Below are 72,089 nucleotides of genomic sequence, written 5' to 3' on the forward strand. Positions count from 1 at the left end.
AGGACCCCGACCACTCGCCGGGTGACAAGGTTTCCTGACCAAGACGACTCGCTGGTTGACAAGGTTTGCGGACCTCCGACCACTCGCTGGGTGACAAGGTGTCTGGACCCCCGACCACTCGCTGGGTGACAAGGTTTCCTGACCCCGACCACTCGCTGGGTGACAAGGTTTCAGGACCCCGTCCACTCGCTGGGTGACAAGGACCCCGACCACTCGCCGGGTGACAAGGTTTCTGGACCCCGACCATTTGCTGGGTGACAAGGTTTCCGGACCCCGACCACTCGCTGGGTGACAACGTTTCCGGACCCCGACCACTTTGTGGGTGACAAGGTTTCCGGACCCCGACCACTCGCTGGATGACAAGGTTTCCGGACCCGGACCACCCACTGCGTGACAAAGATTCCGGACCCCGACCACTCGCTGGGTGACAAGGTTTCCTGACCCCAACCACTCGCTGGGTGACAAGGTTTCCGGACACCGAACACTCGCCGGGTGACAAGGTGTCTGGACCGCCGACCACTCGCTGGGTGACAAGGGTTCCGGACACCGACCATTCGCCCTGAGACAAGGTTTCCGGAAGCCCGACCACTCGCTGGGTGACAAGGTTTCCGGACCCCGACCACTCGCTGGGTGACATGGACCCCGACCACTCACTGGGTGACAAGGTTTCCGGACCCCGACCACTCTCTGGGTGACATTGTTTCCGGACCCCGACCACTCTCTGGGTGACAAGGACCCCGACAAGTCGCTGGGTGACAAGGTTTATGGACCCCGACCACTCGCTGGTTGACAAGGACCCCGACCACTCGCTGGGTGACAAGTACCCCGAACACTCACTGGGTGACAAGGTTTCCGGACCCCGACCACTCGCTGGGTGACATTGTTTCCGGACCCTGACCATTCTCTGGGTGACAAGGACCCCGACAAGTCGCTGGGTGACAAGGTTTCTGGACCCCGACCACTCGCTGGGTGACAAGGACCCCGACCACTCGCTGGGTGACAAGGACCCCGACCACTGGCTGGGTGACAAGGTTTCCGGACCCTGACCACTCGCCGGTTGACAAGGTTTCCGGACCCCGACTACTCGCTGGGTGACAAGTACCCCGAACACTCACTGGGTGACAAGGTTTCCGGACCCCGACCACTCGCTGGGTGACATTGTTTCCGGACCCTGACCACTCTCTGGGTGACAAGGACCCCGACAAGTCGCTGGGTGACAAGGTTTCTGGACCCCGACCACTCGCTGGGTGACAAGGACCCCGACCACTCGCTGGGTGACAAGGACCCCGACCACTGGCTGGGTGACAAGGTTTCCGGACCCCGACCACTCGCTGGGTGACAAGGTTTCCGGACCCCGACTACTCGCTGGGTGACAAGGACCCCGACCACTCGCTGGGTGAAAAGGTTTCCGGACCCCGACCACTCGCTGGGTGACAAAGACCCCGACCACTCGCCGGGTGACAAGGTTTCCTGACCACGACGACTCGCTGGGTGACAAGGTTTGCGGACCCCCGACCACTCGCTGGGTGACAAGGTGTCTGGACGCCCGACCTCTCGCTGGGTGACAAGGTTTCCGGACCCCGACCACTCGCTGGGTGACAAGGATTCCTGACCCCGACCACTCGCCAGGTGACAAGGTTTCCGGACCCCGACCACTCGCCGGGTGACAAGGTTTCCGGACCCCAACCACTCGCTGCGTGACAAATTTTCCGGACCCCGACCACTCGCTGGGTGACAAGGTTTCCGGACCCCGACCACTCGCTGGGTGACAAGGTATCCGGACCCCGACCACTCGCTGGGAGACAATGTTTCTGGACCCCGACCACTCGCTGGGTGACAAGGTTTCCAGACCCTGACCACTCGCCGGGTGACAAGGTTTCCGGAGCCCGACCACTCGCCGGGTGACAAGGTTTCCGGACCCCGAACACTCGCTGGGTGACAAGGTTTCAGGACCCCGTCCACTCGCCGGGTGACAAGGACCCCGACCACTCGCCGGGTGACAAGGTTTCTGGACCCCGACCATTTGCTGGGTGACAAGGACCCTGACCACTCGCTGGGTGACAAGGCTTCCGGACCCCCGACCACTCGCTGGGTGACAAGGTTTTCGGACCCCCGACCACTCGCTGGGTGACAAGGACCCCGACCACTCGCTTGGTGACAAGGTTTCCGGACCCCGACTACTCGCTGGGTGACAAGGACCCTGACCACTCACTGGGTGACAAGGTTTACGGACCCCGACCACTCGCTGGGTGACAAGGTTTCTGGACCCCGACTACTCGCTGGGTGACATGGACCCCGACCACTCGCTGGGTGACAAGGTTTGTGGACCTCGACCACTTGCTGGGTGACAAGGTTTGTGGACCTTGACCACTTGCTGGGTGACAAGGTTTCTGGACCCCGACTACTCGCTGGGAGACATGGACCCCGACCACTCACTGGGTGACAATGTTTCCGGACCCCGAACACTTTCTGGGTGACATTTTTTCCGGACCCCGACCACTCTCTGGGTGACAAGGACCCCGACAAGTCGCTGGGTGACAAAGTTTCTGGACCCCGACCACTCGCTGGGTGACAAGGACCCCGACCACTCGCTGGGTGACAAGGACCCCGAACACTCACTGGGTGACAAGGTTTCCGGACCCCGACCACTCGCTGGGTGACATTGTTTCCGGACCCTGACCACTCTCTGGGTGACAAGGACCCCGACAAGTCGCTGGGTGACAAGGTTTCTGGACCCCGACCACTCGCTGGGTGACAAGGACCCCGACCACTCGCTGGGTGACAAGGACCCCGACCACTGGCTGGGTGACAAGGTTTCCGGACCCCGACCACTCGCTGGGTGACAAGGTTTCCGGACCCCGACTACTCGCTGGGTGACAAGGACCCCGACCAGTCGCTGGGTGACAAGGTTTCCGGACCCCGACCACTCGCTGGGTGACAAGGTATCCGGACCCCGACCACTCGCTGGGAGACAATGTTTCGGGACCCCGACCACTCGCTGGGTGACAAGGTTTCCGGACCCTGACCACTCGCCGGGTGACAAGGTTTCCGGAGCCCGACCACTCGCCGGGTGACAAGGTTTCCGGACCCCGAACACTCGCTGGGTGACAAGGTTTCAGGACCCCGTCCACTCGCTGGGTGACAAGGACCCCGAACACTCACTGGGTGACAAGGTTTCCGCACCCCGACCACTCGCTGGGTGACATTGTTTCCGGACCCCGAACACTCTCTGGGTGACAAGGACCCCGACAAGTCGCTGGGTGACAAGGTTTCTGGACCCCGACCACTCGCTGGGTGACAAGGACCCCGACCACTCGCTGGGTGACAAGGTTTCCGGACCCCGACCACTCACCGGGTGACAAGGTTTGCGGACCCCGACCACTCGCCGGGTGACAAGGTTTCCGGACCCCAACCACTCGCTGCGTGACAAATTTTCCGGACCCCGACCACTCGCTGGGAGACAAGGTTTCTGGACCCCGACCACTCGCCGGGTGACAAGGTTTCCTGACCACGACGACTCGCTGGGTGACAAGGTTTGCGGACCCCCGACCACTCGCTGGGTGACAAGGTGTCTGGACCCCCGACCACTCGCTGGGTGACAAGGTTTCAGGACCCCGTCCACTCGCTGGGTGACAAGGACCCCGACCACTCGCCGGGTGACAAGGTTGCTGGACCCCGACCACTTGCTGGGTGACAAGGTTTCCGGACCCCGACTACTCGCTGGGTGACAAGGACCCCGACCACTCACTGGGTGACAAGGTTTCCGGACCCCGACCACTCGCTGGGTGACATTTTTTCCGGACCCCGAACACTCTCTGGGTGACAAGGACCCCGACAAGTCGCTGGGTGACAAGGTTTCTGGACCCCGACCACTCGCTGGGTGACAAGGACCCCGACCACTCGCTGGGTGACAAGGACCCCGACCACTCGCTGGGTGACAAGGTTTCCGGACCCTGACCACTTACTGGGTGACAAGGTTTCCGGACCCCGACCACTCGCCGGGTGACAAGGTTTGCGGACCTCGACCACTTGCTGGGTGACAAGGTTTCCGGACCCCGACTACTCGCTGGGTGACAAGGACCCCGACCACTCACTGGGTGACAAGGTTTCCGGACTATGACCACTCGCTGGGTGACAAGGTTTCCGGACCCCGACCACTTGCTGGTTGACAAAGACCCCGACCAGTCGCTGGGTGACAAGGTTTCTGGACCCCGACCACTCGCTGGGTGACAAGGACCCCGACCACTCGCCGGGTGACAAGGTTTCCTGACCAAGACGACTCGCTGGTTGACAAGGTTTGCGGACCTCCGACCACTCGCTGGGTGACAAGGTGTCTGGACCCCCGACCACTCGCTGGGTGACAAGGTTTCCTGACCCCGACCACTCGCTGGGTGACAAGGTTTCAGGACCCCGTCCACTCGCTGGGTGACAAGGACCCCGACCACTCGCCGGGTGACAAGGTTTCTGGACCCCGACCATTTGCTGGGTGACAAGGTTTCCGGACCCCGACCACTCGCTGGGTGACAACGTTTCCGGACCCCGACCACTTTGTGGGTGACAAGGTTTCCGGACCCCGACCACTCGCTGGATGACAAGGTTTCCGGACCCGGACCACCCACTGCGTGACAAAGATTCCGGACCCCGACCACTCGCTGGGTGACAAGGTTTCCTGACCCCAACCACTCGCTGGGTGACAAGGTTTCCGGACACCGAACACTCGCCGGGTGACAAGGTGTCTGGACCGCCGACCACTCGCTGGGTGACAAGGGTTCCGGACACCGACCATTCGCCCTGAGACAAGGTTTCCGGAAGCCCGACCACTCGCTGGGTGACAAGGTTTCCGGACCCCGACCACTCGCTGGGTGACAAGGTTTCCGGACCCCGACCACTCGCTGGGTGACAAGGTTTCCGGACCCCGACCACTCGCTGGGTGACAAGGTTTCCGGACCCCGACCACACGCCGGGTGACAAGGTTTCTGGACCGTTACCCCTCGCTGGGTGACAAGGTTTCCGGACCGCTACCCCTCGCTCGGTGACTAGGTTTCCGGACCCCGACCGCTCGTTGGCTGACAAGGCTTCCGGACACCAACCGCTCGCCGTGAGACAAGTTTCCGGACCCCGACCACTTGCTGGGTGACCAGGGTTCCGGACACCCGACCACTCGCTGGGTGACAAGCTTTCCGGACCCTGACCACTCGCCGGGTGACGAGGACCCCGACATCTCGCTGGGTGACAAGGTTTCCGGACCCCGACCACTCGCTGGGTGACAAGGTTTCCGGACCCCGACCACTGGCTGGGTGACAAGGTGTCCGGACACCGACAACTCACCGCATGACAAGGTTTCTGGACCCCGACCACTCGCCGCATGACAAGGTTTCCGGACCCCGACCACTGGCTGGGTGACAAGGTTTCAAGACCCCGAGCACTCGCTGCGTGACAAGGTTTCCGGACCCCGAGCACTCGCCGTGTGACAAGGTTTCCGGACCCCAACCACTCGCTGGGTGACAAGGTTTCAAGACCCTGAGCACTCGCTGCGTGACAAGGTTTCCGGACCCCGAGCACTCGCCGTGTGACAAGGTTTCCGGACCCCAACCACTCGCTGGGTGACAAGGTTTCCGGGCACCCAACCACTCGCCGGGTGACAAGGATTCCGGACCAATACCCCTCGCTGGGTGGCATGGTTTCCGGACCCCGACCACTCGCTGGGTGACAAGGACCTCGCCCACTCACTGGGTGACAATGTTTCCGGACCCCGACAACTCGCCGGGTGACAAGGTTTCCGGACACCGACCACTCGATGGGTGACAAGGTTTCCGGACACCGACCACTCCCTGGGTGACAAGGTTTCCGGACCCCGACCACTCGCTGGGTGACAAGGTTTCCGGACCCCGACCACTCACTGGGTGACAAGGTTTCCGGACCCCGACCACTCGCTGCGTGACAAATTTTCCGGACCCCGGCCACTCGCTGGGTGACAAGGTTTCCGGACCCCGACCACTCGCTGGGTGACAAGGTATCCGGACCCCGACCACTCGCTGGGAGACAATGTTTCTGGACCCCGACCACTCGCTGGGTGACAAGGTTTCCGGACCCTGACCACTCGCCGGGTGACAAGGTTTCCGGAGCCCGACCACTCGCCGGGTGACAAGGTTTCCGGAACCCGAACACTCGCTGGGTGACAAGGTTTCAGGACCCCGTCCACTCGCCGGGTGACAAGGACCCCGACCACTCGCCGGGTGACAAGGTTCCTGGACCCCGACCATTTGCTGGGTGACAAGGACCCTGACCACTCGCTGGGTGACAAGGTTTCCGGACCCCGAAACTCACCGGGTGACAAGGTTTCCGGACCCCAACCACTCACCAGCTGACAAGGTTTCCGGACCCCGACCACTCGCAGGGTGACAAGGTTTCTGGAACGTTACCCCTCGCTAGGTGACAAGGTTTCCGGACCGCTACCGCTCGCCGGGTGACAAGGTTTCCGGACCGCTACCCCTCGCTGGGTGACTAGGTTTCCCGACCCCGACCACCCACTGCGTGACAAGGATTACGGACCCCGACCACTCGCTGGGTGACAAGGTTTCCGGACCCCAAACACTCGCCGGGTGACAAGGATTCCGGACCCCGACCACTCGCCGGGTGACAAGATTTCCGGACCCCAACCACTCGCCAGGTGACAAGGATTCCGGAACACTACCCCTCGCTGGGTGACTAGGTTTCCGGACCCCGACCGCTCGTTGGGTGACAAGGCTTCCGGACCCCGACCACTCGCCGGGTGACAAGGTTTCCGGACCCCAACCACTCGCTGCGTGACAAATTTTCCGGACCCCGACCACTCGCTGGGTGACAAGGTTTCCGGACCCCGACCACTCGCTGGGTGACAAGGTTTCCGGACCCCGACCACTCGCTGGGTGACAAGGTTTCCGGACCCCGACCACTCACCGGGTGACAAGGTTTCCGGACCCCGACCACTCACCGGCTGACAAGGTTTCCGGACCCCGACCACTCGCAGGGTGACAAGGTTTCTGGAACGTTACCCCTCGCTAGGTGACAAGGTTTCCGGACCGCTACCTCTCGCTGGGTGACAAGGTTTCCGGACCCCAACCACTCGCCGGGTGACAAGGATTCCGGACCCCGACCACTCGCCGGGTGACAAGATTTCCGGACCCCAACCACTCGCCAGGTGACAAGGATTCCGGACCACTACCCCTCGCTGGGTGACTAGGTTTCCGGACCCCGACCGCTCGTTGGGTGACAAGGCTTCCGGACCCCCGACCACTCGCTGGGTGGCAAGGTTTTCGGACCCCCGACCACTCGCTGGGTGACAAGGACCCCGACCACTCGCCGGGTGACAAGGTTTCCGTCCCCGACCACTCGCCGGGTGAAAAGGATTCCACATCCTGACCACTCGCTGGGTGACAAGGTTTCCGGACCCCGACCACTCGCTGGGTGATAAGGTTTCCGGACCCCGACCACCCACTGCGTGACAAGGATTACGGACCCCAACCACTCGCTGGGTGACAAGGTTTCCGGACTCCAACCACTCGCCGGGTGACAAGGATTCCGGACCCCGAGCACTCGCCGGGTGACAAGATTTCCGGACCCCAAACATTCGCCAGGTGACAAGGATTCCGGACCACTTCCCCTCGCTGGGTGACTAGGTTTCCGGACCCCGACCGCTCGTTGGGTGACAAGGCTTCCGGACCCCCGACCACTCGCTGGGTGACAAGGTTTTCGGACCCCCGACCACTCGCTGTGTGACAAGGACCCCGACCACTCGCTGGGTGACATTGTTTCCGGACCCCGACTACTTGCTGGGTGAAAAGGTTTCCGCACCCTGACCACTCGCTGGGTGACACGTTTTCCGGAACCCGACCACTCGCCGGGTGACAAGGTTTCCGTCCCCGACCACTCGCTGGGTGAAAAGGTTTCCACACCCTGACCACTCGCTGGGTGACAAGTTTTCCGGAACCCGACCACTCGCCGGGTGAAAAGGATTCCACATCCTGACCACTCGCTGGGTGACAAGGTTTCCGGACCCCGACCACTCGCTGGGTGACAAGGTTTCCGGACCCCGACCACCCACTGCGTGACAAGGATTACGGACCCCAACCACTCGCTGGGTGACAAGGTTTCCGGACCCCAACCACTCGCCGGGTGACAAGGATTCCGGACCCCGACCACTCGCCGGGTGACAAGATTTCCGGACCCCAACCACTCGCCAGGTGACAAGGATTCCGGACCACTACCCCTCGCTGGGTGACTAGGTTTCCGGACCCCGACCGCTCGTTGGGTGACAAGGCTTCCGGACCCCCGACCACTCGCTGGGTGACAAGGTTTTCGGACCCCCGACCACTCGCTGGGTGACAAGGACCCCGACCACTCGCTGGGTGACAAGGTTTCCGTACCCCGACTACTCGCTGGGTGAAAATGACCCTGACCACTCACTGGGTGAAAAGGTTTCCGGACCCCGACCACTCGCTGGGTGACAAGGTATCCGGACGCCGACCACTCGCCGGGTGACAAGGTTTGCGGACCCCGACCACTTGCTGGGTGACAAGGTTTCCGGACCCCGACTACTCGCTGGGTGACATGGACCCCGACCACTCACTGGGTGACAAGGTTTCCGGACCCCGACCACTCTCTGGGTGACAAGGACCCCGACAAGTCGCTGGGTGACAAGGTTTCTGGACCCCGACCACTCGCTGGGTGACAAGGTCCCCGACCACTCGCTGGGTGACAAGTACCCCGAACACTCACTGGGTGACAAGGTTTCCGGACCCCGACCACTCGCTGGGTGACATTGTTTCCGGACCCTGACTACTCTCTGGGTGACAAGGACCCCGACAAGTCGCTGGGTGACAAGGTTTCTGGACCCCGACCACTCGCTGGGTGACAAGGACCCCGACCACTTGCTGGGTGACAAGAACCCCGACCACTGGCTGGGTGACAAGGTTTCCGGACCCCGACCACTCGCTGGGTGACAAGGTTTCCGGACCCCGACTACTCGCTGGGTGACAAGGACCCCGACCACTCGCTGGGTGCCAAGGTTTCCGGACCCCGACCACTCGCTGGGTGACAAGGTTTCCGGACCCCAACCACTCGCCGGGTGACAAGGATTCCGGACCCCGACCACTCGTCGGGTGACAAGATTTCCGGACCCCAACCACTCGCCAGGTGACAAGGATTCCGGACCACTACCCCTCGCTGGGTGACTAGGTTTCCGGACCCCGACCGCTCGTTGGGTGACAAGGCTTCCGGACCCCCGACCACTCGCTGGGTGACAAGGTTTTCGGACCCCCGACCACTCGCTGTGTGAAAAGGACCCCGACCACTCGCTGGGTGACAAGGTTTCCGGACTCCGACTACTCGCTGGGTGAAAAGGTTTCCGCACCCTGACCACTCGCTGGGTGACAAGTTTTCCGGAACCCGACCACTCGCCGGGTGACAAGGTTTCCGTCCCCGACCACTCGCTGGGTGAAAAGGTTTCCACACCCTGACCACTCGCTGGGTGACAAGTTTTCCGGAACCCGACCACTCGCCGGGTGAAAAGGATCCCACACCTGACCACTCGCTGGGTGACCAGGTTTCCGGACCCCGACCACTCGCTGGGTGACAAGGTTTCCGGACCCCGACCACCCACTGCGTGACAAGGAATACGGACCCCAACCACTCGCTGGGTGACAAGGTTTCCGGACCCCAACCACTCGCCGGGTGACAAGGATTCCGGACCCCGACCACTCGCCGGGTGACAAGATTTCCGGACCCCAACCACTCGCCAGTTGACAAGGATTCCGGACCACTACCCCTCGCTGGGTGACTAGGTTTCCGGACCCCGGCCGCTCGTTGGGTGACAAGGCTTCCGGACCCCTGACCACTCGCTGGGTGACAAGGTTTTCGGACCCCCGACCACTCGCTGGGTGACAAGTACCCCGACCACTCACCGGCTGACAAGGTTTCCGGACCCCGACCACTCACCGGGTGACAAGGTTTCCGGACCCCAACCACTCACCGGCTGACAAGGTTTCCGGACCCCGACCACTCGCAGGGTGACAAGGTTTCTGGAACGTTACCCCTCGCTAGGTGACAAGGTTTCCGGACCGCTACCGCTCGCCGGGTGACAAGGTTTCCGGACCGCTACCCCTCGCTGGGTGACTAGGTTTCCCGACCCCGACCACCCACTGCGTGACAAGGATTACGGACCCCGACCACTCGCTGGGTGACAAGGTTTCCGGACCCCAAACACTCGCCGGGTGACAAGGATTCCGGACCCCGACCACTCGCCGGGTGACAAGATTTCCGGACCCCAACCACTCGCCAGGTGACAAGGATTCCGGAACACTACCCCTCGCTGGGTGACTAGGTTTCCGGACCCCGACCGCTCGTTGGGTGACAAGGCTTCCGGACCCCGACCACTCGCCGGGTGACAAGGTTTCCGGACCCCAACCACTCGCTGCGTGACAATTTTTCCGGACCCCGACCACTCGCTGGGTGACAAGGTTTCCGGACCCCGACCACTCGCTGGGTGACAAGGTTTCCGGACCCCGACCACTCGCTGGGTGACAAGGTTTCCGGACCCCGACCACTCACCGGGTGACAAGGTTTCCGGACCCCAACCACTCACCGGCTGACAAGGTTTCCGGACCCCGACCACTCGCAGGGTGACAAGGTTTCTGGAACGTTACCCCTCGCTAGGTGACAAGGTTTCCGGACCGCTACCGCTCGCCGGGTGACAAGGTTTCCGGACCGCTACCTCTCGCTGGGTGACAAGGTTTCCGGACCCCAACCACTCGCCGGGTGACAAGGATTCCGGACCCCGACCACTCGCCGGGTGACAAGATTTCCGGACCCCAACCACTCGCCAGGAGACAAGGATTCCGGACCACTACCCCTCGCTGGGTGACTAGGTTTCCGGACCCCGACTGCTCGTTGGGTGACAAGGCTTCCGGACCCCCGACCACTCGCTGGGTGGCAAGGTTTTCGGACCCCCGACCACTCGCTGGGTGACAAGGACCCCGACCACTCGCCGGGTGACAAGGTTTCCGTCCCCGACCACTCGCCGGGTGAAAAGGATTCCACATCCTGACCACTCGCTGGGTGACAAGGTTTCCGGACCCCGACCACTCGCTGGGTGATAAGGTTTCCGGACCCCGACCACCCACTGCGTGACAAGGATTACGGACCCCAACCACTCGCTGGGTGACAAGGTTTCCGGACTCCAACCACTCGCCGGGTGACAAGGATTCCGGACCCCGACCACTCGCCGGGTGACAAGATTTCCGGACCCCAAACATTCGCCAGGTGACAAGGATTCCGGACCACTTCCCCTCGCTGGGTGACTAGGTTTCCGGACCCCGACCGCTCGTTGGGTGACAAGGCTTCCGGACCCCCGACCACTCGCTGGGTGACAAGGTTTTCGGACCCCCGACCACTCGCTGTGTGACAAGGACCCCGACCACTCGCTGGGTGACAAGGTTTCCGGACCCCGACTACTTGCTGGGTGAAAAGGTTTCCGATCCCTGACCACTCGCTGGGTGACACGTTTTCCGGAACCCGACCACTCGCCGGGTGACAAGGTTTCCGTCCCCGACCACTCGCTGGGTGAAAAGGTTTCCACACCCTGACCACTCGCTGGGTGACAAGTTTTCCGGAACCCGACCACTCGCCGGGTGAAAAGGATTCCACATCCTGACCACTCGCTGGGTGACAAGGTTTCCGGACCCCGACCACTCGCTGGGTGACAAGGTTTCCGGACCCCGACCACCCACTGCGTGACAAGGATTACGGACCCCAACCACTCGCTGGGTGACAAGGTTTCCGGACCCCAACCACTCGCCGGGTGACAAGGATTCCGGACCCCGACCACTCGCCGGGTGACAAGATTTCCGGACCCCAACCACTCGCCAGGTGACAAGGATTCCGGACCACTACCCCTCGCTGGGTGACTAGGTTTCCGGACCCCGACCGCTCGTTGGGTGACAAGGCTTCCGGACCCCCGACCACTCGCTGGGTGACAAGGTTTTCGGACCCCCGACCACTCGCTGGGTGACAAGGACCCCGACCACTCGCTGGGTGACAAGGTTTCCGTACCCCGACTACTCGCTGGGTGAAAATGACCCTGACCACTCACTGGGTGAAAAGGTTTCCGGACCCCGACCACTCGCTGGGTGACAAGGTATCCGGACGCCGACCACTCGCCGGGTGACAAGGTTTGCGGACCCCGACCACTTGCTGGGTGACAAGGTTTCCGGACCCCGACTACTCGCTGGGTGACATGGACCCCGACCACTCACTGGGTGACAAGGTTTCCGGACCCCGACCACTCTCTGGGTGACAAGGACCCCGACAAGTCGCTGGGTGACAAGGTTTCTGGACCCCGACCACTCGCTGGGTGACAAGGTCCCCGACCACTCGCTGGGTGACAAGTACCCCGAACACTCACTGGGTGACAAGGTTTCCGGACCCCGACCACTCGCTGGGTGACATTGTTTCCGGACCCTGACTACTCTCTGGGTGACAAGGACCCCGACAAGTCGCTGGGTGACAAGGTTTCTGGACCCCGACCACTCGCTGGGTGAAAAGGACCCCGACCACTCGCTGGGTGACAAGAACCCCGACCACTGGCTGGGTGACAAGGTTTCCGGACCCCGACCACTCGCTGGGTGACAAGGTTTCCGGACCCCGACTACTCGCTGGGTGACAAGGACCCCGACCACTCGCTGGGTTCCAAGGTTTCCGGACCCCGACCACTCGCTGGGTGACAAGGTTTCCGGACCCCAACCACTCGCCGGGTGACAAGGATTCCGGACCCCGACCACTCGTCGGGTGACAAGATTTCCGGACCCCAACCACTCGCCAGGTGACAAGGATTCCGGACCACTACCCCTCGCTGGGTGACTAGGTTTCCGGACCCCGACCGCTCGTTGGGTGACAAGGCTTCCGGACCCCCGACCACTCGCTGGGTGACAAGGTTTTCGGACCCCCGACCACTCGCTGTGTGACAAGGACCCCGACCACTCGCTGGGTGACAAGGTTTCCGGACCCCGACTACTCGCTGGGTGAAAAGGTTTCCGCACCCTGACCACTCGCTGGGTGACAAGTTTTCCGGAACCCGACCACTCGCCGGGTGACAAGGTTTCCGTCCCCGACCACTCGCTGGGTGAAAAGGTTTCCACACCCTGACCACTCGCTGGGTGACAAGTTTTCCGGAACCCGACCACTCGCCGGGTGAAAAGGATTCCACACCTGACCACTCGCTGGGTGACCAGGTTTCCGGACCCCGACCACTCGCTGGGTGACAAGGTTTCCGGACCCCGACCACCCACTGCGTGACAAGGAATACGGACCCCAACCACTCGCTGGGTGACAAGGTTTCCGGACCCCAACCACTCGCCGGGTGACAAGGATTCCGGACCCCGACCACTCGCCGGGTGACAAGATTTCCGGACCCCAACCACTCGCCAGTTGACAAGGATTCCGGACCACTACCCCTCGCTGGGTGACTAGGTTTCCGGACCCCGGCCGCTCGTTGGGTGACAAGGCTTCCGGACCCCTGACCACTCGCTGGGTGACAAGGTTTTCGGACCCCCGACCATTCGCTGGGTGACAAGTACCCCGACCACTCGCTGGGTGACAAGGTTTCCGGACCCCGACTACTCGCTGGGTGACAAGGACCCTGACCACTCACTGGGTGACAAGGTTTCCGGACCCCGACCACTCGCTGGGTGACAAGGTATCCGGACGCCGACCACTCGCCGGGTGACAAGGTTTGCGGACCCCGACCACTTGCTGGGTGACAAGGTTTCCGGACCCCGACTACTCGCTGGATGACATGGATCCCGACCACTCACTGGGTGACAAGGTTTCCGGACCCCGACCACTCTCTGGGTGACATTGTTTCCGGACCCCGACCACTCTCTGGGTGACAAGGACCCCGTCAAGTCGCGGGGTGACAAGGTTTCTGGACCCCGACCACTCGCTGGGTGACAAGGACCCCGACCACTCGCTGGGTGACAAGTACCCCGAACACTCACTGGGTGACAAGGTTTCCGGACCCCGACCACTCGCTGGGTGACATTGTTTCCGGACCCTGACCACTCTCTGGGTGACAAGGACCCCGACAAGTCGCTGGGTGACAAGGTTTCTGGACCCCGACCACTCGCTGGGTGACAAGGACCCCGACAACTCGCTGGGTGACAAGGACCCCGACCACTGGCTGGGTGACAAGGTTTCCGGACCCCGACCACTCGCCGGTTGACAAGGTGTCCGGACCCCGACTACTCGCTGGGTGACAAGGACCCTGACCACTCGCTGGGTGACAAGGTTTCCGGACCCCGACCACTCGCTGGGTGACAAAGACCCCGACCACTCGCCGGGTGACAAGGTTTCCTGACCACGACGACTCGCTGGGTGACAAGGTTTGCGGACCCCCGACCACTCGCTGGGTGACAAGGTGTCTGGACGCCCGACCTCTCGCTGGGTGACAAGGTTTCCGGACACCGACCACTCGCTGGGTGACAAGGATTCCGGACCCTGACCACTCGCCGGGTGACAAGGTTTCCGGACCCCGACCACTCGCCGGGTGACAAGGTTTCCGGACCCCAACCACTCGCTGCGTGACAAATTTTCCGGACCCCGACCACTCGCTGGGTGACAAGGTTTCCGGACCCCGACCACTCGCTGGGTGACAAGGTATCCGGACCCCGACCACTCGCTGGGAGACAATGTTTCTGGACCCCGACCACTCGCTGGGTGACAAGGTTTCCAGACCCTGACCACTCGCCGGGTGACAAGGTTTCCGGAGCCCGACCACTCGCCGGGTGACAAGGTTTCCGGACCCCGAACACTCGCTGGGTGACAAGGTTTCCGGACCCCGTCCACTCGCCGGGTGACAAGGACCCCGACCACTCGTCGGGTGACAAGGTTTCTGGACCCCGACCATTTGCTGGGTGACAAGGACCCTGACCACTCGCTGGGTGACAAGGCTTCCGGACCCCCGACCACTCGCTGGGTGACAAGGTTTACGGACCCCCGACCACTCGCTGGGTGACAAGGACCCCGACCACTCGCTGGGTGACAAGGTTTCCGGACCCCGACTACTCGCTGGGTGACAAGGACCCTGACCACTCGCTGGGTGACAAGGTTTCCGGACCCCGACCACTCGCTGGGTGACAAGGTTTCCGGACCCCGACCACTTGCTGGGTGACAAGGTTTCTGGACCCCGACTACTCGCTGGGTGACAAGGACCCCGACCGCTCACTGGGTGACAAGGTTTCCGGACCCCGAACACTTTCTGGGTGACATTGTTTCCGGACCCCGACCACTCTCTGGGTGACAAGGACCCCGACAAGTCGCTGGGTGACAAAGTTTCTGGACCCCGACCACTCGCTGGGTGACAAGGACCCCGACCACTCGCTGGGTGACAAGGACCCCGAACACTCACTGGGTGACAAGGTTTCCGGACCCCGACCACTCGCTGGGTGACATTGTTTCCGGACCCTGACCACTCTCTGGGTGACAAGGACCCCGACAAGTCGCTGGGTGACAAGGTTTCTGGACCCCGACCACTCGCTGGGTGACAAGGACCCCGACCACTCGCTGGGTGACAAGGACCCCGACCACTGGCTGGGTGACAAGGTTTCCGGACCCCGACCACTCGCTGGGTGACAATGTTTCCGGACCCCGACTACTCGCTGGGTGACAAGGACCCCGACCAGTCGCTGGGTGACAAGGTTTCCGGACCCCGACCACTCGCTGTGTGACAAGGTATCCGGACCCCGACCACTCGCTGGGAGACAATGTTTCTGGACCCCGACCACTCGCTGGGTGACAAGGTTTCCGGACCCTGACCACTCGCCGGGTGACAAGGTTTCCGGAGCCCGACCACTCGCCGGGTGACAAGGTTTCCGGACCCCGAACACTCGCTGGGTGACAAGGTTTCAGGACCCCGTCCACTCGCTGGGTGACAAGGACCCCGAACACTCACTGGGTGACAAGGTTTCCGGACCCCGACCACTCGCTGGGTGACATTGTTTCCGGACCCCGAACACTCTCTGGGTGACAAGGACCCCGACAAGTCGCTGGGTGACAAGGTTTCTGGACCCCGACCACTCGCTGGGTGACAAGGACCCCGACCACTCGCTGGGTGACAAGGTTTCCGGACCCCGACCACTCACCGGGTGACAAGGTTTGCGGACCCCGACCACTCGCCGGGTGACAAGGTTTCCGGACCCCAACCACTCGCTGCGTGACAAATTTTCCGGACCCCGACCACTCGCTGGGAGACAAGGTTTCTGGACCCCGACCACTCGCCGGGTGACAAGGTTTCCTGACCACGACGACTCGCTGGGTGACAAGGTTTGCGGACCCCTGACCACTCGCTGGGTGACAAGGTGTCTGGACCCCCGACCACTCGCTGGGTGACAAGGTTTCAGGACCCCGTCCACTCGCTGGGTGACAAGGACCCCGACCACTCGCCGGGTGACAAGGTTGCTGGACCCCGACCACTTGCTGGGTGACAAGGTTTCCGGACCCCGACTACTCGCTGGGTGACAAGGACCCCGACCACTCACTGGGTGACAAGGTTTCCGGACCCCGACCACTCGCTGGGTGACATTGTTTCCGGACCCCGAACACTCTCTGGGTGACAAGGACCCCGACAAGTCGCTGGGTGACAAGGTTTCTGGACCCCGACCACTCGCTGGGTGACAAGGACCCCGACCACTCGCTGGGTGACAAGGACCCCGACCACTCACTGGGTGACAAGGTTTCCGGACCCTGACCACTTACTGGGTGACAAGGTTTCCGGACCCCGACCACTCGCTGGGTGACAAGGTTTGCGGACCTCGACCACACACCGGGTGACAAAGGTTTCCGGACCCCAACCACTCACCGGCTGACAAGGTTTCCGGACCCCGACCACACGCCGGGTGACAAGGTTTCTGGACCGTTACCCCTCGCTGGGTGACTAGGTTTCCGGACCCCGACCGCTCGTTGGCTGACAAGGCTTCCGGACACCAACCGCTCGCCGTGAGACAAGTTTCCGGACCCCGACCACTTGCTGGGTGACCAGGGTTCCGGACACCCGAACACTCGCTGGGTGACAAGCTTTCCGGACCCTGACCACTCGCCGGGTGACGAGGACCCCGACATCTCGCTGGGTGACAAGGTTTCCGGACCCCGACCACTCGCCGCATGACAAGGTTTCCGGACCCCGAGCACTCGCCGTGTGACAAGGTTTCCGGACCCCAACCACTCGCTGGGTGACAAGGTTTCAAGACCCTGAGCACTCGCTGCGTGACAAGGTTTCCGGACCCCGAGCACTCGCCGTGTGACAAGGTTTCCGGACCCCAACCGCTCGCTGGGTGACAAGGTTTCCGGACCCCAACCACTCGCCGGGTGACAAGGATTCCGGACCAATACCCCTCGCTGGGTGGCATGGTTTCCGGACCCCGACCACTCGCTGGGTGACAAGGACCTCGCCCACTCACTGGGTGACAATGTTTCCGGACCCCGACAACTCGCCGGGTGACAAGGTTTCCGGACACCGACCACTCGCTGGGTGACAGGTTTTCCGGACACCGACCACTCCCTGGGTGACAAGGTTTCCGGACCCCGACCACTCGCTGGGTGACAAGGTTTCCGGACCCCGACCACTCACTGGGTGACAAGGTTTCCGGACCCCGACCACTCGCTGCGTGACAAATTTTCCGGACCCCGGCCACTCGCTGGGTGACAAGGTTTCCGGACCCCGACCACTCGCTGGGTGACAAGGTATCCGGACCCCGACCACTCGCTGGGAGACAATGTTTCTGGACCCCGACCACTCGCTGGGTGACAAGGTTTCCGGACCCTGACCACTCGCCGGGTGACAAGGTTTCCGGAGCCCGACCATTCGCCGGGTGACAAGGTTTCCGGAACCCGAACACTCGCTGGGTGACAAGGTTTCAGGACCCCGTCCACTCGCCGGGTGACAAGGACCCCGACCACTCGCCGGGTGACAAGGTTCCTGGACCCCGACCATTTGCTGGGTGACAAGGACCCTGACCACTCGCTGGGTGACAAGGTTTCCGGACCCCGACCACTCACCGGGTGACAAGGTTTCCGGACCCCAACCACTCACCGGCTGACAAGGTTTCCGGACCCCGACCACTCGCAGGGTGACAAGGTTTCTGGAACGTTACCCCTCGCTAGGTGACAAGGTTTCCGGACCGCTACCGCTCGCCGGGTGACAAGGTTTCCGGACCGCTACCCCTCGCTGGGTGACTAGGTTTCCCGACCCCGACCACCCACTGCGTGACAAGGATTACGGACCCCGACCACTCGCTGGGTGACAAGGTTTCCGGACCCCAAACACTCGCCGGGTGACAAGGATTCCGGAACCCGACCACTCGCCGGGTGACAAGATTTCCGGACCCCAACCACTCGCCAGGTGACAAGGATTCCGGACCACTACCCCTCACTGGGTGACTAGGTTTCCGGACCCCGACCGCTCGTTGGGTGACAAGGATTCCGGACCCCCGACCACTCGCCGGGTGACAAGGTTTCCGGACCCCAACCACTCGCTGCGTGACAAATTTTCCGGACCCCGACCACTCGCTGGGTGACAAGGTTTCCGGACCCCGACCACTCGCTGGGTGACAAGGTTTCCGGACCCCGACCACTCGCTGGGTGACAAGGTTTCCGGACCCCGACCACTCACCGGGTGACAAGGTTTCCGGACCCCAACCACTCACCGGCTGACAAGGTTTCCGGACCCCGACCACTCGCAGGGTGACAAGGTTTCTGGAACGTTACCCCTCGCTAGGTGACAAGGTTTCCGGACCGCTACCGCTCGCCGGGTGACAAGGTTTCCGGACCGCTACCCCTCGCTGGGTGACTAGGTTTCCCGACCCCGACCACCCACTGCGTGACAAGGATTACGGACCCCGACCACTCGCTGGGTGACAAGGTTTCCGGACCCCAACCACTCGCCGGGTGACAAGGATTCCGGACCCCGACCACTCGCCGGGTGACAAGATTTCCGGACCCCAACCATTCGCCAGGTGACAAGGATTCCGGACCACTACCCCTCGCTGGGTGACTAGGTTTCCGGACCCCGACCGCTCGTTGGGTGACAAGGCTTCCGGACCCCCGACCACTCGCTGGGTGACAAGGTTTTCGGACCCCCGACCACTCGCTGTGTGAGAAGGACCCCGACCACTCGCTGGGTGACAAGGTTTCCGGACCCCGACTACTCGCTGGGTGACATGGACCCCGACCACTCACTGGGTGACAAGGTTTCCGGACCCCGACCACTCTCTGGGTGACAAGGACCCCGACAAGTCGCTGGGTGACAAGGTTTCTGGACCCCGACCACTCGCTGGGTGACAAGGACCCCGACCACTCGCTGGGTGACAAGTACCCCGAACACTCACTGGGTGACAAGGTTTCCGGACCCCGACCACTCGCTGGGTGACATTGTTTCCGGACCCTGACTACTCTCTGGGTGACAAGGACCCCGACAAGTCGCTGGGTGACAAGGTTTCTGGACCCCGACCACTCGCTGGGTGACAAGGTTTCCGGACCCTGACCACTCGCCGGGTGACAAGGTTTCCGGACCCCGACCACTCGCCGGGTGACAAGGTTTCCGGACCCCGAACACTCGCTGGGTGACAAGGTTTCAGGACCCCGTCCACTCGCTGGGTGACAAGGACCCCGAACACTCACTGGGTGACAAGGTTTCCGGACCCCGACCACTCGCTGGGTGACATTGTTTCCGGACCCCGAACACTCTCTGGGTGACAAGGACCCCGACAAGTCGCTGGGTGACAAGGTTTCTGGACCCCGACCACTCGCTGGGTGACAAGGACCCCGACCACTCGCTGGGTGACAAGGTTTCCGGACCCCGACCACTCACCGGGTGACAAGGTTTGCGGACCCCGACCACTCGCCGGGTGACAAGGTTTCCGGACCCCAACCACTCGCTGCGTGACAAATTTTCCGGACCCCGACCACTCGCTGGGAGACAAGGTTTCTGGACCCCGACCACTCGCCGGGTGACAAGGTTTCCTGACCACGACGACTCGCTGGGTGACAAGGTTTGCGGACCCCTGACCACTCGCTGGGTGACAAGGTGTCTGGACCCCCGACCACTCGCTGGGTGACAAGGTTTCAGGACCCCATCCACTCGCTGGGTGACAAGGACCCCGACCACTCGCCGGGTGACAAGGTTGCTGGACCCCGACCACTTGCTGGGTGACAAGGTTTCCGGACCCCGACTACTCGCTGGGTGACAAGGACCCCGACCACTCACTGGGTGACAAGGTTTCCGGACCCCGACCACTCGCTGGGTGACATTGTTTCCGGACCCCGAACACTCTCTGGGTGACAAGGACCCCGACAAGTCGCTGGGTGACAAGGTTTCTGGACCCCGACCACTCGCTGGGTGACAAGGACCCCGACCACTCGCTGGGTGACAAGGACCCCGACCACTCACTGGGTGACAAGGTTTCCGGACCCTGACCACTTACTGGGTGACAAGGTTTCCGGACCCCGACCACTCGCTGGGTGACAAGGTTTGCGGACCTCGACCACTTGCTGGGTGACAAGGTTTCCGGACCCCGACTACTCGCTGGGTGACAAGGACCCCGACCACTCACTGGGTGACAAGGTTTCCGGACCATGACCACTCGCTGGGTGACAAGGTTTCCGGACCCCGACCACTTGCTGGTTGACAAAGACCCCGACCAGTCGCTGGGTGACAAGGTTTCTGGACCCCGACCACTCGCTGGGTGACAAGGACCCCGACCACTCGCCGGGTGACACGGTTTCCTGACCACGACGACTCGCTGGTTGACAAGGTTTGCGGACCTCCGACCACTCGCTGGGTGACAAGGTGTCTGGACCCCCGACCACTCGCTGGGTGACAAGGTTTCCTGACCCCGACCACTCGCTGGGTGACAAGGTTTCAGGACCCCGTCCACTCGCTGGGTGACAAGGACCCCGACCACTCGCCGGGTGACAAGGTTTCTGGACCCCGACCATTTGCTGGGTGACAAGGTTTCCGGACCCCGACCACTCGCTGGGTGACAACGTTTCCGGACCCCGACCACTTTGTGGGTGACAAGGTTTCCGGACCCCGACCACTCGCTGGATGACAAGGTTTCCGGACCCGGACCACCCACTGCGTGACAAAGATTCCGGACCCCGACCACGCGCTGGGTGACAAGGTTTCCTGACCCCAACCACTCGCTGGGTGACAAGGTTTCCGGACACCGAACACTCGCCGGGTGACAAGGAGTCTGGACCCCCGACCACTCGCTGGGTGACAAGGCTTCCGGACACCGACCATTCGCCCTGAGACAAGGTTTCCGGAAGCCCGACCACTCGCTGGGTGACAAGGTTTCCGGACCCCGACCACTCGCTGGGTGACAAGGTTTCCGGACCCCGACCACTCGCTGGGTGACAAGGTTTCCGGACCCCGACCACTCGCTGGGTGACAAGGTTTCCGGACCCCGACCACACACCGGGTGACAAAGGTTTCCGGACCCCAACCACTCACCGGCTGACAAGGTTTCCGGACCCCGACCACACGCCGGGTGACAAGGTTTCTGGACCGTTACCCCTCGCTGGGTGACTAGGTTTCCGGACCCCGACCGCTCGTTGGCTGACAAGGCTTCCGGACACCAACCGCTCGCCGTGAGACAAGTTTCCGGACCCCGACCACTTGCTGGGTGACCAGGGTTCCGGACACCCGAACACTCGCTGGGTGACAAGCTTTCCGGACCCTGACCACTCGCCGGGTGACGAGGACCCCGACATCTCGCTGGGTGACAAGGTTTCCGGACCCCGACCACTCGCCGCATGACAAGGTTTCCGGACCCCGAGCACTCGCCGTGTGACAAGGTTTCCAGACCCCAACCACTCGCTGGGTGACAAGGTTTCAAGACCCTGAGCACTCGCTGCGTGACAAGGTTTCCGGACCCCGAGCACTCGCCGTGTGACAAGGTTTCCGGACCCCAACCGCTCGCTGGGTGACAAGGTTTCCGGACCCCAACCACTCGCCGGGTGACAAGGATTCCGGACCAATACCCCTCGCTGGGTGGCATGGTTTCCGGACCCCGACCACTCGCTGGGTGACAAGGACCTCGCCCACTCACTGGGTGACAATGTTTCCGGACCCCGACAACTCGCCGGGTGACAAGGTTTCCGGACACCGACCACTCGCTGGGTGACAGGTTTTCCGGACACCGACCACTCCCTGGGTGACAAGGTTTCCGGACCCCGACCACTCGCTGGGTGACAAGGTTTCCGGACCCCGACCACTCACTGGGTGACAAGGTTTCCGGACCCCGACCACTCGCTGCGTGACAAATTTTCCGGACCCCGGCCACTCGCTGGGTGACAAGGTTTCCGGACCCCGACCACTGGCTGGGTGACCAGGGTTCCGGACACCCGAACACTCGCTGGGTGACAAGCTTTCCGGACCCTGACCACTCGCCGGGTGACGAGGACCCCGACATCTCGCTGGGTGACAAGGTTTCCGGACCCCGACCACTCGCCGCATGACAAGGTTTCCGGACCCCGAGCACTCGCCGTGTGACAAGGTTTCCAGACCCCAACCACTCGCTGGGTGACAAGGTTTCAAGACCCTGAGCACTCGCTGCGTGACAAGGTTTCCGGACCCCGAGCACTCGCCGTGTGACAAGGTTTCCGGACCCCAACCGCTCGCTGGGTGACAAGGTTTCCGGACCCCAACCACTCGCCGGGTGACAAGGATTCCGGACCAATACCCCTCGCTGGGTGGCATGGTTTCCGGACCCCGACCACTCGCTGGGTGACAAGGACCTCGCCCACTCACTGGGTGACAATGTTTCCGGACCCCGACAACTCGCCGGGTGACAAGGTTTCCGGACACCGACCACTCGCTGGGTGACAGGTTTTCCGGACACCGACCACTCCCTGGGTGACAAGGTTTCCGGACCCCGACCACTCGCTGGGTGACAAGGTTTCCGGACCCCGACCACTCACTGGGTGACAAGGTTTCCGGACCCCGACCACTCACCGGGTGACAAGGTTTCCGGACCCCAACCACTCACCGGCTGACAAGGTTTCCGGACCCCGACCACTCGCAGGGTGACAAGGTTTCTGGAACGTTACCCCTCGCTAGGTGACAAGGTTTCCGGACCGCTACCGCTCGCCGGGTGACAAGGTTTCCGGACCGCTACCCCTCGCTGGGTGACTAGGTTTCCCGACCCCGACCACCCACTGCGTGACAAGGATTACGGACCCCGACCACTCGCTGGGTGACAAGGTTTCCGGACCCCAAACACTCGCCGGGTGACAAGGATTCCGGAACCCGACCACTCGCCGGGTGACAAGATTTCCGGACCCCAACCACTCGCCAGGTGACAAGGATTCCGGACCACTACCCCTCACTGGGTGACTAGGTTTCCGGACCCCGACCGCTCGTTGGGTGACAAGGATTCCGGACCCCCGACCACTCGCCGGGTGACAAGGTTTCCGGACCCCAACCACTCGCTGCGTGACAAATTTTCCGGACCCCGACCACTCGCTGGGTGACAAGGTTTCCGGACCCCGACCACTTGCTGGGTGACAAGGTTTCCGGACCCCGACCACTCGCTGGGTGACAAGGTTTCCGGACCCCGACCACTCACCGGGTGACAAGGTTTCCGGACCCCAACCACTCACCGGCTGACAAGGTTTCCGGACCCCGACCACTCGCAGGGTGACAAGGTTTCTGGAACGTTACCCCTCGCTAGGTGACAAGGTTTCCGGACCGCTACCGCTCGCCGGGTGACAAGGTTTCCGGACCGCTACCCCTCGCTGGGTGACTAGGTTTCCCGACCCCGACCACCCACTGCGTGACAAGGATTACGGACCCCGACCACTCGCTGGGTGACAAGGTTTCCGGACCCCAACCACTCGCCGGGTGACAAGGATTCCGGACCCCGACCACTCGCCGGGTGACAAGATTTCCGGACCCCAACCATTCGCCAGGTGACAAGGATTCCGGACCACTACCCCTCGCTGGGTGACTAGGTTTCCGGACCCCGACCGCTCGTTGGGTGACAAGGCTTCCGGACCCCCGACCACTCGCTGGGTGACAAGGTTTTCGGACCCCCGACCACTCGCTGTGTGAGAAGGACCCCGACCACTCGCTGGGTGACAAGGTTTCCGGACCCCGACTACTCGCTGGGTGACAAGGACCCCGACCACTCACTGGGTGACAAGGTTTCCGGACCCCGACCACTCTCTGGGTGACAAGGACCCCGACAAGTCGCTGGGTGACAAGGTTTCTGGACCCCGACCACTCGCTGGGTGACAAGGACCCCGACCACTCGCTGGGTGACAAGTACCCCGAACACTCACTGGGTGACAAGGTTTCCGGACCCCGACCACTCGCTGGGTGACATTGTTTCCGGACCCTGACTACTCTCTGGGTGACAAGGACCCCGACAAGTCGCTGGGTGACAAGGTTTCTGGACCCCGACCACTCGCTGGGTGACAAGGACCCCGACCACTCGCTGGGTGACAAGAACCCCGACCACTGGCTGGGTGACAAGGTTTCCGGACCCCGACCACTCGCTGGGTGACAAGGTTTCCGGACCCCGACTACTCGCTGGGTGACAAGGACCCCGACCACTCGCTGGGTGACAAGGTTTCCGGACCCCGACCACTCGCTGGGTGACAAGGTTTCCGGACCCCGACCACTCGCTGGGTGACAAGAACCCCGACCACTGGCTGGGTGACAAGGTTTCCGGACCCCGACCACTCGCTGGGTGACAAGGTTTCCGGACCCCGACTACTCGCTGGGTGACAAGGACCCCGACCACTCGCTGGGTGACAAGGTTTCCTGACCACGACGACTCGCTGGGTGACAAGGTTTGCGGACCCCCGACCACTCGCTGGGTGACAAGGTGTCTGGACGCCCGACCTCTCGCTGGGTGACAAGGTTTCCGGACCCCGACCACTCGCTGGGTGACAAGGTTTCCGGACCCCGACCACTCGCCGGGTGACAAGGTTTCCGGACCCCGACCACTCGCCGGGTGACAAGGTTTCCGGCCCCCAACCACTCGCTGCGTGACAAATTTTCCGGACCCCGACCACTCGCTGGGTGAGAAGGTTTCCGGACCCCGACCACTCGCTGGGTGACAAGGTTTCCGGACCCCGACCAATCACCGGGTGACAAGGTTTCCGGACCCCAACCACTCACCGGCTGACAAGGTTTCCGGACCCCGACCACTCGCAGGGTGACAAGGTTTCTGGAACGTTACCCCTCGCTAGGTGACAAGGTTTCCGGACCGCTACCGCTCGCCGGGTGACAAGGTTTCCGGACCGCTACCCCTCGCTGGGTGACTAGGTTTCCCGACCCCGACCACCCACTGCGTGACAAGGATTACGGACCCCGACCACTCGCTGGGTGACAAGGTTTCCGGACCCCGACCACTCGCTGGGTGACAAGGTTTCCGGACCCCGACCACCCACTGCGTGACAAGGATTACGGACCCCAACCACTCGCTGGGTGACAAGGTTTCCGGACCCCAACCACTCGCCGGGTGACAAGGATTCCAGACCCCTACCACTCGCCGGGTGACAAGATTTCCGGACCCCAACCACTCGCCAGGTGACAAGGATTCCGGACCACTACCCCTCGCTGGGTGACTAGGTTTCCGAACCCCGACCGCTCGTTGGGTGACAAGGCTTCCGGACCCCCGACCACTCGCTGGGTGACAAGGTTTTCGGACCCCCGACCACTCGCTGGGTGACAAGGACCCCGACCACTCGCTGGGTGACAAGGTTTCCGGACCCCGACTACTCGCTGGGTGACAATGACCCTGACCACTCACTGGGTGACAAGGTTTCCGGACTCCGACTACTCTCTGGGTGACAAGGTATCCGGACGCCGACCACTCGCCGAGTGTCAAGGTTTGCGGACCCCGACCACTTGCTGGGTGACAAGGTTTCCGGACCCCGACTACTCGCTGGGTGACATGGACCCCGACCACTCACTGGGTGACAAGGTTTCCGGACCCCGACCACTCTCTGGGTGACATTGTTTCCGGACCCCGACCACTCTCTGGGTGACAAGGACCCCGACAAGTCGCTGGGTGACAAGGTTTCTGGACCCCGACCACTCGCTGGGTGACAAGGACCCCGACCACTCGCTGGGTGACAAGTACCCCGAACACTCACTGGGTGACAAGGTTTCCGGACCCCGACTACTCGCTGGGTGACATTCTTTCCGGACTCTGACCACTCTCTGGGTGACAAGGACCCCGACAAGTCGCTGGGTGACAAGGACCCCGACCACTCGCTGGGTGACAAGGACCCCGACCACTCGCTGGGTGACAAGGACCCCGACCACTGGCTGGGTGACAAGGTTTCCGGACCCCGACCACTCGCTGGGTGACAAGGTTTCCGGACCCCGACTACTCGCTGGGTGACAAGGTTTCCGGACCCCGACCAATCACCGGGTGACAAGGTTTCCGGACCCCAACCACTCACCGGCTGACAAGGTTTCCGGACCCCGACCACTCGCAGGGTGACAAGGTTTCTGGAACGTTACCCCTCGCTAGGTGACAAGGTTTCCGGACCGCTACCGCTCGCCGGGTGACAAGGTTTCCGGACCGCTACCCCTCGCTGGGTGACTAGGTTTCCCGACCCCGACCACCCACTGCGTGACAAGGATTACGGACCCCGACCACTCGCTGGGTGACAAGGTTTCCGGACCCCAACCACTCGCCGGGTGACAAGGATTCCGGACCCCGACCACTCGCCGGGTGACAAGATTTCCGGACCCCAACCACTCGCCAGGTGACAAGGATTCCGGACCACTACCCCTCGCTGGGTGACTAGGTTTCCGGACCCCGACCGCTCGTTGGGTGACAAGGCTTCCGGACCCCCGACTACTCGCTGGGTGACAAGGACCCTGACCACTCGCTGGGTGACAAGGACCCCGACCACTGGCTGGGTGACAAGGTTTCCGGACCCCGACCACTCGCTGGGTGACAAGGTTTCCGGACCCCGACTACTCGCTGGGTGACAAGGACCCCGACCACTCGCTGGGTGAAAAGGATTCCGCACCCTGACCACTCGCTGGGTGACAAGTTTTCCGGAACCCGACCACTCGCCGGGTGACAAGGTTTCCGTCCCCGACCACTCGCTGGGTGAAAAGGTTTCCGCACCCTGACCACTCGCTGGGTGACAAGTTTTCCGGAACCCGACCACTCGCCGGGTGAAAAGGATTCCACATCCTGACCACTCGCTGGGTGACAAGGTTTCCGGACCCCGACCACTCGCTGGGTGACAAGGTTTCCGGACCCCGACCACCCACTGCGTGACAAGGATTACGGACCCCAACCACTCGCTGGGTGACAAGGTTTCCGGACCCCAACCACTCGCCGGGTGACAAGGATTCCAGACCCCTACCACTCGCCGGGTGACAAGATTTCCGGACCCCAACCACTCGCCAGGTGACAAGGATTCCGGACCACTACCCCTCGCTGGGTGACAAGGTTTCCGGACCCCGACTACTCGCTGGGTGACAAGGACCCCGACCACTCGCTGGGTGACTAGGTTTCCGGACCCCGACCGCTCGTTGGGTGACAAGGCTTCCGGACCCCCGACCACTCGCTGGGTGACAAGGTTTTCGGACCCCCGACCACTCGCTGTGTGACAAGGACCCCGACCACTCGCTGGGTGACAAGGTTTCCGGACCCCGACTACTCGCTGGGTGAAAAGGTTTCCGGACCCCAACCACTCGCCGGGTGACAAGGATTCCGGACCCCGACCACTCGCCGGGTGACAAGATTTCCGGACCCCAACCACTCGCCAGGTGACAAGGATTCCGGACCACTACCCCTCGCTGGGTGCCTAGGTTTCCGGACCCCGACCGCTCGTTGGGTGACAAGGCTTCCGGACCCCCGACCACTCGCTGGGTGACAAGGTTTTCGGACCCCCGACCACTCGCTGTGTGACAAGGACCCCGACCACTCGCTGGGTGACAAGGTTTCCGGACACCGACTACTCGCTGGGTGAAAATGTTTCCGCACCCTGACCACTCGCTGGGTGACAAGTTTTCCGGAACCCGACCACTCGCCGGGTGACAAGGTTTCCGTCCCCGACCACTCGCTGGGTGAAAAGGTTTCCACACCCTGACCACTCGCTGGGTGACAAGTTTTCCGGAACCCGACCACTCGCCGGGTGAAAAGGATTCCACATCCTGACCACTCGCTGGGTGACAAGGTTTCCGGACCCCGACCACTCGCTGGGTGACAAGGTTTCCGGACCCCGACCACCCACTGCGTGACAAGGATTACGGACCCCAACCACTCGCTGGGTGACAAGGTTTCCGGACCCCAACTACTCGCCGGGTGACAAGGATTCCAGACCCCTACCACTCGCCGGGTGACAAGATTTCCGGACCCCAACCACTCGCCAGGTGACAAGGATTCCGGACCACTACCCCTCGCTGGGTGACTAGGTTTCCGGACCCCGACCGCTCGTTGGGTGACAAGGCTTCCGGACCACCGACCACTCGCTGGGTGACAAGGTTTTCGGACCCCCGACCACTCGCTGGGTGACAAGGACCCCGACCACTCGCTGGGTGACAAGGTTTCCGGACCCCGACTACTCGCTGGGTGACAATGACCCTGACCACTCACTGGGTGACAAGGTTTCCGGACCCCGACTACTCGCTGGGTGACAAGGTATCCGGATGCCGACCACTCGCCGAGTGACAAGGTTTGCGGACCCCGACCACTTGCTGGGTGACAAGGTTTCCGGACCCCGACTACTCGCTGGGTGACATGGACCCTGACCACTCACTGGGTGACAAGGTTTCCGGACCCCGACCACTCTCTGGGTGACATTGTTTCCGGACCCCGACCACTCTCTGGGAGACAAGGACCCCGACAAGTCGCTGGGTGACAAGGTTTCTGGACCCCGACCACTCGCTGGGTGACAAGGACCCCGACCACTCGCTGGGTGACAAGTACCCCGACACTCACTGGGTGACAAGGTTTCCGGACCCCCACTACTCGCTGGGTGACATTGTTTCCGGACCCTGACCACTCTCTGGGTGACAAGGACCCCGACAAGTCGCTGGGTGACAAGGACCCCGACCACTCGCTGGGTGACAAGGACCCCGACCACTCGCTGGGTGACAAGGACCCCGACCACTGGCTGGGTGACAAGGTTTCCGGACCCCGACCACTCGCTGGGTGACAAGGTTTCCGGACCCCGACTACTCGCTGGGTGACAAGGACCCCGACCACTCGCTGGGTGACAAGGTTTCCGGACCCCGACCACTCGCTGTTTGACAAGGTTTCCGGACCCCGACTACTCGCTGGGTGACATGGACCCCGACCACTCACTGGGTGACAAGGTTTCCGGACCCCGACCACTCTCTGGGTGACAAGGACCTCGACAAGTCGCTGGGTGACAAGGTTCCTGGACCCCGACCACTCGCTGGGTGACAAGGACCCCGACCACTCGCTGGGTGACAAGTACCCCGAACACTCACTGGGTGACAAGGTTTCCGGACCCCGACCACTCGCTGGGTGACATTGTTTCCGGACCCTGACTACTCTCTGGGTGACAAGGACACCGACAAGTCGCTGGGTGACAAGGTTTCTGGACCCCGACCACTCGCTGGGTGACAAGGACCCCGACCACTCGCTGGGTGACAAGAACCCCGACCACTGGCTGGGTGACAAGGTTTCCGGACCCCGACCACTCGCTGGGTGACAAGGTTTCCGGACCCCGACTACTCGCTGGGTGACAAGGACCCCGACCACTCGCTGGGTGACTAGGTTTCCGGACCCCGACTGCTCGTTGGGTGACAAGGCTTCCGGACCCCCGACCACTCGCTGGGTGACAAAGTTTTCGGACCCCCGACCACTCGCTGTGTGACAAGGACCCCGACCACTCGCTGGGTGACAAGGTTTCCGGACCCCGACTACTCGCTGGGTGAAAAGGTTTCCGCACCCTGACCACTCGCTGGGTGACAAGTTTTCCGGAACCCGACCACTCGCCGGGTGACAAGGTTTCCGTCCCCGACCACTCGCTGGGTGAAAAGGTTTCCACACCCTGACCACTCGCTGGGTGACAAGTTTTCCGGAACCCGACCACTCGCCGGGTGAAAAGGATTCCACATCCTGACCACTCGCTGGGTGACAAGGTTTCCGGACCCCGACCGCTCGCTGGGTGACAAGGTTTCCGGACCCCGACCACCCACTGCGTGACAAGGATTACGGACCCCAACCACTCGCTGGGTGACAAGGTTTCCGGACCCCAACTACTCGCCGGGTGACAAGGATTCCAGACCCCTACCACTCGCCGGGTGACAAGATTTCCGGACCCCAACCACTCGCCAGGTGACAAGGATTCCGGACCACTACCCCTCGCTGGGTGACTAGGTTTCCGGACCCCGACCGCTCGTTGGGTGACAAGGCTTCCGGACCCCCGACCACTCGCTGGGTGACAAGGTTTTCGGACCCCCGACCACTCGCTGGGTGACAAGGACCCCGACCACTCGCTGGGTGACAAGGTTTCCGGACCCCGACTACTCGCTGGGTGACAATGACCCTGACCACTCACTGGGTGACAAGGTTTCCGGACCCCGACTACTCGCTGGGTGACAAGGTATCCGGACGCCGACCACTCGCTGAGTGACAAGTTTTGCGGACCCCGACCACTTGCTGGGTGACAAGGTTTCCGGACCCCGACTACTCGCTGGATGACATGGACCCCGACCACTCACTGGGTGACAAGGTTTCCGGACCCCGACCACTCTCTGGGTGACATTGTTTCCGGACCCCGACCACTCTCTGGGTGACAAGGACCCCGACAAGTCGCTGGGTGACAAGGTTTCTGGACCCCGACCACTCGCTGGGTGACATTGTTTCCGGCCCCTGACCACTCTCTGGGTGACAAGGACCCCGACAAGTCGCTGGGTGACAAGGACCCCGACCACTCGCTGGGTGACAAGGACCCCGACCACTGGCTGGGTGACAAGGTTTCCGGACCCCGACCACTCGCTGGGTGACAAGGTTTCCGGACCCCGACTACTCGCTGGGTGACAAGGACCCCGACCACTCGCTGGGTGACAAGGTTTCCGGACCCCGACCACTCGCTGGGTGACAAGGTTTCCGGACCCCGACTACTCGCTGGGTGACATGGACCCCGACCACTCACTGGGTGACAAGGTTTCCGGACCCCGACCACTCTCTGGGTGACAAGGACCTCGACAAGTCGCTGGGTGACAAGGTTTCTGGACCCCGACCACTCGCTGGGTGACAAGGACCCCGACCACTCGCTGGGTGACAAGTACCCCGAACACTCACTGGGTGACAAGGTTTCCGGACCCCGACCACTCGCTGGGTGACATTGTTTCCGGACCCTGACTACTCTCTGGGTGACAAGGACCCCGACAAGTCGCTGGGTGACAAGGTTTCTGGACCCCGACCACTCGCTGGGTGACAAGGACCCCGACCACTCGCTGGGTGACAAGAACCCCGACCACTGGCTGGGTGACAAGGTTTCCGGACCCCGACCACTCGCTGGGTGACAAGGTTTCCGGACCCCGACTACTCGCTGGGTGACAAGGACCCCGACCACTCGCTGGGTGACTAGGTTTCCGGACCCCGACCGCTCGTTGGGTGACAAGGCTTCCGGACCCCCGACCACTCGCTGGGTGACAAGGTTTTCGGACCCCCGACCACTCGCTGTGTGACAAGGACCCCGACCACTCGCTGGGTGACAAGGTTTCCGGACCCCGACTACTCGCTGGGTGAAAAGGTTTCCGCACCCTGACCACTCGCTGGGTGACAAGTTTTCCGGAACCCGACCACTCGCCGGGTGAAAAGGATTCCACATCCTGACCACTCGCTGGGTGACAAGGTTTCCGGACCCCGACCACTCGCTGGGTGACAAGGTTTCCGGACCCCGACCACCCACTGTGTGACAAGGATTACGGACCCCAACCACTCGCTGGGTGACAACGTTTCCGGACCCCAACCACTCGCCGGGTGACAAGGATTCCAGACCCCTACCACTCGCCGGGTGACAAGATTTCCGGACCCCAACCACTCGCCAGGTGACAAGGATCCCGGACCACTACCCCTCGCTGGGTGACTAGGTTTCCGGACCCCGACCGCTCGTTGGGTGACAAGGCTTCCGGACCCCCGACCACTCGCTGGGTGAAAAGGTTTTCGGACCCCCGACCACTCGCTGGGTGACAAGGACCCCGACCACTCGCTGGGTGACAAGGTTTCCGGACCCCGACTACTCGCTGGGTGACAATGACCCTGACCACTCACTGGGTGACAAGGTTTCCGGACCCCGACTACTCGCTGGGTGACAAGGTATCCGGACGCTGACCACTCGCCGAGTGACAAGGTTTGCGGACCCCGACCACTTGCTGGGTGACAAGGTTTCCGGACCCCGACCACTCTCTGGGTGACATTGTTTCCGGACCCCGACCACTCTCTGGGTGACAAGGACCCCGACAAGTCGCTGGGTGACAAGGTTTCTGGACCCCGACCACTCGCTGGGTGACAAGGACCCCGACCACTCACTGGGTGACAAGGTTTCCGGACCCCGACCACTCTCTGGGTGACATTGTTTCCGGACCCCGACCACTCTCTGGGTGACAAGGACCCCGACAAGTCGCTGGGTGACAAGGTTTCTGGACCCCGACCACTCGCTGGGTGACAAGGACCCCGACCACTCGCTGGGTGACAAGTACCCCGAACACTCACTGGGTGACAAGGTTTCCGGACCCCGACTACTCGCTGGGTGACATTGTTTCCGGACCCTGACCACTCTCTGGGTGACAAGGACCCCGACAAGTCGCTGGGTGACAAGGACCCCGACCACTCGCTGGGTGACAAGGACCCCGACCACTCGCTGGGTGACAAGGACCCCGACCACTGGCTGGGTGACAAGGTTTCCGGACCCCGACCACTCGCTGGGTGACAAGGTTTCCGGACCCCGACTACTCGCTGGGTGACAAGGACCCCGACCACTCGCTGGGTGACAAGGTTTCCGGACCCCGAACACTCGCTGGGTGACAAGGTTTCCGGACCCCGACTACTCGCTGGGTGACATGGACCCCGACCACTCACTGGGTGACAAGGTTTCCGGACCCCGACCACTCTCTGGGTGACAAGGACCCCGACAAGTCGCTGGGTGACAAGGTTTCTGGACCCCGACCACTCGCTGGGTGACAAGGACCCCGACCACTCGCTGGGTGACAAGTACCCCGAACACTCACTGGGTGACAAGGTTTCCGGACCCCGACCACTCGCTGGGTGACATTGTTTCCGGACCCTTACTACTCTCTGGGTGACAAGGACCCCGACAAGTCGCTGGGTGACAAGGTTTCTGGACCCCGACCACTCGCTGGGTGACAAGGACCCCGACCACTCGCTGGGTGACAAGAACCCCGACCACTGGCTGGGTGACAAGGTTTCCGGACCCCGACCACTCGCTGGGTGACAAGGTTTCCGGACCCCGACTACTCGCTGGGTGACAAGGACCCCGACCACTCGCTGGGTGACAAGGTATCCGGACGCCGACCACTCGCCGAGTGACAAGGTTTGCGGACCCCGACCACTTGCTGGGTGACAAGGTTTCCGGACCCCGACTACTCGCTGGGTGACATGGACCCCGACCACTCACTGGGTGACAAGGTTTCCGGACCCCGACCACTCTCTGGGTGACATTGTTTCCGGACCCCGACCACTCTCTGGGTGACAAGGACCCCGACAAGTCGCTGGGTGACAAGGTTTCTGGACCCCGACCACTCGCTGGGTGACAAGGACCCCGACCACTCGCTGGGTGACAAGTACCCCGAACACTCACTGGGTGACAAGGTTTCCGGACCCCGACTACTCGCTGGGTGACATTGTTTCCGGACCCTGACCACTCTCTGGGTGACAAGGACCCCGACAAGTCGCTGGGTGACAAGGACCCCGACCACTCGCTGGGTGACAAGGACCCCGACCACTCGCTGGGTGACAAGGACCCCGACCACTGGCTGGGTGACAAGGTTTCCGGACCCCGACCACTCGCTGGGTGACAAGGTTTCCGGACCCCGACTACTCGCTGGGTGACAAGGACCCCGACCACTCGCTGGGTGACAAGGTTTCCGGACCCCGAACACTCGCTGGGTGACAAGGTTTCCGGACCCCGACTACTCGCTGGGTGACATGGACCCCGACCACTCACTGGGTGACAATGTTTCCGGACCCCGACCACTCTCTGGGTGACAAGGACCCCGACAAGTCGCTGGGTGACAAGGTTTCTGGACCCCGACCACTCGCTGGGTGACAAGGACCCCGACCACTCGCTGGGTGACAAGTACCCCGAACACTCACTGGGTGACAAGGTTTCCGGACCCCGACCACTCGCTGGGTGACATTGTTTCCGGACCCTTACTACTCTCTGGGTGACAAGGACCCCGACAAGTCGCTGGGTGACAAGGTTTCTGGACCCCGACCACTCGCTGGGTGACAAGGACCCCGACCACTCGCTGGGTGACAAGAACCCCGACCACTGGCTGGGTGACAAGGTTTCCGGACCCCGACCACTCGCTGGGTGACAAGGTTTCCGGACCCCGACTACTCGCTGGGTGACAAGGACCCCGACCACTCGCTGGGTGACAAGGTTTCCGGACCCCGACCACTCGCTGGGTGACAAGGTTTCCGGACCCCGACCACTCGCTGGGTGACAAGAACCCCGACCACTGGCTGGGTGACAAGGTTTCCGGACCCCGACCACTCGCTGGGTGACAAGGTTTCCGGACCCCGACTACTCGCTGGGTGACAAGGACCCCGACCACTCGCTGGGTGACAAGGTTTCCTGACCACGACGACTCGCTGGGTGACAAGGTTTGCGGACCCCCGACCACTCGCTGGGTGACAAGGTGTCTGGACGCCCGACCTCTCGCTGGGTGACAAGGTTTCCGGACCCCGACCACTCGCTGGGTGACAAGGATTCCGGACCCCGACCACTCGCCGGGTGACAAGGTTTCCGGACCCCGACCACTCGCCGGGTGACAAGGTTTCCGGCCCCCAACCACTCGCTGCGTGACAAATTTTCCGGACCCCGACCACTCGCTGGGTGAGAAGGTTTCCGGACCCCGACCACTCGCTGGGTGACAAGGTTTCCGGACCCCGACCACTCACCGGGTGACAAGGTTTCCGGACCCCAACCACTCACCGGCTGACAAGGTTTCCGGACCCCGACCACTCGCAGGGTGACAAGGTTTCTGGAACGTTACCCCTCGCTAGGTGACAAGGTTTCCGGACCGCTACCGCTCGCCGGGTGACAAGGTTTCCGGACCGCCACCCCTCGCTGGGTGACTAGGTTTCCCGACCCCGACCACCCACTGCGTGACAAGGATTACGGACCCCGACCACTCGCTGGGTGACAAGGTTTCCGGACCCCAACCACTCGCCGGGTGACAAGGATTCCGGACCCCGACCACTCGCCGGGTGACAAGATTTCCGGACCCCAACCACTCGCCAGGTGACAAGGATTCCGGACCACTACCCCTCGCTGGGTGACTAGGTTTCCGGTCCCCGACCGCTCGTTGGGTGACAAGGCTTCCGGACCCCCGACCACTCGCTGGGTGACAAGGTTTTCGGACCCCCTACCACTCGCTGTGTGACAAGGACCCCGACCACTCGCTGGGTGACAAGGTTTCCGGATCCCGACTACTCGCTGGGTGAAAAGGTTTCCGCACCCTGACCACTCGCTGGGTGACAAGTTTTCCGGAACCCGACCACTCGCCGGGTGACAAGGTTTCCGTCCCCGACCACTCGCTGGGTGAAAAGGTTTCCACACCCTGACCACTCGCTGGGTGACAAGTTTTCCGGAACCCGACCACTCGCCGGGTGAAAAGGATTCCACATCCTGACCACTCGCTGGGTGACAAGGTTTCCGGACCCCGACCACTCGCTGGGTGACAAGGTTTCCGGACCCCGACCACCCACTGCGTGACAAGGATTACGGACCCCAACCACTCGCTGGGTGACAAGGTTTCCGGACCCCAACCACTCGCCGGGTGACAAGGATTCCAGACCCCTACCACTCGCCGGGTGACAAGATTTCCGGACCCCAACCACTCGCCAGGTGACAAGGATTCCGGACCACTACCCCTCGCTGGGTGACTAGGTTTCCGGACCCCGACTGCTCGTTGGGTGACAAGGCTTCCGGACCCCCGATCACTCGCTGGGTGACAAGGTTTTCGGACCCCCGACCACTCGCTTGGTGACAAGGACCCCGACCACTCGCTGGGTGACAAGGTTTCCGGACCCCGACTACTCGCTGGGTGACAATGACCCTGACCACTCACTGGGTGACAAGGTTTCCGGACCCCGACTACTCGCTGGGTGACAAGGTATCCGGACGCCGACCACTCGCCGAGTGACAAGGTTTGCGGAACCCGACCACTTGCTGGGTGACAAGGTTTCCGGACCCCGACTACTCGCTGGGTGACAAGGACCCCGACCACTCGCTGGGTGACAAGGTTTCCGGACCCCGAACACTCGCTGGGTGACAAGGTTTCCGGACCCCGACTACTCGCTGGGTGACATGGACCCCGACCACTCACTGGGTGACAAGGTTTCCGGACCCCGACCACTCTCTGGGTGACAAGGACCCCGACAAGTCGCTGGGTGACAAGGTTTCTGGACCCCGACCACTCGCTGGGTGACAAGGACCCCGACCACTCGCTGGGTGACAAGTACCCCGAACACTCACTGGGTGACAAGGTTTCCGGACCCCGACCACTCGCTGGGTGACATTGTTTCCGGACCCTTACTACTCTCTGGGTGACAAGGACCCCGACAAGTCGCTGGGTGACAAGGTTTCTGGACCCCGACCACTCGCTGGGTGACAAGGACCCCGACCACTCGCTGGGTGACAAGAACCCCGACCACTGGCTGGGTGACAAGGTTTCCGGACCCCGACCACTCGCTGGGTGACAAGGTTTCCGGACCCCGACTACTCGCTGGGTGACAAGGACCCCGACCACTCGCTGGGTGACAAGGTTTCCGGACCCCGACCACTCGCTGGGTGACAAGGTTTCCGGACCCCGACCACTCGCTGGGTGACAAGAACCCCGACCACTGGCTGGGTGACAAGGTTTCCGGACCCCGACCACTCGCTGGGTGACAAGGTTTCCGGACCCCGACTACTCGCTGGGTGACAAGGACCCCGACCACTCGCTGGGTGACAAGGTTTCCTGACCACGACGACTCGCTGGGTGACAAGGTTTGCGGACCCCCGACCACTCGCTGGGTGACAAGGTGTCTGGACGCCCGACCTCTCGCTGGGTGACAAGGTTTCCGGACCCCGACCACTCGCTGGGTGACAAGGATTCCGGACCCCGACCACTCGCCGGGTGACAAGGTTTCCGGACCCCGACCACTCGCCGGGTGACAAGGTTTCCGGCCCCCAACCACTCGCTGCGTGACAAATTTTCCGGACCCCGACCACTCGCTGGGTGAGAAGGTTTCCGGACCCCGACCACTCGCTGGGTGACAAGGTTTCCGGACCCCGACCACTCACCGGGTGACAAGGTTTCCGGACCCCAACCACTCACCGGCTGACAAGGTTTCCGGACCCCGACCACTCGCAGGGTGACAAGGTTTCTGGAACGTTACCCCTCGCTAGGTGACAAGGTTTCCGGACCGCTACCGCTCGCCGGGTGACAAGGTTTCCGGACCGCCACCCCTCGCTGGGTGACTAGGTTTCCCGACCCCGACCACCCACTGCGTGACAAGGATTACGGACCCCGACCACTCGCTGGGTGACAAGGTTTCCGGACCCCAACCACTCGCCGGGTGACAAGGATTCCGGACCCCGACCACTCGCCGGGTGACAAGATTTCCGGACCCCAACCACTCGCCAGGTGACAAGGATTCCGGACCACTACCCCTCGCTGGGTGACTAGGTTTCCGGACCCCGACCGCTCGTTGGGTGACAAGGCTTCCGGACCCCCGACCACTCGCTGGGTGACAAGGTTTTCGGACCCCCTACCACTCGCTGTGTGACAAGGACCCCGACCACTCGCTGGGTGACAAGGTTTCCGGATCCCGACTACTCGCTGGGTGAAAAGGTTTCCGCACCCTGACCACTCGCTGGGTGACAAGTTTTCCGGAACCCGACCACTCGCCGGGTGACAAGGTTTCCGTCCCCGACCACTCGCTGGGTGAAAAGGTTTCCACACCCTGACCACTCGCTGGGTGACAAGTTTTCCGGAACCCGACCACTCGCCGGGTGAAAAGGATTCCACATCCTGACCACTCGCTGGGTGACAAGGTTTCCGGACCCCGACCACTCGCTGGGTGACAAGGTTTCCGGACCCCGACCACCCACTGCGTGACAAGGATTACGGACCCCAACCACTCGCTGGGTGACAAGGTTTCCGGACCCCAACCACTCGCCGGGTGACAAGGATTCCAGACCCCTACCACTCGCCGGGTGACAAGATTTCCGGACCCCAACCACTCGCCAGGTGACAAGGATTCCGGACCACTACCCCTCGCTGGGTGACTAGGTTTCCGGACCCCGACTGCTCGTTGGGTGACAAGGCTTCCGGACCCCCGATCACTCGCTGGGTGACAAGGTTTTCGGACCCCCGACCACTCGCTGGGTGACAAGGACCCCGACCACTCGCTGGGTGACAAGGTTTCCGGACCCCGACTACTCGCTGGGTGACAATGACCCTGACCACTCACTGGGTGACAAGGTTTCCGGACCCCGACTACTCGCTGGGTGACAAGGTATCCGGACGCCGACCACTCGCCGAGTGACAAGGTTTGCGGACCCCGACCACTTGCTGGGTGACAAGGTTTCCGGACCCCGACTACTCGCTGGGTGACATGGACCCCGACCACTCACTGGGTGACAAGGTTTCCGGACCCCGACCACTCTCTGGGTGACATTGTTTCCAGACCCCGACCACTCTCTGGGTGACAAGGACCCCGACAAGTCGCTGGGTGACAAGGTTTCTGGACCCCGACCACTCGCTGGGTGACAAGGACCCCGACCACTCGCTGGGTGACAAGTACCCCGAACACTCACTGGGTGACAAGTTTTCCGGACCCCGACTACTCGCTGGGTGACATTGTTTCCGGACCCTGACCACTCTCTGGGTGACAAGGACCCCGACAAGTCGCTGGGTGACAAGGACCCCGACCACTCGCTGGGTGACAAGGACCCCGACCACTCGCTGGGTGACAAGGACCCCGACCACTGGCTGGTTGACAAGGTTTCCGGACCCCGACCACTCGCTGGGTGACAAGGTTTCCGGACCCCGACTACTCGCTGGGTGACAAGGACCCCGACCACTCGCTGGGTGACAAGGTTTCCGGACCCCGACCACTCGCTGGGTGACACGGTTTCCGGACCCCGACCACTCGCTGGGTGACAAAGACCCCGACCACTCGCCGGGTGACAAGGTTTCCGGACCCCGACCACTCGCTGGGTGACAAGGTTTCCGGACCCCGACCACTTGCCGGGTGACAAAGACCCCGACCACTCGCTGGGTGACCAGGACCCCGACCACTCGCCGGGTGACAATGTTTCCTGACCACGACGACTCGCTGGGTGACAAGGTTTGCGGACCCCCGACCACTCGCTGGGTGACAAGGTGTCTGGACGCCCGACCTCTCGCTGGGTGACAAGGTTTCCGGACCCCGACCACTCGCAGGGTGACAAGGATTCCGGACCCCGACCACTCGCCGGGTGACAAGGATTCCGGACCCCGACCACTCGCTGTGTGACAAATCCTCCGGACCCCGACCACTCGCTGGGTGACAAGGTTTCTGGACCCCGACCACTCGCTGGGTGACAAGGTATCCGGACCCCGACCACTCGCTGGGAGACAATGTTTCTGGACCCCGACCACTCGCTGGGTGACAAGGTTTCCGGACCCTGACCACTCGCCGGGTGACAAGGTTTCCGGAGCCCGACCACTCGCCGGGTGACAAGGTTTCCGGACCCCGAACACTCGCTGGGTGACAAGGTTTCAGGACCCCGTCCACTCGCCGGGTGACAAGGACCCCGACCAGTCGCCGGGTGACAAGGTTTCTGGACCCTGACCATTTGCTGGGTGACAAGGACCCTGACCACTCGCTGGGTGACAATGCTTCCGGACCCCCGACCACTCGCTGGGTGACAAGATTTTCGGACCCCCGACCACTCGCTGGGTGACAAGGACCCCGACCACTCGCTGGGTGAAAAGGTTTCCGGACCCCGACTACTCGCTGGGTGACAAGGACCCTGACCACTCACTGGGTGACAAGGTTTCCGGACCCCGACCACTCGCTTGGTGACAAGGACCCCGAACACTCACTGGGTGACAAGGTTTCCGGACCCCGACCACTTGCTGGGTGACAAGGTTTCCGGACCCCGACTACTCGCTGGGTGACATGGTCCCCGACCACTCACTGGGTGACAAGGTTTCCGGACCCCGACCACTCTCTGGGTGACATTGTTTCCGGACCCCGACCACTCTCTGGGTGACAAGGACCCCGACAAGTCGCTGGGTGACAAAGTTTCTGGACCCCGACCACTCGCTGGGTGACAAGGACCCCGACCACACGCTGGGTGACAAGGACCCCGAACACTCACTGGGTGACAAGTTTTCCGGACCCCGACCACTCGCTGGGTGACATTGTTTCCGGACCCTGACCACTCTCTGGGTGACAAGGACCCCGACAATTCGCTGGGTGACAAGGTTTCTGGATCCCGACCACTCGCTGGGTGACAAGGACACCGACCACTCGCTGGGTGACAAGTACCCCGAACACTCACTGGGTGACAAGGTTTCCGGACCCCGACCACTCGCTGGGTGACATTGTTTCCGGACCCTTACTACTCTCTGGGTGACAAGGACCCCGACAAGTCGCTGGGTGACAAGGTTTCTGGACCCCGACCACTCGCTGGGTGACAAGGACCCCGACCACTCGCTGGGTGACAAGAACCCCGACCACTGGCTGGGTGACAAGGTTTCCGGACCCCGACCACTCGCTGGGTGACAAGGTTTCCGGACCCCGACTACTCGCTGGGTGACAAGGACCCCGACCACTCGCTGGGTGACAAGGTATCCGGACGCCGACCACTCGCCGAGTGACAAGGTTTGCGGACCCCGACCACTTGCTGGGTGACAAGGTTTCCGGACCCCGACTACTCGCTGGGTGACATGGACCCCGACCACTCACTGGGTGACAAGGTTTCCGGACCCCGACCACTCTCTGGGTGACATTGTTTCCGGACCCCGACCACTCTCTGGGTGACAAGGACCCCGACAAGTCGCTGGGTGACAAGGTTTCTGGACCCCGACCACTCGCTGGGTGACAAGGACCCCGACCACTCGCTGGGTGACAAGTACCCCGAACACTCACTGGGTGACAAGGTTTCCGGACCCCGACTACTCGCTGGGTGACATTGTTTCCGGACCCTGACCACTCTCTGGGTGACAAGGACCCCGACAAGTCGCTGGGTGACAAGGACCCCGACCACTCGCTGGGTGACAAGGACCCCGACCACTCGCTGGGTGACAAGGACCCCGACCACTGGCTGGGTGACAAGGTTTCCGGACCCCGACCACTCGCTGGGTGACAAGGTTTCCGGACCCCGACTACTCGCTGGGTGACAAGGACCCCGACCACTCGCTGGGTGACAAGGTTTCCGGACCCCGAACACTCGCTGGGTGACAAGGTTTCCGGACCCCGACTACTCGCTGGGTGACATGGACCCCGACCACTCACTGGGTGACAATGTTTCCGGACCCCGACCACTCTCTGGGTGACAAGGACCCCGACAAGTCGCTGGGTGACAAGGTTTCTGGACCCCGACCACTCGCTGGGTGACAAGGACCCCGACCACTCGCTGGGTGACAAGTACCCCGAACACTCACTGGGTGACAAGGTTTCCGGACCCCGACCACTCGCTGGGTGACATTGTTTCCGGACCCTTACTACTCTCTGGGTGACAAGGACCCCGACAAGTCGCTGGGTGACAAGGTTTCTGGACCCCGACCACTCGCTGGGTGACAAGGACCCCGACCACTCGCTGGGTGACAAGAACCCCGACCACTGGCTGGGTGACAAGGTTTCCGGACCCCGACCACTCGCTGGGTGACAAGGTTTCCGGACCCCGACTACTCGCTGGGTGACAAGGACCCCGACCACTCGCTGGGTGACAAGGTTTCCGGACCCCGACCACTCGCTGGGTGACAAGGTTTCCGGACCCCGACCACTCGCTGGGTGACAAGAACCCCGACCACTGGCTGGGTGACAAGGTTTCCGGACCCCGACCACTCGCTGGGTGACAAGGTTTCCGGACCCCGACTACTCGCTGGGTGACAAGGACCCCGACCACTCGCTGGGTGACAAGGTTTCCTGACCACGACGACTCGCTGGGTGACAAGGTTTGCGGACCCCCGACCACTCGCTGGGTGACAAGGTGTCTGGACGCCCGACCTCTCGCTGGGTGACAAGGTTTCCGGACCCCGACCACTCGCTGGGTGACAAGGATTCCGGACCCCGACCACTCGCCGGGTGACAAGGTTTCCGGACCCCGACCACTCGCCGGGTGACAAGGTTTCCGGCCCCCAACCACTCGCTGCGTGACAAATTTTCCGGACCCCGACCACTCGCTGGGTGAGAAGGTTTCCGGACCCCGACCACTCGCTGGGTGACAAGGTTTCCGGACCCCGACCACTCACCGGGTGACAAGGTTTCCGGACCCCAACCACTCACCGGCTGACAAGGTTTCCGGACCCCGACCACTCGCAGGGTGACAAGGTTTCTGGAACGTTACCCCTCGCTAGGTGACAAGGTTTCCGGACCGCTACCGCTCGCCGGGTGACAAGGTTTCCGGACCGCCACCCCTCGCTGGGTGACTAGGTTTCCCGACCCCGACCACCCACTGCGTGACAAGGATTACGGACCCCGACCACTCGCTGGGTGACAAGGTTTCCGGACCCCAACCACTCGCCGGGTGACAAGGATTCCGGACCCCGACCACTCGCCGGGTGACAAGATTTCCGGACCCCAACCACTCGCCAGGTGACAAGGATTCCGGACCACTACCCCTCGCTGGGTGACTAGGTTTCCGGTCCCCGACCGCTCGTTGGGTGACAAGGCTTCCGGACCCCCGACCACTCGCTGGGTGACAAGGTTTTCGGACCCCCTACCACTCGCTGTGTGACAAGGACCCCGACCACTCGCTGGGTGACAAGGTTTCCGGATCCCGACTACTCGCTGGGTGAAAAGGTTTCCGCACCCTGACCACTCGCTGGGTGACAAGTTTTCCGGAACCCGACCACTCGCCGGGTGACAAGGTTTCCGTCCCCGACCACTCGCTGGGTGAAAAGGTTTCCACACCCTGACCACTCGCTGGGTGACAAGTTTTCCGGAACCCGACCACTCGCCGGGTGAAAAGGATTCCACATCCTGACCACTCGCTGGGTGACAAGGTTTCCGGACCCCGACCACTCGCTGGGTGACAAGGTTTCCGGACCCCGACCACCCACTGCGTGACAAGGATTACGGACCCCAACCACTCGCTGGGTGACAAGGTTTCCGGACCCCAACCACTCGCCGGGTGACAAGGATTCCAGACCCCTACCACTCGCCGGGTGACAAGATTTCCGGACCCCAACCACTCGCCAGGTGACAAGGATTCCGGACCACTACCCCTCGCTGGGTGACTAGGTTTCCGGACCCCGACTGCTCGTTGGGTGACAAGGCTTCCGGACCCCCGATCACTCGCTGGGTGACAAGGTTTTCGGACCCCCGACCACTCGCTTGGTGACAAGGACCCCGACCACTCGCTGGGTGACAAGGTTTCCGGACCCCGACTACTCGCTGGGTGACAATGACCCTGACCACTCACTGGGTGACAAGGTTTCCGGACCCCGACTACTCGCTGGGTGACAAGGTATCCGGACGCCGACCACTCGCCGAGTGACAAGGTTTGCGGAACCCGACCACTTGCTGGGTGACAAGGTTTCCGGACCCCGACTACTCGCTGGGTGACAAGGACCCCGACCACTCGCTGGGTGACAAGGTTTCCGGACCCCGAACACTCGCTGGGTGACAAGGTTTCCGGACCCCGACTACTCGCTGGGTGACATGGACCCCGACCACTCACTGGGTGACAAGGTTTCCGGACCCCGACCACTCTCTGGGTGACAAGGACCCCGACAAGTCGCTGGGTGACAAGGTTTCTGGACCCCGACCACTCGCTGGGTGACAAGGACCCCGACCACTCGCTGGGTGACAAGTACCCCGAACACTCACTGGGTGACAAGGTTTCCGGACCCCGACCACTCGCTGGGTGACATTGTTTCCGGACCCTTACTACTCTCTGGGTGACAAGGACCCCGACAAGTCGCTGGGTGACAAGGTTTCTGGACCCCGACCACTCGCTGGGTGACAAGGACCCCGACCACTCGCTGGGTGACAAGAACCCCGACCACTGGCTGGGTGACAAGGTTTCCGGACCCCGACCACTCGCTGGGTGACAAGGTTTCCGGACCCCGACTACTCGCTGGGTGACAAGGACCCCGACCACTCGCTGGGTGACAAGGTTTCCGGACCCCGACCACTCGCTGGGTGACAAGGTTTCCGGACCCCGACCACTCGCTGGGTGACAAGAACCCCGACCACTGGCTGGGTGACAAGGTTTCCGGACCCCGACCACTCGCTGGGTGACAAGGTTTCCGGACCCCGACTACTCGCTGGGTGACAAGGACCCCGACCACTCGCTGGGTGACAAGGTTTCCTGACCACGACGACTCGCTGGGTGACAAGGTTTGCGGACCCCCGACCACTCGCTGGGTGACAAGGTGTCTGGACGCCCGACCTCTCGCTGGGTGACAAGGTTTCCGGACCCCGACCACTCGCTGGGTGACAAGGATTCCGGACCCCGACCACTCGCCGGGTGACAAGGTTTCCGGACCCCGACCACTCGCCGGGTGACAAGGTTTCCGGCCCCCAACCACTCGCTGCGTGACAAATTTTCCGGACCCCGACCACTCGCTGGGTGAGAAGGTTTCCGGACCCCGACCACTCGCTGGGTGACAAGGTTTCCGGACCCCGACCACTCACCGGGTGACAAGGTTTCCGGACCCCAACCACTCACCGGCTGACAAGGTTTCCGGACCCCGACCACTCGCAGGGTGACAAGGTTTCTGGAACGTTACCCCTCGCTAGGTGACAAGGTTTCCGGACCGCTACCGCTCGCCGGGTGACAAGGTTTCCGGACCGCCACCCCTCGCTGGGTGACTAGGTTTCCCGACCCCGACCACCCACTGCGTGACAAGGATTACGGACCCCGACCACTCGCTGGGTGACAAGGTTTCCGGACCCCAACCACTCGCCGGGTGACAAGGATTCCGGACCCCGACCACTCGCCGGGTGACAAGATTTCCGGACCCCAACCACTCGCCAGGTGACAAGGATTCCGGACCACTACCCCTCGCTGGGTGACTAGGTTTCCGGACCCCGACCGCTCGTTGGGTGACAAGGCTTCCGGACCCCCGACCACTCGCTGGGTGACAAGGTTTTCGGACCCCCTACCACTCGCTGTGTGACAAGGACCCCGACCACTCGCTGGGTGACAAGGTTTCCGGATCCCGACTACTCGCTGGGTGAAAAGGTTTCCGCACCCTGACCACTCGCTGGGTGACAAGTTTTCCGGAACCCGACCACTCGCCGGGTGACAAGGTTTCCGTCCCCGACCACTCGCTGGGTGAAAAGGTTTCCACACCCTGACCACTCGCTGGGTGACAAGTTTTCCGGAACCCGACCACTCGCCGGGTGAAAAGGATTCCACATCCTGACCACTCGCTGGGTGACAAGGTTTCCGGACCCCGACCACTCGCTGGGTGACAAGGTTTCCGGACCCCGACCACCCACTGCGTGACAAGGATTACGGACCCCAACCACTCGCTGGGTGACAAGGTTTCCGGACCCCAACCACTCGCCGGGTGACAAGGATTCCAGACCCCTACCACTCGCCGGGTGACAAGATTTCCGGACCCCAACCACTCGCCAGGTGACAAGGATTCCGGACCACTACCCCTCGCTGGGTGACTAGGTTTCCGGACCCCGACTGCTCGTTGGGTGACAAGGCTTCCGGACCCCCGATCACTCGCTGGGTGACAAGGTTTTCGGACCCCCGACCACTCGCTGGGTGACAAGGACCCCGACCACTCGCTGGGTGACAAGGTTTCCGGACCCCGACTACTCGCTGGGTGACAATGACCCTGACCACTCACTGGGTGACAAGGTTTCCGGACCCCGACTACTCGCTGGGTGACAAGGTATCCGGACGCCGACCACTCGCCGAGTGACAAGGTTTGCGGACCCCGACCACTTGCTGGGTGACAAGGTTTCCGGACCCCGACTACTCGCTGGGTGACATGGACCCCGACCACTCACTGGGTGACAAGGTTTCCGGACCCCGACCACTCTCTGGGTGACATTGTTTCCAGACCCCGACCACTCTCTGGGTGACAAGGACCCCGACAAGTCGCTGGGTGACAAGGTTTCTGGACCCCGACCACTCGCTGGGTGACAAGGACCCCGACCACTCGCTGGGTGACAAGTACCCCGAACACTCACTGGGTGACAAGTTTTCCGGACCCCGACTACTCGCTGGGTGACATTGTTTCCGGACCCTGACCACTCTCTGGGTGACAAGGACCCCGACAAGTCGCTGGGTGACAAGGACCCCGACCACTCGCTGGGTGACAAGGACCCCGACCACTCGCTGGGTGACAAGGACCCCGACCACTGGCTGGTTGACAAGGTTTCCGGACCCCGACCACTCGCTGGGTGACAAGGTTTCCGGACCCCGACTACTCGCTGGGTGACAAGGACCCCGACCACTCGCTGGGTGACAAGGTTTCCGGACCCCGACCACTCGCTGGGTGACACGGTTTCCGGACCCCGACCACTCGCTGGGTGACAAAGACCCCGACCACTCGCCGGGTGACAAGGTTTCCGGACCCCGACCACTCGCTGGGTGACAAGGTTTCCGGACCCCGACCACTTGCCGGGTGACAAAGACCCCGACCACTCGCTGGGTGACCAGGACCCCGACCACTCGCCGGGTGACAATGTTTCCTGACCACGACGACTCGCTGGGTGACAAGGTTTGCGGACCCCCGACCACTCGCTGGGTGACAAGGTGTCTGGACGCCCGACCTCTCGCTGGGTGACAAGGTTTCCGGACCCCGACCACTCGCAGGGTGACAAGGATTCCGGACCCCGACCACTCGCCGGGTGACAAGGATTCCGGACCCCGACCACTCGCTGTGTGACAAATCCTCCGGACCCCGACCACTCGCTGGGTGACAAGGTTTCTGGACCCCGACCACTCGCTGGGTGACAAGGTATCCGGACCCCGACCACTCGCTGGGAGACAATGTTTCTGGACCCCGACCACTCGCTGGGTGACAAGGTTTCCGGACCCTGACCACTCGCCGGGTGACAAGGTTTCCGGAGCCCGACCACTCGCCGGGTGACAAGGTTTCCGGACCCCGAACACTCGCTGGGTGACAAGGTTTCAGGACCCCGTCCACTCGCCGGGTGACAAGGACCCCGACCAGTCGCCGGGTGACAAGGTTTCTGGACCCTGACCATTTGCTGGGTGACAAGGACCCTGACCACTCGCTGGGTGACAATGCTTCCGGACCCCCGACCACTCGCTGGGTGACAAGATTTTCGGACCCCCGACCACTCGCTGGGTGACAAGGACCCCGACCACTCGCTGGGTGAAAAGGTTTCCGGACCCCGACTACTCGCTGGGTGACAAGGACCCTGACCACTCACTGGGTGACAAGGTTTCCGGACCCCGACCACTCGCTTGGTGACAAGGACCCCGAACACTCACTGGGTGACAAGGTTTCCGGACCCCGACCACTTGCTGGGTGACAAGGTTTCCGGACCCCGACTACTCGCTGGGTGACATGGTCCCCGACCACTCACTGGGTGACAAGGTTTCCGGACCCCGACCACTCTCTGGGTGACATTGTTTCCGGACCCCGACCACTCTCTGGGTGACAAGGACCCCGACAAGTCGCTGGGTGACAAAGTTTCTGGACCCCGACCACTCGCTGGGTGACAAGGACCCCGACCACACGCTGGGTGACAAGGACCCCGAACACTCACTGGGTGACAAGTTTTCCGGACCCCGACCACTCGCTGGGTGACATTGTTTCCGGACCCTGACCACTCTCTGGGTGACAAGGACCCCGACAATTCGCTGGGTGACAAGGTTTCTGGATCCCGACCACTCGCTGGGTGACAAGGACACCGACCACTCGCTGGGTGACAAGGACCCCGAACACTCACTGGGTGACAAGGTTTCCGGACCCCGACCACTCGCTGGGTGACATTGTTTCCAGACCCTGACCACTCTCTGGGTGACAAGGACCCCGACAATTCGCTGGGTGACAAGGTTTCTGGATCCCGACCACTCGCTGGGTGACAAGGACACCGACCACTCGCTGGGTGACAAGGACCCCGACCACTCGCTGGGTGACAAGGTTTCCGGACCCCGACCACTCGCTGCGTGACAACGTTTCCGGACGCCGACCACTCGCTGGGTGACAAGGACCCTGACCACTCACTGGGTGACAAGGTTTCCGGTCCCGGACCACTCGCTGGGTGACAAGGTTTCAGGACCCCGACCACTCGCCGGGTGACAAGGATTCCGGACCCCGACCACTCGCCGGGTGCCAAGGTTTCCGTACCCCGACCACTCACCGGGTGACAGGCTTTCCGGACCCCGGCCACTCGCTGGGTGACAAGGTTTCCAGACACCGACCACTCGCTGGGTGACAAAGTTTCAGGACCCTGACCACTCGCTGCGTGACAACGTTTCCGGACGCCGACCACTCGCTGGGTGACAAGGACCCCGACCACTCACTGGGTGACAAGGTTTCCGGAACCTGCCCACTCGCTGGGTGACAAGGTTTCAGGTCCCGGACCACTCGCTGGGTGACAAGGTTTCAGGACCCCGACCACTCGCTGGGTGACAACGTTTCTGGACCCCGACCACTCGCTGGGTGACAAGGTTTCCGGACCCCGACCACTCGCTGGGTGACAAGGTTTCCGGACCCCGACCACTCGCTGGGTGACATTGTTTCTGGACCCCGACCACTTGCTGGGTGACAAGGTTTCCGGACCCCGACCACTCGCCGGGTGACAAGATTTCCGGACCCCAACCACTCGCCAGGTGACAAGGATTCCGGACCACTACCCCTCGCTGGGTGACTAGGTTTCCGGACCCCGACCGCTCGTTGGGTGACAAGGCTTCCGGACCCCCGACCACTCGCTGGGTGACAAGGTTTTCGGACCCCCTACCACTCGCTGTGTGACAAGGACCCCGACCACTCGCTGGGTGACAAGGTTTCCGGATCCCGACTACTCGCTGGGTGAAAAGGTTTCCGCACCCTGACCACTCGCTGGGTGACAAGTTTTCCGGAACCCGACCACTCGCCGGGTGACAAGGTTTCCGTCCCCGACCACTCGCTGGGTGAAAAGGTTTCCACACCCTGACCACTCGCTGGGTGACAAGTTTTCCGGAACCCGACCACTCGCCGGGTGAAAAGGATTCCACATCCTGACCACTCGCTGGGTGACAAGGTTTCCGGACCCCGACCACTCGCTGGGTGACAAGGTTTCCGGACCCCGACCACCCACTGCGTGACAAGGATTACGGACCCCAACCACTCGCTGGGTGACAAGGTTTCCGGACCCCAACCACTCGCCGGGTGACAAGGATTCCAGACCCCTACCACTCGCCGGGTGACAAGATTTCCGGACCCCAACCACTCGCCAGGTGACAAGGATTCCGGACCACTACCCCTCGCTGGGTGACTAGGTTTCCGGACCCCGACTGCTCGTTGGGTGACAAGGCTTCCGGACCCCCGATCACTCGCTGGGTGACAAGGTTTTCGGACCCCCGACCACTCGCTGGGTGACAAGGACCCCGACCACTCGCTGGGTGACAAGGTTTCCGGACCCCGACTACTCGCTGGGTGACAATGACCCTGACCACTCACTGGGTGACAAGGTTTCCGGACCCCGACTACTCGCTGGGTGACAAGGTATCCGGACGCCGACCACTCGCCGAGTGACAAGGTTTGCGGACCCCGACCACTTGCTGGGTGACAAGGTTTCCGGACCCCGACTACTCGCTGGGTGACATGGACCCCGACCACTCACTGGGTGACAAGGTTTCCGGACCCCGACCACTCTCTGGGTGACATTGTTTCCAGACCCCGACCACTCTCTGGGTGACAAGGACCCCGACAAGTCGCTGGGTGACAAGGTTTCTGGACCCCGACCACTCGCTGGGTGACAAGGACCCCGACCACTCGCTGGGTGACAAGTACCCCGAACACTCACTGGGTGACAAGTTTTCCGGACCCCGACTACTCGCTGGGTGACATTGTTTCCGGACCCTGACCACTCTCTGGGTGACAAGGACCCCGACAAGTCGCTGGGTGACAAGGACCCCCGACCACTCGCTGGGTGACAAGGACCCCGACCACTCGCTGGGTGACAAGGACCCCGACCACTGGCTGGTTGACAAGGTTTCCGGACCCCGACCACTCGCTGGGTGACAAGGTTTCCGGACCCCGACTACTCGCTGGGTGACAAGGACCCCGACCACTCGCTGGGTGACAAGGTTTCCGGACCCCGACCACTCGCTGGGTGACACGGTTTCCGGACCCCGACCACTCGCTGGGTGACAAAGACCCCGACCACTCGCCGGGTGACAAGGTTTCCGGACCCCGACCACTCGCTGGGTGACAAGGTTTCCGGACCCCGACCACTTGCCGGGTGACAAAGACCCCGACCACTCGCTGGGTGACCAGGACCCCGACCACTCGCCGGGTGACAATGTTTCCTGACCACGACGACTCGCTGGGTGACAAGGTTTGCGGACCCCCGACCACTCGCTGGGTGACAAGGTGTCTGGACGCCCGACCTCTCGCTGGGTGACAAGGTTTCCGGACCCCGACCACTCGCAGGGTGACAAGGATTCCGGACCCCGACCACTCGCCGGGTGACAAGGATTCCGGACCCCGACCACTCGCTGTGTGACAAATCCTCCGGACCCCGACCACTCGCTGGGTGACAAGGTTTCTGGACCCCGACCACTCGCTGGGTGACAAGGTATCCGGACCCCGACCACTCGCTGGGAGGCAATGTTTCTGGACCCCGACCACTCGCTGGGTGACAAGGTTTCCGGACCCTGACCACTCGCCGGGTGACAAGGTTTCCGGAGCCCGACCACTCGCCGGGTGACAAGGTTTCCGGACCCCGAACACTCGCTGGGTGACAAGGTTTCAGGACCCCGTCCACTCGCCGGGTGACAAGGACCCCGACCAGTTGCCGGGTGACAAGGTTTCTGGACCCTGACCATTTGCTGGGTGACAAGGACCCTGACCACTCGCTGGGTGACAATGCTTCCGGACCCCCGACCACTCGCTGGGTGACAAGATTTTCGGACCCCCGACCACTCGCTGGGTGACAAGGACCCCGACCACTCGCTGGGTGAAAAGGTTTCCGGACCCCGACTACTCGCTGGGTGACAAGGACCCTGACCACTCACTGGGTGACAAGGTTTCCGGACCCCGACCACTCGCTTGGTGACAAGGACCCCGAACACTCACTGGGTGACAAGGTTTCCGGACCCCGACCACTTGCTGGGTGACAAGGTTTCCGGACCCCGACTACTCGCTGGGTGACATGGTCCCCGACCACTCACTGGGTGACAAGGTTTCCGGACCCCGACCACTCTCTGGGTGACATTGTTTCCGGACCCCGACCACTCTCTGGGTGACAAGGACCCCGACAAGTCGCTGGGTGACAAAGTTTCTGGACCCCGACCACTCGCTGGGTGACAAGGACCCCGACCACACGCTGGGTGACAAGGACCCCGAACACTCACTGGGTGACAAGTTTTCCGGACCCCGACCACTCGCTGGGTGACATTGTTTCCGGACCCTGACCACTCTCTGGGTGACAAGGACCCCGACAATTCGCTGGGTGACAAGGTTTCTGGATCCCGACCACTCGCTGGGTGACAAGGACACCGACCACTCGCTGGGTGACAAGGACCCCGAACACTCACTGGGTGACAAGGTTTCCGGACCCCGACCACTCGCTGGGTGACATTGTTTCCAGACCCTGACCACTCTCTGGGTGACAAGGACCCCGACAATTCGCTGGGTGACAAGGTTTCTGGATCCCGACCACTCGCTGGGTGACAAGGACACCGACCACTCGCTGGGTGACAAGGACCCCGACCACTCGCTGGGTGACAAGGTTTCCGGACCCCGACCACTCGCTGCGTGACAACGTTTCCGGACGCCGACCACTCGCTGGGTGACAAGGACCCTGACCACTCACTGGGTGACAAGGTTTCCGGTCCCGGACCACTCGCTGGGTGACAAGGTTTCAGGACCCCGACCACTCGCCGGGTGACAAGGATTCCGGACCCCGACCACTCGCCGGGTGCCAAGGTTTCCGTACCCCGACCACTCACCGGGTGACAGGCTTTCCGGACCCCGGCCACTCGCTGGGTGACAAGGTTTCCAGACACCGACCACTCGCTGGGTGACAAAGTTTCAGGACCCTGACCACTCGCTGCGTGACAACGTTTCCGGACGCCGACCACTCGCTGGGTGACAAGGACCCCGACCACTCACTGGGTGACAAGGTTTCCGGAACCTGCCCACTCGCTGGGTGACAAGGTTTCCGGTCCCGGACCACTCGCTGGGTGACAAGGTTTCCGGACCCCGACCACTCTCTGGGTGACATTGTTTCCGGACCCCGACCACTCTCTGGGTGACAAGGACCCCGACAAGTCGCTGGGTGACAAAGTTTCTGGACCCCGACCACTCGCTGGGTGACAAGGACCCCGACCACACGCTGGGTGACAAGGACCCCGAACACTCACTGGGTGACAAGTTTTCCGGACCCCGACCACTCGCTGGGTGACATTGTTTCCGGACCCTGACCACTCTCTGGGTGACAAGGACCCCGACAATTCGCTGGGTGACAAGGTTTCTGGATCCCGACCACTCGCTGGGTGACAAGGACACCGACCACTCGCTGGGTGACAAGGACCCCGAACACTCACTGGGTGACAAGGTTTCCGGACCCCGACCACTCGCTGGGTGACATTGTTTCCAGACCCTGACCACTCTCTGGGTGACAAGGACCCCGACAATTCGCTGGGTGACAAGGTTTCTGGATCCCGACCACTCGCTGGGTGACAAGGACACCGACCACTCGCTGGGTGACAAGGACCCCGACCACTCGCTGGGTGACAAGGTTTCCGGACCCCGACCACTCGCTGCGTGACAACGTTTCCGGACGCCGACCACTCGCTGGGTGACAAGGACCCTGACCACTCACTGGGTGACAAGGTTTCCGGTCCCGGACCACTCGCTGGGTGACAAGGTTTCAGGACCCCGACCACTCGCCGGGTGACAAGGATTCCGGACCCCGACCACTCGCCGGGTGCCAAGGTTTCCGTACCCCGACCACTCACCGGGTGACAGGCTTTCCGGACCCCGGCCACTCGCTGGGTGACAAGGTTTCCAGACACCGACCACTCGCTGGGTGACAAAGTTTCAGGACCCTGACCACTCGCTGCGTGACAACGTTTCCGGACGCCGACCACTCGCTGGGTGACAAGGACCCCGACCACTCACTGGGTGACAAGGTTTCCGGAACCTGCCCACTCGCTGGGTGACAAGGTTTCCGGTCCCGGACCACTCGCTGGGTGACAAGGTTTCAGGACCCCGACCACTCGCTGGGTGACAACGTTTCTGGACCCCGACCACTCGCTGGGTGACAAGGTTTCCGGACCCCGACCACTCGCTGGGTGACAAGGTTTCCGGACCCCGACCACTCGCTGGGTGACATTGTTTCTGGACCCCGACCACTTGCTGGGTGACAAGGTTTCCGGACCCCGACCACTCGCCGGGTGACAAGATTTCCGGACCCCAACCACTCGCCAGGTGACAAGGATTCCGGACCACTACCCCTCGCTGGGTGACTAGGTTTCCGGACCCCGACCGCTCGTTGGGTGACAAGGCTTCCGGACCCCCGACCACTCGCTGGGTGACAAGGTTTTCGGACCCCCTACCACTCGCTGTGTGACAAGGACCCCGACCACTCGCTGGGTGACAAGGTTTCCGGATCCCGACTACTCGCTGGGTGAAAAGGTTTCCGCACCCTGACCACTCGCTGGGTGACAAGTTTTCCGGAACCCGACCACTCGCCGGGTGACAAGGTTTCCGTCCCCGACCACTCGCTGGGTGAAAAGGTTTCCACACCCTGACCACTCGCTGGGTGACAAGTTTTCCGGAACCCGACCACTCGCCGGGTGAAAAGGATTCCACATCCTGACCACTCGCTGGGTGACAAGGTTTCCGGACCCCGACCACTCGCTGGGTGACAAGGTTTCCGGACCCCGACCACCCACTGCGTGACAAGGATTACGGACCCCAACCACTCGCTGGGTGACAAGGTTTCCGGACCCCAACCACTCGCCGGGTGACAAGGATTCCAGACCCCTACCACTCGCCGGGTGACAAGATTTCCGGACCCCAACCACTCGCCAGGTGACAAGGATTCCGGACCACTACCCCTCGCTGGGTGACTAGGTTTCCGGACCCCGACTGCTCGTTGGGTGACAAGGCTTCCGGACCCCCGATCACTCGCTGGGTGACAAGGTTTTCGGACCCCCGACCACTCGCTGGGTGACAAGGACCCCGACCACTCGCTGGGTGACAAGGTTTCCGGACCCCGACTACTCGCTGGGTGACAATGACCCTGACCACTCACTGGGTGACAAGGTTTCCGGACCCCGACTACTCGCTGGGTGACAAGGTATCCGGACGCCGACCACTCGCCGAGTGACAAGGTTTGCGGACCCCGACCACTTGCTGGGTGACAAGGTTTCAGGACCCCGACCACTCGCTGGGTGACAACGTTTCTGGACCCCGACCACTCGCTGGGTGACAAGGTTTCCGGACCCCGACCACTCGCTGGGTGACAAGGTTTCCGGACCCCGACCACTCGCTGGGTGACATTGTTTCTGGACCCCGACCACTTGCTGGGTGACAAGGACCCCGACCACTCGCCGGGTGACAAGGTTTCCGGACCCCGACCACTCGCCGGGTGACAAGGTTTCCGGACCCTGACCACTTGCTGGGTGACAAGGTTTCCAGACCCTGACCACTCGCCGGGTGACAAGTATTCCGGACCCCGACCACTCGCCGGGTGACAAGGTTTCCGGACCCCGACCACTCGCTGGGTGACAAGGATTTCGGACCCCGACCACTCGCTGGGTGACAAGGCTTCCAGACACCGACCATTCGCCGTGAGACAAGGTTTCCGGACCCCCGACCACTCGCTGGGTGACAAAGTTTCAGGACCCCGACCACTCACTGCGTGACAACGTTTCCGGACCCCGACCACTCGCTGGGTGACAAGGACCCCGACCAGTCGATGGGTGACAAGGTTTCCGGATCCCCAACCACTCAATGGGTGACAAGGTTTCCGGACCCTGCCCACTCGCTGGGTGACAAGGTTTCCGGTCCCGGACCACTCGCTGGGTGACAAGGTTTCAGGACCCCGACCACTCGCTGGGTGACAACGTTTCCGGACACCGACCACTCGGTGGGTGACAAGGTTTCCGGACCCCAACCACTCACCGGGTGACAAGGTTTCCGGACCCCGAACACTCGCAGGGTGACAAGGTTTCCGGACCCCGACCACTCGCCGGGTGACAAGGTTTCCGGACCCCGACCACTCGCTGGGTGACAAGGTTTCCGGACCCCGACCACTCGCCGGGTGACAAGTTATTCGGACCCCGACCACTCGCTGGGTGACAAGGATTTCGGACCCCGACCACTCGCTGGGTGACAAGGATTCCGGACCCCGACCCCTCGCTGGGTGACAATGACCCCGACCACTCGCTGGTTGACAAGATTTCCGGACCCCGACCACTCGCCGGGTGACAAGGTTTCCGGACCCCGACCACTCGCTGGGTGACAAGGATTTCGGACCCCGACCACTCGCTGGGTGACAAGGTTTCCGGACCCCGACCACTCGCCGGGTGACAAGGATTCCGGACCACTACGCCTCGCTGGGTGACTAGGTTTCCGGACCCCGACCACTCGCTGGGTGACAAGGACCCCGACCACTCGCTGGTTGACAAGATTTCCGGACCCCGACCACTCGCCGGGTGACAAGGTTTCCGGACCCCGACCACTCACCGGGTGACAGGCTTTCCGGACCCCGGCCACTCGCTGGGTGACAAGGTTTCCAGACACCGACCACTCGCTGGGTGACAAAGTTTCAGGACCCTGACCACTCGCTGCGTGACAACGTTTCCGGACGCCGACCACTCGCTGGGTGACAAGGACCCCGACCACTCACTGGGTGACAAGGTTTCCGGAACCTGCCCACTCGCTGGGTGACAAGGTTTCAGGTCCCGGACCACTCGCTGGGTGACAAGGTTTCAGGACCCCGACCACTCGCTGGGTGACAAGTACCCCGAACACTCACTGGGTGACAAGGTTTCCGGACCCCGACTACTCGCTGGGTGACATTGTTTCCGGACCCTGACCACTCTCTGGGTGACAAGGACCCCGACAAGTCGCTGGGTGACAAGGACCCCAACCACTCGCTGGGTGACAAGGACCCCGACCACTCGCTGGGTGACAAGGACCCCGACCACTGGCTGGGTGACAAGGTTTCCGGACCCCGACCACTCGCTGGGTGACAAGGTTTCCGGACCCCGACTACTCGCTGGGTGACAAGGACCCCGACCACTCGCTGGGTGACAAGGTTTCCGGACCCCGAACACTCGCTGGGTGACAAGGTTTCCGGACCCCGACTACTCGCTGGGTGACATGGACCCCGACCACTCACTGGGTGACAAGGTTTCCGGACCCCGACCACTCTCTGGGTGACAAGGACCCCGACAAGTCGCTGGGTGACAAGGTTTCTGGACCCCGACCACTCGCTGGGTGACAAGGACCCCGACCACTCGCTGGGTGACAAGTACCCCGAACACTCACTGGGTGACAAGGTTTCCGGACCCCGACCACTCGCTGGGTGACATTGTTTCCGGACCCTTACTACTCTCTGGGTGACAAGGACCCCGACAAGTCGCTGGGTGACAAGGTTTCTGGACCCCGACCACTCGCTGGGTGACAAGGACCCCGACCACTCGCTGGGTGACAAGAACCCCGACCACTGGCTGGGTGACAAGGTTTCCGGACCCCGACCACTCGCTGGGTGACAAGGTTTCCGGACCCCGACTACTCGCTGGGTGACAAGGACCCCGACCACTCGCTGGGTGACAAGGTATCCGGACGCCGACCACTCGCCGAGTGACAAGGTTTGCGGACCCCGACCACTTGCTGGGTGACAAGGTTTCCGGACCCCGACTACTCGCTGGGTGACATGGACCCCGACCACTCACTGGGTGACAAGGTTTCCGGACCCCGACCACTCTCTGGGTGACATTGTTTCCGGACCCCGACCACTCTCTGGGTGACAAGGACCCCGACAAGTCGCTGGGTGACAAGGTTTCTGGACCCCGACCACTCGCTGGGTGACAAGGACCCCGACCACTCGCTGGGTGACAAGTACCCCGAACACTCACTGGGTGACAAGGTTTCCGGACCCCGACTACTCGCTGGGTGACATTGTTTCCGGACCCTGACCACTCTCTGGGTGACAAGGACCCCGACAAGTCGCTGGGTGACAAGGACCCCGACCACTCGCTGGGTGACAAGGACCCCGACCACTCGCTGGGTGACAAGGACCCCGACCACTGGCTGGGTGACAAGGTTTCCGGACCCCGACCACTCGCTGGGTGACAAGGTTTCCGGACCCCGACTACTCGCTGGGTGACAAGGACCCCGACCACTCGCTGGGTGACAAGGTTTCCGGACCCCGAACACTCGCTGGGTGACAAGGTTTCCGGACCCCGACTACTCGCTGGGTGACATGGACCCCGACCACTCACTGGGTGACAATGTTTCCGGACCCCGACCACTCTCTGGGTGACAAGGACCCCGACAAGTCGCTGGGTGACAAGGTTTCTGGACCCCGACCACTCGCTGGGTGACAAGGACCCCGACCACTCGCTGGGTGACAAGTACCCCGAACACTCACTGGGTGACAAGGTTTCCGGACCCCGACCACTCGCTGGGTGACATTGTTTCCGGACCCTTACTACTCTCTGGGTGACAAGGACCCCGACAAGTCGCTGGGTGACAAGGTTTCTGGACCCCGACCACTCGCTGGGTGACAAGGACCCCGACCACTCGCTGGGTGACAAGAACCCCGACCACTGGCTGGGTGACAAGGTTTCCGGACCCCGACCACTCGCTGGGTGACAAGGTTTCCGGACCCCGACTACTCGCTGGGTGACAAGGACCCCGACCACTCGCTGGGTGACAAGGTTTCCGGACCCCGACCACTCGCTGGGTGACAAGGTTTCCGGACCCCGACCACTCGCTGGGTGACAAGAACCCCGACCACTGGCTGGGTGACAAGGTTTCCGGACCCCGACCACTCGCTGGGTGACAAGGTTTCCGGACCCCGACTACTCGCTGGGTGACAAGGACCCCGACCACTCGCTGGGTGACAAGGTTTCCTGACCACGACGACTCGCTGGGTGACAAGGTTTGCGGACCCCCGACCACTCGCTGGGTGACAAGGTGTCTGGACGCCCGACCTCTCGCTGGGTGACAAGGTTTCCGGACCCCGACCACTCGCTGGGTGACAAGGATTCCGGACCCCGACCACTCGCCGGGTGACAAGGTTTCCGGACCCCGACCACTCGCCGGGTGACAAGGTTTCCGGCCCCCAACCACTCGCTGCGTGACAAATTTTCCGGACCCCGACCACTCGCTGGGTGAGAAGGTTTCCGGACCCCGACCACTCGCTGGGTGACAAGGTTTCCGGACCCCGACCACTCACCGGGTGACAAGGTTTCCGGACCCCAACCACTCACCGGCTGACAAGGTTTCCGGACCCCGACCACTCGCAGGGTGACAAGGTTTCTGGAACGTTACCCCTCGCTAGGTGACAAGGTTTCCGGACCGCTACCGCTCGCCGGGTGACAAGGTTTCCGGACCGCCACCCCTCGCTGGGTGACTAGGTTTCCCGACCCCGACCACCCACTGCGTGACAAGGATTACGGACCCCGACCACTCGCTGGGTGACAAGGTTTCCGGACCCCAACCACTCGCCGGGTGACAAGGATTCCGGACCCCGACCACTCGCCGGGTGACAAGATTTCCGGACCCCAACCACTCGCCAGGTGACAAGGATTCCGGACCACTACCCCTCGCTGGGTGACTAGGTTTCCGGACCCCGACCGCTCGTTGGGTGACAAGGCTTCCGGACCCCCGACCACTCGCTGGGTGACAAGGTTTTCGGACCCCCTACCACTCGCTGTGTGACAAGGACCCCGACCACTCGCTGGGTGACAAGGTTTCCGGATCCCGACTACTCGCTGGGTGAAAAGGTTTCCGCACCCTGACCACTCGCTGGGTGACAAGTTTTCCGGAACCCGACCACTCGCCGGGTGACAAGGTTTCCGTCCCCGACCACTCGCTGGGTGAAAAGGTTTCCACACCCTGACCACTCGCTGGGTGACAAGTTTTCCGGAACCCGACCACTCGCCGGGTGAAAAGGATTCCACATCCTGACCACTCGCTGGGTGACAAGGTTTCCGGACCCCGACCACTCGCTGGGTGACAAGGTTTCCGGACCCCGACCACCCACTGCGTGACAAGGATTACGGACCCCAACCACTCGCTGGGTGACAAGGTTTCCGGACCCCAACCACTCGCCGGGTGACAAGGATTCCAGACCCCTACCACTCGCCGGGTGACAAGATTTCCGGACCCCAACCACTCGCCAGGTGACAAGGATTCCGGACCACTACCCCTCGCTGGGTGACTAGGTTTCCGGACCCCGACTGCTCGTTGGGTGACAAGGCTTCCGGACCCCCGATCACTCGCTGGGTGACAAGGTTTTCGGACCCCCGACCACTCGCTGGGTGACAAGGACCCCGACCACTCGCTGGGTGACAAGGTTTCCGGACCCCGACTACTCGCTGGGTGACAATGACCCTGACCACTCACTGGGTGACAAGGTTTCCGGACCCCGACTACTCGCTGGGTGACAAGGTATCCGGACGCCGACCACTCGCCGAGTGACAAGGTTTGCGGAACCCGACCACTTGCTGGGTGACAAGGTTTCCGGACCCCGACTACTCGCTGGGTGACAAGGACCCCGACCACTCGCTGGGTGACAAGGTTTCCGGACCCCGAACACTCGCTGGGTGACAAGGTTTCCGGACCCCGACTACTCGCTGGGTGACATGGACCCCGACCACTCACTGGGTGACAAGGTTTCCGGACCCCGACCACTCTCTGGGTGACAAGGACCCCGACAAGTCGCTGGGTGACAAGGTTTCTGGACCCCGACCACTCGCTGGGTGACAAGGACCCCGACCACTCGCTGGGTGACAAGTACCCCGAACACTCACTGGGTGACAAGGTTTCCGGACCCCGACCACTCGCTGGGTGACATTGTTTCCGGACCCTTACTACTCTCTGGGTGACAAGGACCCCGACAAGTCGCTGGGTGACAAGGTTTCTGGACCCCGACCACTCGCTGGGTGACAAGGACCCCGACCACTCGCTGGGTGACAAGAACCCCGACCACTGGCTGGGTGACAAGGTTTCCGGACCCCGACCACTCGCTGGGTGACAAGGTTTCCGGACCCCGACTACTCGCTGGGTGACAAGGACCCCGACCACTCGCTGGGTGACAAGGTTTCCGGACCCCGACCACTCGCTGGGTGACAAGGTTTCCGGACCCCGACCACTCGCTGGGTGACAAGAACCCCGACCACTGGCTGGGTGACAAGGTTTCCGGACCCCGACCACTCGCTGGGTGACAAGGTTTCCGGACCCCGACTACTCGCTGGGTGACAAGGACCCCGACCACTCGCTGGGTGACAAGGTTTCCTGACCACGACGACTCGCTGGGTGACAAGGTTTGCGGACCCCCGACCACTCGCTGGGTGACAAGGTGTCTGGACGCCCGACCTCTCGCTGGGTGACAAGGTTTCCGGACCCCGACCACTCGCTGGGTGACAAGGATTCCGGACCCCGACCACTCGCCGGGTGACAAGGTTTCCGGACCCCGACCACTCGCCGGGTGACAAGGTTTCCGGCCCCCAACCACTCGCTGCGTGACAAATTTTCCGGACCCCGACCACTCGCTGGGTGAGAAGGTTTCCGGACCCCGACCACTCGCTGGGTGACAAGGTTTCCGGACCCCGACCACTCACCGGGTGACAAGGTTTCCGGACCCCAACCACTCACCGGCTGACAAGGTTTCCGGACCCCGACCACTCGCAGGGTGACAAGGTTTCTGGAACGTTACCCCTCGCTAGGTGACAAGGTTTCCGGACCGCTACCGCTCGCCGGGTGACAAGGTTTCCGGACCGCCACCCCTCGCTGGGTGACTAGGTTTCCCGACCCCGACCACCCACTGCGTGACAAGGATTACGGACCCCGACCACTCGCTGGGTGACAAGGTTTCCGGACCCCAACCACTCGCCGGGTGACAAGGATTCCGGACCCCGACCACTCGCCGGGTGACAAGATTTCCGGACCCCAACCACTCGCCAGGTGACAAGGATTCCGGACCACTACCCCTCGCTGGGTGACTAGGTTTCCGGACCCCGACCGCTCGTTGGGTGACAAGGCTTCCGGACCCCCGACCACTCGCTGGGTGACAAGGTTTTCGGACCCCCTACCACTCGCTGTGTGACAAGGACCCCGACCACTCGCTGGGTGACAAGGTTTCCGGATCCCGACTACTCGCTGGGTGAAAAGGTTTCCGCACCCTGACCACTCGCTGGGTGACAAGTTTTCCGGAACCCGACCACTCGCCGGGTGACAAGGTTTCCGTCCCCGACCACTCGCTGGGTGAAAAGGTTTCCACACCCTGACCACTCGCTGGGTGACAAGTTTTCCGGAACCCGACCACTCGCCGGGTGAAAAGGATTCCACATCCTGACCACTCGCTGGGTGACAAGGTTTCCGGACCCCGACCACTCGCTGGGTGACAAGGTTTCCGGACCCCGACCACCCACTGCGTGACAAGGATTACGGACCCCAACCACTCGCTGGGTGACAAGGTTTCCGGACCCCAACCACTCGCCGGGTGACAAGGATTCCAGACCCCTACCACTCGCCGGGTGACAAGATTTCCGGACCCCAACCACTCGCCAGGTGACAAGGATTCCGGACCACTACCCCTCGCTGGGTGACTAGGTTTCCGGACCCCGACTGCTCGTTGGGTGACAAGGCTTCCGGACCCCCGATCACTCGCTGGGTGACAAGGTTTTCGGACCCCCGACCACTCGCTGGGTGACAAGGACCCCGACCACTCGCTGGGTGACAAGGTTTCCGGACCCCGACTACTCGCTGGGTGACAATGACCCTGACCACTCACTGGGTGACAAGGTTTCCGGACCCCGACTACTCGCTGGGTGACAAGGTATCCGGACGCCGACCACTCGCCGAGTGACAAGGTTTGCGGACCCCGACCACTTGCTGGGTGACAAGGTTTCCGGACCCCGACTACTCGCTGGGTGACATGGACCCCGACCACTCACTGGGTGACAAGGTTTCCGGACCCCGACCACTCTCTGGGTGACATTGTTTCCAGACCCCGACCACTCTCTGGGTGACAAGGACCCCGACAAGTCGCTGGGTGACAAGGTTTCTGGACCCCGACCACTCGCTGGGTGACAAGGACCCCGACCACTCGCTGGGTGACAAGTACCCCGAACACTCACTGGGTGACAAGTTTTCCGGACCCCGACTACTCGCTGGGTGACATTGTTTCCGGACCCTGACCACTCTCTGGGTGACAAGGACCCCGACAAGTCGCTGGGTGACAAGGACCCCGACCACTCGCTGGGTGACAAGGACCCCGACCACTCGCTGGGTGACAAGGACCCCGACCACTGGCTGGTTGACAAGGTTTCCGGACCCCGACCACTCGCTGGGTGACAAGGTTTCCGGACCCCGACTACTCGCTGGGTGACAAGGACCCCGACCACTCGCTGGGTGACAAGGTTTCCGGACCCCGACCACTCGCTGGGTGACACGGTTTCCGGACCCCGACCACTCGCTGGGTGACAAAGACCCCGACCACTCGCCGGGTGACAAGGTTTCCGGACCCCGACCACTCGCTGGGTGACAAGGTTTCCGGACCCCGACCACTTGCCGGGTGACAAAGACCCCGACCACTCGCTGGGTGACCAGGACCCCGACCACTCGCCGGGTGACAATGTTTCCTGACCACGACGACTCGCTGGGTGACAAGGTTTGCGGACCCCCGACCACTCGCTGGGTGACAAGGTGTCTGGACGCCCGACCTCTCGCTGGGTGACAAGGTTTCCGGACCCCGACCACTCGCAGGGTGACAAGGATTCCGGACCCCGACCACTCGCCGGGTGACAAGGATTCCGGACCCCGACCACTCGCTGTGTGACAAATCCTCCGGACCCCGACCACTCGCTGGGTGACAAGGTTTCTGGACCCCGACCACTCGCTGGGTGACAAGGTATCCGGACCCCGACCACTCGCTGGGAGACAATGTTTCTGGACCCCGACCACTCGCTGGGTGACAAGGTTTCCGGACCCTGACCACTCGCCGGGTGACAAGGTTTCCGGAGCCCGACCACTCGCCGGGTGACAAGGTTTCCGGACCCCGAACACTCGCTGGGTGACAAGGTTTCAGGACCCCGTCCACTCGCCGGGTGACAAGGACCCCGACCAGTCGCCGGGTGACAAGGTTTCTGGACCCTGACCATTTGCTGGGTGACAAGGACCCTGACCACTCGCTGGGTGACAATGCTTCCGGACCCCCGACCACTCGCTGGGTGACAAGATTTTCGGACCCCCGACCACTCGCTGGGTGACAAGGACCCCGACCACTCGCTGGGTGAAAAGGTTTCCGGACCCCGACTACTCGCTGGGTGACAAGGACCCTGACCACTCACTGGGTGACAAGGTTTCCGGACCCCGACCACTCGCTTGGTGACAAGGACCCCGAACACTCACTGGGTGACAAGGTTTCCGGACCCCGACCACTTGCTGGGTGACAAGGTTTCCGGACCCCGACTACTCGCTGGGTGACATGGTCCCCGACCACTCACTGGGTGACAAGGTTTCCGGACCCCGACCACTCTCTGGGTGACATTGTTTCCGGACCCCGACCACTCTCTGGGTGACAAGGACCCCGACAAGTCGCTGGGTGACAAAGTTTCTGGACCCCGACCACTCGCTGGGTGACAAGGACCCCGACCACACGCTGGGTGACAAGGACCCCGAACACTCACTGGGTGACAAGTTTTCCGGACCCCGACCACTCGCTGGGTGACATTGTTTCCGGACCCTGACCACTCTCTGGGTGACAAGGACCCCGACAATTCGCTGGGTGACAAGGTTTCTGGATCCCGACCACTCGCTGGGTGACAAGGACACCGACCACTCGCTGGGTGACAAGGACCCCGAACACTCACTGGGTGACAAGGTTTCCGGACCCCGACCACTCGCTGGGTGACATTGTTTCCAGACCCTGACCACTCTCTGGGTGACAAGGACCCCGACAATTCGCTGGGTGACAAGGTTTCTGGATCCCGACCACTCGCTGGGTGACAAGGACACCGACCACTCGCTGGGTGACAAGGACCCCGACCACTCGCTGGGTGACAAGGTTTCCGGACCCCGACCACTCGCTGCGTGACAACGTTTCCGGACGCCGACCACTCGCTGGGTGACAAGGACCCTGACCACTCACTGGGTGACAAGGTTTCCGGTCCCGGACCACTCGCTGGGTGACAAGGTTTCAGGACCCCGACCACTCGCCGGGTGACAAGGATTCCGGACCCCGACCACTCGCCGGGTGCCAAGGTTTCCGTACCCCGACCACTCACCGGGTGACAGGCTTTCCGGACCCCGGCCACTCGCTGGGTGACAAGGTTTCCAGACACCGACCACTCGCTGGGTGACAATGTTTCAGGACCCTGACCACTCGCTGCGTGACAACGTTTCCGGACGCCGACCACTCGCTGGGTGACAAGGACCCCGACCACTCACTGGGTGACAAGGTTTCCGGAACCTGCCCACTCGCTGGGTGACAAGGTTTCCGGTCCCGGACCACTCGCTGGGTGACAAGGTTTCAGGACCCCGACCACTCGCTGGGTGACAACGTTTCTGGACCCCGACCACTCGCTGGGTGACAAGGTTTCCGGACCCCGACCACTCGCTGGGTGACAAGGTTTCCGGACCCCGACCACTCGCTGGGTGACATTGTTTCTGGACCCCGACCACTTGCTGGGTGACAAGGACCCCGACCACTCGCCGGGTGACAAGGTTTCCGGACCCCGACCACTCGCCGGGTGACAAGGTTTCCGGACCCTGACCACTTGCTGGGTGACAAGGTTTCCGGACCCTGACCACTCGCCGGGTGACAAGTATTCCGGACCCCGACCACTCGCCGGGTGACAAGGTTTCCGGACCCCGACCACTCGCTGGGTGACAAGGATTTCGGACCCCGACCACTCGCTGGGTGACAAGGCTTCCAGACACCGACCATTCGCCGTGAGACAAGGTTTCCGGACCCCCGACCACTCGCTGGGTGACAAAGTTTCAGGACCCCGACCACTCACTGCGTGACAACGTTTCCGGACCCCGACCACTCGCTGGGTGACAAGGACCCCGACCAGTCGATGGGTGACAAGGTTTCCGGATCCCCAACCACTCAATGGGTGACAAGGTTTCCGGACCCTGCCCACTCGCTGGGTGACAAGGTTTCCGGTCCCGGACCACTCGCTGGGTGACAAGGTTTCAGGACCCCGACCACTCGCTGGGTGACAACGTTTCCGGACACCGACCACTCGGTGGGTGACAAGGTTTCCGGACCCCAACCACTCACCGGGTGACAAGGTTTCCGGACCCCGAACACTCGCTGGGTGACAAGGTTTCCGGACCCCGACCACTCGCCGGGTGACAAGGTTTCCGGACCCCGACCACTCGCTGGGTGACAAGGTTTCCGGACCCCGACCACTCGCCGGGTGACAAGTTATTCGGACCCCGACCACTCGCTGGGTGACAAGGATTTCGGACCCCGACCACTCGCTGGGTGACAAGGATTCCGGACCCCGACCCCTCGCTGGGTGACAATGACCCCGACCACTCGCTGGTTGACAAGATTTCCGGACCCCGACCACTCGCCGGGTGACAAGGTTTCCGGACCCCGACCACTCGCTGGGTGACAAGGATTACGGACCCCGACCACTCGCTGGGTGACAAGGTTTCCGGACCCCGACCACTCGCCGGGTGACAAGGATTCCGGACCACTACGCCTCGCTGGGTGACTAGGTTTCCGGACCCCGACCACTCGCTGGGTGACAAGGACCCCGACCACTCGCTGGTTGACAAGATTTCCGGACCCCGACCACTCGCCGGGTGACAAGGTTTCCGGACCCCGACCACTCACCGGGTGACAGGCTTTCCGGACCCCGGCCACTCGCTGGGTGACAAGGTTTCCAGACACCGACCACTCGCTGGGTGACAAGGTTTCCGGAACCTGCCCACTCGCTGGGTGACAAGGTTTCAGGTCCCGGACCACTCGCTGGGTGACAAGGTTTCAGGACCCCGACCACTCGCTGGGTGACAACGTTTCTGGACCCCGACCACTCGCTGGGTGACAAGGTTTCCGGACCCCGACCACTCGCTGGGTGACAAGGTTTCCGGACCCCGACCACTCACTGGGTGACAAGTTTCCCGGACCCCGACCACTCGCTGGGTGACAAAGTTTCAGGACCCCGACCACTCGCTGCGTGACAACGTTTCCGGACCCCGACCACTCGCTGGGTGACAAGGTTTCCGGACACCGACCACTCGCTGGGTGACAAAGTTTCAGGACCCCGACCACTCGCTGGGTGAAAAGGTTCCCGGACCCCGACCACTCTCTGGGTGACAAAGTTTCAGGACCCCGACAACTCGCTGCGTGACAACGTTTCCGGACCCCGACCACTCGCTGGGTGACAAGGTTTCCGGACACCGACCACTCGCTGGGTGACAAAGTTTCAGGACCCCGACCACTCGCTGGGTGACAAGGTTTCCGGACCCCGACCACTCGCTGCGTGACAACGTTTCCGGACGCCGACCACTCGCTGGGTGACAAGGACCCCGACCACTCACTGGGTGACAAGGTTTCCGGATCCCCAACCACTCAATGGGTGACAAGGTTTCCGGACCCTGCCCACTCGCTGGGTGACAAGGTTTCCGGTCCCGGACCACTCGCTGGGTGACAAGGTTTCAGGACCCCGACCACTCGCCGGGTGACAAGGTTTCCGGAACCCCGACCACTCGCTGGGTGACAAGGTTTTCGGACCCCCGACCACTCGCTGGGTGACAAGGACCCTGACCACTCACTGGGTGACAAGGTTTCCGGACCCCGACCACTCGCTGGGTGACAAGGTATCCGGACGCCGACCACTCGCCGGGTGACAAGGTTTGCGGACCCCGACCACTTGCTGGGTGACAAGGTTTCCGGACTCCGACTACTCGCTGGGTGACATGGACCCCGACCACTCACTGGGTGACAAGGTTTCCGGACCCCGACCACTCGCTGGGTGACATTGTTTCTGGACCCCGACCACTCGATGGGTGACAAGGACCCCGACCACTCGCCGGGTGACAAGGTTTCCGGACCCCGACCACTCGCTGGGTGACAAGGTATCCGGACGCCGACCACTCGCCGGGTGACAAGGTTTGCGGACCCCGACCACTTGCTGGGTGACAAGGTTTCCGGACCCCGACTACTCGCTGGGTGACATGGACCCCGACCACTCACTGGGTGACAAGGTTTCCGGACCCCGACCACTCGCTGGGTGACATTGTTTCTGGACCCCGACCACTTGCTGGGTGACAAGGACCCCGACCACTCGCCGGGTGACAAGGTTTCCGGACCCCGACCACTCGCCGGGTGACAAGGTTTCCGGACCCTGACCACTCGCTGGGTGACAAGGTTTCCGGACCCTGACCACTCGCCGGGTGACAAGTATTCCGGACCCCGACCACTCGCCGGGTGACAAGGTTTCCGGACCCCGACCACTCGCTGGGTGACAAGGATTTCGGACCCCGACCACTCGCTGGGTGACAAGGCTTCCAGACACCGACCATTCTCCGTGAGACAAGGTTTCCGGACCCCCGACCACTCGCTGGGTGACAAAGTTTCAGGACCCCGACCACTCACTGCGTGACAACGTTTCCGGACCCCGACCACTCGCTGGGTGACAAGGACCCCGACCAGTCGATGGGTGACAAGGTTTCCGGATCCCCAACCACTCAATGGGTGACAAGGTTTCCGGACCCTGCCCACTCGCTGGGTGACAAGGTTTCCGGTCCCGGACCACTCGCTGGGTGACAAGGTTTCAGGACCCCGACCACTCGCTGGGTGACAACGTTTCCGGACACCGACCACTCGGTGGGTGACAAGGTTTCCGGACCCCAACCACTCACCGGGTGACAAGGTTTCCGGACCCCGTCCACTCGCAGGGTGACAAGGTTTCCGGACCCCGACCACTCGCCGGGTGACAAGGTTTCCGGACCCCGACCACTCGCTGGGTGACAAGGTTTCCGGACCCCGACCACTCGCCGGGTGACAAGTTATTCGGACCCCGACCACTCGCTGGGTGACAAGGATTTCGGACCCCGACCACTCGCTGGGTGACAAGGATTCCGGACCCCGACCCCTCGCTGGGTGACAATGACCCCGACCACTCGCTGGTTGACAAGATTTCCGGACCCCGACCACTCGCCGGGTGACAAGGTTTCCGGACCCCGACCACTCGCTGGGTGACAAGGATTTCGGACCCCGACCACTCGCTGGGTGACAAGGTTTCCGGACCCCGACCACTCGCCGGGTGACAAGGATTCCGGACCACTACGCCTCGCTGGGTGACTAGGTTTCCGGACCCCGACCACTCGCTGGGTGACAAGGACCCCGACCACTCGCTGGTTGACAAGATTTCCGGACCCCGACCACTCGCCGGGTGACAAGGTTTCCGGACCCCGGCCACTCGCTGGGTGACAAGGTTTCCAGACACCGACCACTCGCTGGGTGACAAAGTTTCAGGACCCTGACCACTCGCTGCGTGACAACGTTTCCGGACGCCGACCACTCGCTGGGTGACAAGGACCCCGACCACTCACTGGGTGACAAGGTTTCCGGAACCTGCCCACTCGCTGGGTGACAAGGTTTCAGGTCCCGGACCACTCGCTGGGTGACAAGGTTTCAGGACCCCGACCACTCGCTGGGTGACAACGTTTCTGGACCCCGACCACTCGCTGGGTGACAAGGTTTCTGGACCCCGACCACTCACTGGGTGACAAGTTTCCCGGACCCCGACCACTCGCTGGGTGACAAAGTTTCAGGACCCTGACCACTCGCTGCATGACAACGTTTCCGGACCCCGACCACTCGCTGGGTGACAAGGTTTCCGGACACCGACCACTCGCTGGGTGACAAAGTTTCAGGACCCCGACCACTCGCTGGGTGAAAAGGTTCCCGGACCCCGACCACTCTCTGGGTGACAAAGTTTCAGGACCCCGACAACTCGCTGCGTGACAACGTTTCCGGACCCCGACCACTCGCTGGGTGACAAGGTTTCCGGACACCGACCACTCGCTGGGTGACAAAGTTTCAGGACCCCGACCACTCGCTGGGTGACAAGGTTTCCGGACCCCGACCACTCGCTGCGTGACAACGTTTCCGGACGCCGACCACTCGCTGGGTGACAAGGACCCCGACCACTCACTGGGTGACAAGGTTTCCGGATCCCCAACCACTCAATGGGTGACAAGGTTTCCGGACCCTGCCCACTCGCTGGGTGACAAGGTTTCCGGTCCCGGACCACTCGCTGGGTGACAAGGTTTCAGGACCCCGACCACTCGCTGGGTGACAAGGTTTTCGGACCCCCGACCACTCGCTGGGTGAAAGGACCCTGACCACTCACTGGGTGACAAGGTTTCCGGACCCCGACCACTCGCTGGGTGACAAGGACCCTGACCACTCACTGGGTGACAAGGTTTCCGGACCCCGACCACTCGCTGGGTGACAAGGTATCCGGACGCCGACCACTCGCCGGGTGACAAGGTTTGCGGACCCCGACCACTTGCTGGGTGACAAGGTTTCCGGACACCGACTACTCGCTGGGTGACATGGACCCCGACCACTCACTGGGTGACAAGGTTTCCGGACCCCGACCACTCGCTGGGTGACATTGTTTCTGGACCCCGACCACTCGCTGGGTAACAAGGACCCCGACCACTCGCCGGGTGACAAGGTTTCCGGACCCCGACCACTCGCCGGGTGACAAGGTTTCCGGACCCTGACCACTCGCTGGGTGACAAGGTTTCCGGACCCTGACCACTCGCCGGGTGACAAGTATTCCGGACCCCGACCACTCGCCGGGTGACAAGGTTTCCGGACCCCGACCACTTGCTGAGTGACAAGGTTTCCGGACCCTGACCACTCGCTGGGTGACAAGGATTTCGGACCCCGACCACTCGCTGGGTGACAAGGCTTCCAGACACCGACCATTCGCCGTGAGACAAGGTTTCCGGACCCCCGACCACTCGCTGGGTGACAAAGTTTCAGGACCCCGACCACTCACTGCGTGACAACGTTTCCGGACCCCGACCACTCGCTGGGTGACAAGGACCCCGACCAGTCGATGGGTGACAAGGTTTCCGGATCCCCAACCACTCAATGGGTGACAAGGTTTCCGGACCCTGCCCACTCGCTGGGTGACAAGGTTTCCGGTCCCGGACCACTCGCTGGGTGACAAGGTTTCAGGACCCCGACCACTCGCTGGGTGACAACGTTTCCGGACACCGACCACTCGGTGGGTGACAAGGTTTCCGGACCCCAACCACTCACCGGGTGACAAGGTTTCCGGACCCCGTCCACTCGCAGGGTGACAAGGTTTCCGGACCCCGACCACTCGCCGGGTGACAAGGTTTCCGGACCCCGACCACTCGCTGGGTGACAAGGTTTCCGGACCCCGACCACTCGCCGGGTGACAAGTTATTCGGACCCCGACCACTCGCTGGGTGACAAGGATTTCGGACCCCGACCACTCGCTGGGTGACAAGGATTCCGGACCCCGACCCCTCGCTGGGTGACAATGACCCCGACCACTCGCTGGTTGACAAGATTTCCGGACCCCGACCACTCGCCGGGTGACAAGGTTTCCGGACCCCGACCACTCGCTGGGTGACAAGGATTTCGGACCCCGACCACTCGCTGGGTGACAAGGTTTCCGGACCCCGACCACTCGCCGGGTGACAAGGATTCCGGACCACTACGCCTCGCTGGGTGACTAGGTTTCCGGACCCCGACCACTCGCTGGGTGACAAGGACCCCGACCACTCGCTGGTTGACAAGATTTCCGGACCCCGACCACTCGCCGGGTGACAAGGTTTCCGGACCCCGACCACTCACCGGGTGACAGGCTTTCCGGACCCCGGCCACTCGCTGGGTGACAAGGTTTCCAGACACCGACCACTCGCTGGGTGACAAAGTTTCAGGACCCTGACCACTCGCTGCGTGACAACGTTACCGGACGCCGACCACTCGCTGGGTGACAAGGACCCCGACCACTCACTGGGTGACAAGGTTCCCGGACCCCGACCACTCACCGGGTGACAGTTTCCGGACCCCGTCCACTCGCTGGGTGACAAGGTTTCAGGACCCCGACCACTCGCTGGGTGACAAGGACCCCGACCACTCGCCGGGTGACAAGGTTTCCGGACCCCGACCACTCGCCGGGTGACAAGGTTTCCGGACCCTGACCACTCGCTGGGTGACAAGGTTTCCGGACCCTGA

The sequence above is a fragment of the Carcharodon carcharias genome, chromosome 24, assembly GCF_017639515.1.
Source record: "Carcharodon carcharias isolate sCarCar2 chromosome 24, sCarCar2.pri, whole genome shotgun sequence".
Classification (NCBI taxonomy): Eukaryota; Metazoa; Chordata; class Chondrichthyes; order Lamniformes; family Lamnidae; genus Carcharodon; species Carcharodon carcharias.